We start from the raw sequence: 72089 nt of genomic DNA, 5'->3' as shown, positions 1-72089 counted from the left end.
CCATGTTGCTGTGGCTGTGTGGAGGTTGGCAGCTGTAGCTCCAATTAGACCCCTAGCCTGGGAACTTCCATATGCTACAGGTGTGACACTAAAAAGCAAAAAATAAATAAATAAATACATTTTTTTTAAAAAAACCAAGATGTTGATGTTTCCTTGTGGTGCCTCAGATTAAGGATGCATCATTGTCACTGCACCAACCCAGGCTGCTGCTGCGGCATGGGTTCAGTCCTGGGCCTGGAAACTTCCACATGCGGCAGCCACAGCAAAGAAAGAAAGAAGGAAGAAAGGAAGAAAGCAAGCAAGCCAAGTTCTTACTGTCCTCTACACTAATTTCAATCTTTGGTAAGGCAATCTGATAATACCTTTCAATCCTTCAATAAAAGTATCCCAAACACAAGGACTGTTAGCATAACTCAGCTTGATGCTCTCCTTTGCTCTTTTCAAATCCAGGAGAAAAAAGTACTTCTTTAGGAACTGACAAGCCAGAATTTCAGAAGAACTCTGTTGTAAAGTGTGGTCCACATGTTCACTTGCACTTTTGATCTCAGAATTCAATACACTCAATTCCAAACACAACGTTATCAATTCAGCCAGCTCCTTCTGAAGACCATCTGGTATAAGGCATGGAGAACATACTTGAAAAAGGTCATCAACCAAGGGCTCCCTCAGACTATTTGCAGATTCACATGCTGTTTGATCAACACTTTCTTCATGGCCTAAGGAGTCCCTTTTTTCTTCTTCATATTCTTCATCTAATATTCCCTTTTTTGACTCATCAAGCAACAGCATATCCTGGTTTGAGTTCACAGAGGAGTTGTCAGTATCGGAAACACCTGAAAAGTCCTTCATGGCAAATGTTTTTTCTAACTGTGAAAGCCACTCCTGTAAAACCATTCTCAGGGACTTTGGTTCAAACAAAACCAGTGGGTCCTGTAGCTTTGTCCTACACAAGAGAGACAAGAATGAAATTTACATATCATGTGTGGTTTTTTTTGCAAAAAAATTTTTTTGTCTTTTCAGGGTGGCATCCATGGCATATGGAGGTTCCCAGGCTAGGGGTCAAATCAGAGCTACAGCTGCTGGTCTACACCACAGCCACAGCAACGATGGATCTGAGTTGCATCTGTGACCTACACCACAGCTCACGGTAACACCGGATCTTTAACCCACTGAGCAAGGGCCAGAGATCTAACCCACACCTTCATGGTACTAGTCGGGTTCGTTACCACTGAGCCACGACGGGAACTCCCCTATTTTCAATTCTTTACCAAGCAAGACAACACAGAGAACATTAATTTTGTACTAATTCTCAAATTTCAATTCCAAATGAAACTACCTCTGCCCCATACTATCTCAGGACCACTTTTGGAAATCTCAAGTCATTCCCATTCACCGTAAAACTTTCTCATTCATAAATACTCACATTGCTTCTGCTGTTGCTATTTTGAGCTCTTGGAATTTGTCTTCCTCTGGAGGCTGACTGACTACTTCTTCTTTTCCCCTAGAAAATTGTGAAAAGAGTTAGAGGGGATTAGAGCTTCCTTAGGCCAATATCCCTAAGTGTCCACTAAATGGTAGGTATTGTACTTAATGTAGCATGAGGCAAACAGATGAATACAAAAAAAGGTTCATGACCTCAAGATAAATTCAAGTCAGAGTCAGAAAGAAAGGCAAGAAAACAATTGTAACATAAAAGGGAATAAAACAATGTTAACGAACAGCACAAGCACTGTGCTCTAAAGCACAGAACAAAGGAATAATGACTCTGACTAGGCAATCAAGAGAAGCTTTCCGGAGGAAGTGGATTTGCATTAGGAAAAATTGGGGTGGGAGGAAATACAGCAAGTGGGGAAAAGGAAAAGCATGAAGGAAAGTAGTGAGGTGTACACACCCAGTTCTCAGACAGGACTGGAATTTAGAGCACTTACAGGATGTGGTTGGAAATGAGGCGGGAAGGGTGGGTCAAGTCAGACTGAGGCTGCCTTAAATGCCACAGCACTATCAGTACTTCTCTCTCTCTCGCTCACATACTCTCTCTCTCTCTCTCTCACACACTCACACACACACACACACACACACACACACAGATTCACTAAGTTACTCAAAGGATAACACACTTTTCTTTCATCTGGCCCTGGGTGGGTCTATCTCAATGCTGGGTGAGTGCTGAGCTTGCTTGCCTCCAATGCCCAGATCCCCAGAACTATGAGAAAAGGCAGAGACCAGAGTGATAGCCTTCTCACTGTGCCAGACCAAGGGCTCTGCTATACAACTCCACTACATAAGGACTATGCCACCAGCATATCACAGGAAGGTACATGACGACATCAATGCTAACACTCTCATTTTACAGACCAGAGAGCATTAGTCACAAAGTCACATGCTAGTCAGAAGTAGATCCAGGAACAAGGCCTAGATCCATGGTCATCCTACTCTTACTCCCATACTCCTCTAACATCCCAAAAGTTTGAAGAGATCTGGAGGTGAGGGAGGTTGTTCAGAGGAAAGATGGAAGAGATGTAAATTAAAATTCTGTCTCCATAGACTTACTGTGAATTGATATAATTTTCCATCACTTACTTTGTGGTGTTTACAATTTTCATAAGCTACACAAATAATCTACAATGAACAGGGTCATATATGTGCCTTTTTCCAAAAGACATGTTTATGGCTCTCTTCAAATGACAGCTGACTCCTCTAGAATTCACACAAATCTCTATGCTTACTCAGTGACTTCCTCCTCTGGGCAAGTGACTGAACTCATGTCCTCTTCACATGACTGCTCATCACCCCTGGCTTCTGGTCTCACTTTCAGATCAGGACTTGTATGAAGGGTGCCAATCTTTTCAGTAGTTTTACGCACAAGCTAGAAACACTGGAAGTCAAATACCAACAAACAAATAAGAAAAAAAAAAAAACCTCATTACTGCCAAGAATGAAAATCTCAGTACCTAAGTTCTCTATATTCCTGTTAGTCCTGAAGGTAGCTTGGACTTACTAAAAATGAAAGACCCTATAGCAACTTCCTAATCAGGTACATATTTCACATCAGGCCTGTGTAAAATCTGTAATACAATGAGGATTCACTTCATTTACTAACCTACTTTAATCAGTCCTAAAGAAAAGGTCCTTAACTCCAGCTGAGCTTGCAATGTTCTGTCCACTTAGGCTAAGGAAGTCACATAATTACCTGCCCCACCCTAGCCAAAGAATTTCCTCAAGTTGTCACAATATAACCTTTTTCTTTTCTTTTTTTTTTTTTTTTGTCTTTTTTTGCCTTTTCTAGTGCGGCTCCCATGGCATATGGAGGGTCCCAGGCTAGGGGTCGAATCGGGCTGTAGCCACCAGCCTAAGCCAGAGCCATAGCAACTCAGGATCCAAGCCGCATCTGCAACCTACACCACAGCTCATAGCAACACTGGATCCTTAAACCACTGAGTGAGGCCAGGGATGGAACCCACAACCTCATGGTTCCTAGTTGGATTCGTTAGCCACTGCGCCACGACAGAAACTCCAATATAAACTTCTTAAAAAACAAATTTTATATCCAGAAAGACTCAAATTTAACAGTTAAATAGCTGCACAAAGTCTTCTCTTTCAAAGTCAAATGTCCATCCTGAGCCCATGGAAAAATCAATGGAAGGACTTCTGAAGAGTCTCCAATTCTCAGCCCAAATTGAGAAATGATTAAATAATGGCCGGTATGTGTTAACTGGTCTTATCAGAGATGAAGAAAAAACAGACTTTTAAACTTTTGCTTAGTCTGGGGGTGGGGAACACATTTTTAACAACTCAAATATTCATGTACTCAAACAAAGAGGAAAACTAAACTTCCCAAGATTGAAATAAGAAACAACAGCTTCATAACAAGCTCTATGAGGAATAATCTAGAGACTTTCTTTTTCCTCATTCAAAATAGCTTTCCATCCTCAGTGCAAAACCACCTAATATGACATCTGAGGTAAAATGAGAAATGGGATTAAATGACAGAACTAATTCGTTTACCTTTCCTTGACAGCCTGAAGAGACACAAGAGGAGATGGAGAACGAAATGATAATGGAATGCCGAAGGGGAGAAAAGTTTCATTCTTTTCTGTCTCAGACGTCACTGGACCATGAGAAACATTGTCTGATGAATGGAACAGGGAAGAGAAATAAAATCTCCTCACATGAAGAGTTTTTTAATCTTTAAAGAAATCCCGAAATGAATAAAGCAAAGGAAATGAAGCATTCAATACTAAAATCACAAGGGACCAAACCCAAATGAGTGGAGCACAGGCTTACAAGATGCATGGGATGGTCCACATTATAAAACACTGCGACAGGTACCTTCATTCCTCCTACTAACTCTGAATCCCCATAAGTCACAAAAGAAGTTTAGAGTCTCTATTACTCTCTTCTCAATAGTTCGGTCACAGGAATACTGAACATTGAAAAGTGACGGCGATGACACCCAAAACTGTAGTAATTTTTCACTCCTAACGGAAAATAATTTGGTTAGTCAGGATAAAATCGGCCCACTCTTTTGGTTAATGATTTCCCTTCTTAACCTTTCCAGCACTCTGATGCTTGATCAAAATTAGGTACTTTACCAATGTCAGCCTAAACATGGGGTGGGGGGAGACCCAACTAAACATAAGCCCATTCTTCCAGTGGTGAATAGATCAACAGGGCTGGATGGAAAGACTATCAACTTAGGAGAATGATTAACACCTGACAGAAAACTCCATGCATGAGATAATCTTAGCAAAAGGAAGTCACAGCAAATAACTGTTTCACATCCGCAACCAATGAAAGACACATTCATCACCTTCATTTGCATGTGAGCCGAAACACTGATCTGGTTGGTCCTCTTCTTGATGTGTGGTGAATTCTTTAAGTCTCTCATCTTCTGAGAGGTTTGGCTGTGAAGGGAACAGGAGTCTTCATCAGACTGACTGCCTCTTCTACTGCTAATGATACGATAAATACCAGAGTCCAAGATGCTGAAACTTTCCTAAAAAGAAAAAGAATTAAAACTCCAAGTAAAACTTTTGTAATACGGTATAGCTTTTTAAGGGAAAAGCCAACACGAACAGTAGTAAGTCAAAAACATAATTATGGCTTATTAAAACAAACTGGTGAGCAAAGACTAGGTGCCCGGCAGCTGGGTCCAGTCATATGTTCGTGGCTGGTCTCCATAAAGTCTGGCAGTGAGAATGGGGATTAAATGAGACAATCTTGAGTTGCACTGAGACAGAAGCTAGCATGATGCATCTAAACCACGTATTAGGAGCAACTTAAGTTGTGCTGGAGGCTTTGTGAGGTACATTTTTGAACAGAATATAATGCAGTTCTAAGACACACCTAAATGAAGGCTTCACAGGGCTGCCCAAAAGCTGAAAGAAAGGCCCTCTTGACATTCCCCAACTCCACCAATATACAACATGGAAAGGAAGCTAAGTTTTGGGATCTTAGAGGTAAGTGAGCACAACCTAATAAGAAAAAATCATACTGTAAAGTAAATCTCTTTTAAAAGTGAAAATACCTACATGTGATGAAATGGAGCTTCTTCTACTGCTACAAGCTGAATCCAAAGGTTCAAATTTTAAGATCAGATCTTCCAGTTGAGAAATCAGATCACCATAGGTTGCTGAGTCCAGCTGAGATTTCAAATGTTCCAGTTTATCTATAGTCAAACTTTTTCTTCCCTAATAAAAGGACAAGTAGAAACCCAATGGAAGAGCTTAACAAGGCTTAACAAGGAGTCCTCAGTGGTGCAGTAGGTTAAGGATCTTGTGTTGTCAATGCAGCATGTGGGGTGGCTCAGGTCACTGATATGGTGTGGGTTCGATTCCTGGCCCAGGAACTTCCACATGCACAGATACAGCCAAAAAAAAAAAAAAAAAGGTTTATTAACAAGCTAGTAAATGATGAGTTTCCACTGTGGGAGTGGTTTAAGGATCCGACTGCAGCAGCTCAGGTCACTGCCGAAGTGCAGGTTCAATCCCAGGCACAGCACAGTGGGTTAAGGATCCGGTGCTGATGCAGCTGCAGCCTAGATTCTATCCCTGGCTTAGGAACGTCCATATGCCATGGGTATAGCCAAAAAAAATAAGAATTTTCTTAGGAATTAAGAATTAAGAGTTACTGTACACAATAATTTCATTTAAATTTATTGAAATTCAAATACATTTGTACATAAATTTGAATTTTTTTTTTTAAATGCAAAGTACACCCTCTTCTCACCCTTATTCCCCACTTCAGATTTATCTGTCATGCTTTCTTTGGGGATTTATTGCTGCTTAATCTATAGGATAATAAAGACAAGCAATTCTGTAGCATAATCCTGCAAAGTAGAATGGTTTTAACAATCCAGATAAATTTGCAAGCTCTCTGACTCACCCTGCTGGCAATGATAGAATTTTGGAAAAGACAGCAAGTTCGAGCAGCCAGGTTCCACAGGCCTCTCCTCAGCAGGCGTTCCACACAGCGTTCCACAGATAATAGGGAAAGATGGGAAACCTTCCCGTTTAGGTGCAAACAGAACAGCTCATTCTTGCAGACAGCCACATCCTGAATATCTACAAAAACCACAGGGGTGAACATGCAGGATGGTAACCAAATACTCCTTTTCCATTTTTGCAACGGTTGATATTATTCTAATAAATTCATTTTTTACATAGGGTTCGGCTTGATTAAATTTTACCCCTGTTTTTTTTGTTTTGTTTTTGTTTTTGGTTTTTTTTGGTTCACCTGCAGCATGCAGAAGTCTCAGGCCAGGAATTGAATCCGTACCACAGCTGCAACCAGAGCCGTAGCAGTGACACCAGATCCTTAACCTGCTCAGCCTCCAGGGAATTCCTCACCTCTACTTTACACTTGCATTTCAATGAAGAAATCATATTTTAGACAGTATTCTAAAAAGATTAAGGATGAAAGATATCAGAGAAAGAAACACATCTCTCTGATCTAAAACCCTGTATTTAAAAATGCTAGTTTATGTGAAAAAAAATTGGGACTTTAAAAGAGGGCATTTTAGACTTCCCCTAAACCAGTGTTGTCTCTACAGTGGTTCTGGTTCGATTCCCAGCCTGGGAACTTCCATATGCTGCAGTGCAGCCACTAAATAAATAAGTAAATAAATAAATAAATAAAAGAGGGCACTTTACATTAGATGCCAATAGAGTAACATTTCTAAGAGTTATAATCTGATGTCAATGAATGGATTTCAAACACAGTATATAAACCAACAAACAGTTCGTGAAAAAAAATCTGTCTTGGCAGAACATCATGAAAAGACCTAAAAAACTACTTTTCATTAGGAAACTTAATTCTTTTTTTTTTGTCTTTTTGCTATTTCTTTGGGCCGCTCCCGCGGCATATGGAGGTTCCCAGGCTAGGGGTCGAATCGGAGCTGTAGCCACCGGCCTACACCACAGCTCACGGCAACGCCAGATCGTTAACCCACTGAGCAGGGGCAGGGACCGAACCCGCAACCTCACGGTTCCTAGTCGGATTCGTTAACCGCTGCGCCACGACGGGAACTCCAGGAAACAATTCTTAAGAAATCAGTGTTGATCAGATCAATAAGTAATGTTTCATTATCTTTTTAATGTATTTGCAAAGTAGAAAATATCTCAAAAGTCAAGATACACTGAGTATATATGAAAATGCTAGATTTATTTCCATGCTAAAAATGCTAGATTTGTTTCCTCCACTTCTGGTTTAAACTTGAAGAATACAAAGGTTGATTTTCTCTGTCTCAGCCATATACAGTGGCTACTGTTCCCACAAGGACTTTTCAACTCCAAATTATTAAGACATAAAACAGGAGTTAGAGCAAGACTTCTAACAGGGATTAAGTTTCAGGGTAAGTAGAAGGAAAAAATTAACCTATTCAATCCTTAGCAGTGATTGCTAATACTTAAGAATAAATGTAAATTATATTTAAAATAACTAAGTAGCTATACATAAATTCACAAATGTATACTTCGGAAGTACCTTATAATGGGATGCATCTATGTTGTTACTCCTTAAAAGAACTGTCACCAGTTCTATTTTCCACTTCTTACCTGCTAGAGAATCCTCTTATAATAATTACATCTTTCACAAGCATGAGATTTAAAATTACATAAGGAAGAAAAACATAATTACCTTTCACTTCACTCCAAAGAAGAACTTGAACATTCTGAGGAAGGAAAATATAAATTCCTCTCTCTGTCCAAGTCAGCACACAATGTTCACTGCAAGAGAAGTCAAGAGAATTCTAGTTTGCTCGGAATCATAAGTTTACAATTCTTAGAACTTCACATTAGCCCAAACTCAGCCTGTACAAAGAAAACACAGCGGTAATCCAGCTAACCAAGTCGTATCACTTCTTTCTATCTATAACTACAGCCCACTGAAGGATAGCATAATGTGACGCCAAAGTGGGAAAAATTCACAAAAAATCTTTTAAAAAAAGAAAAGGCTGGTATCTTACATGTGTTTGTTAAAGTAACTAAACTTCCCATATCTGATATGACAGGGCCCATTTAAAACAATGACCAAGCAAAACATTTTACCACCAGTCATTGATCTAATAAGCCCATTTTAGGGAGGGTTATTTTGAGGTCCTTAGTTGTATGTGGGCAATAAAAGGCTGAAAACTCCCAGTCAAGAATGGGAGTTTTAGTTTTTTAAAGGTAGTTTTAAAAATTACTTTTTTTTTAACAGTTTATTTTATTTTATTTTATTTTTTTTGTTTTTTTAGCTATTTCTTGGGCCGCTCCCACGGCATATGGAGGTTCCCAGGCTAGGGTTCAATCGGAGCTGTAGCCACTGGCCTACGCCAGAGTCACAGCAACGCGGGATCCGAGCTGCGTCTGCAACCTACACCACAGCTCACAGCAACGCCGATCATTAACCCACTAAGCAAGGGCAGGGACCAAACCCGCAACCCCGTGGTTCCTAGTTGGATTCGTTAACCACTGCGCCACGACGGGAACTCCAACTACCTATATTATCTAATCTTGTAGCAACTCTTTAATTTGGCCATTATTTGGGAAACTTCTTGTGCCTAGCACTGTACCCATGGTGAAGGAATTGACAATCTGGTGCTGGGATGGATATTCATAGCACAGTGAAACAGGGTAGTGAAGGAATGAACAAGATGTAACAATAGAGCAAGGGAATAAGCATCTAATCTAAGCCACTGGAGGAGTCAGTAAAGGCTTCAAAGTGGCATTAATTAGTGCTTAAGCTGAGGAGTAGGCAGAGCCAGATCAAGAAGGGCTTTGTTTGCTACGGCAGGAACTCTTTTATGGGGGCTTTAATTAGCTTACCTCAAAGGAATGACACTACCAGGAGAACCAAGCAGACTGGTCTTGCCATTAGAAAATGTCCTCAGAGTTACCATCGTGGCTCAGCAGAAATGAATCTAACTAGCATCCGCGAGGATGCAGGTTTGATCCCCGACCTCGCTCAGTGGGTTAGGATCCAATATTGCCATGAGCTGCGATGTAGGTCGCAGACACAGCTCAGATCCCATGTTGCCATGTCTGTGACAAAGGCCAGCAGCTGCTGCTCTGATTTGACCACTAGCCTGGGAACCTACATATGACACAGGTGCAGCCCTAAAAAGACAAAAAAAAAGGGGGGGAAATATCCTCTTGGGTAAGGGACTTCCCCACACCCACATATCACACCACAGTCAACAAATGTTTAAGTGTCTATGATGTGCCAGGTACTCTGCCAAACACGGAGACTAGCACAGCGAACAAAACAGACATGAAGCCCTCATGACCTTACTACCTAAGAGTAAGACAGGCATAAATACTGTTTGAATCTATGATTATAAACTGTGATAAGCACCAAAAAGAAAGAGTTTTTAATATGCTTTATCTAATTAGGGGCAAATAAATAGCTGTCTTTCTCCAGTAACTTTTAGGATGAATTATGTATTTATAAAAGTGTTACACTGTTTACAATTTACTTTTATACTATTTTGTTTTTGCTTTTAGCCACACCAATGGAATATGGAAGTTGGCACATGGAAGTTCCCAGGCTAAGAGTCGATTAGAGCTACAGCTGCCAGCCTACACCACAGCCACAGCAACTCAGAATCCAAGCTGCGTCTGTGACGGACACCCCAGCTCACGGCAACACCAAATGATTAACCCACTGAGTAGGCCAGGGATCGAACCTGCATCTTCATGGATACCAGTTGGATTTGTTACCGCTTTGCCATAACAGGAACTCCCCATTCTTTTTTTTTTTTTTTCAAAGAATCAAAGGGAGAAACTTACCTAAGATGCAAAAGTTTGGAGAAAGACAAAGACTGGGAGGATCCAAGTGTATGATCATACTGAGGTTCTGATCTAGGAAATAAACCAGCCCATTAATGATTTAATCACAATATAAAGGTATAATTTTCCCTCTATAGGAAAATTTCTGTCTCCTTAGTGCATTTGCCTTTATTCAATTTGCTTCAATCATAAGAAAGATAATTGATTAAAGACTTTCTGGTTTCCCTAAATCTTTTAATAAAAATTCTACTTCACTCTTAAAAGGCATAATGAGTTCTCTTGTGACACAGCAGGTTAAGGATCCAGCATTGTCACTGCAGCAACTTGGGTCACTGTTATGGATGGGTCCAGTGCCTGGGCCAGGAACTTCCACATGCCCTGGGCACAGCCAATTAATTAGTTAACTAGTTAATAATAAAAGGTATGATAAAATCTTTAACACATATAGATTATCAGTGATTTCAACCCAACCTTTCCATGTAAGTTCCTCAAACCCTCCCTACTGGCCACACAAATCATTACCTTTGAGTAATCACAGGGAGTGGTGGTGACGAGAGGAGTTTCTTAAACTGATGGGTACTTATAACTTCTCCATCAAAGTTTACTTCCCACATCCTGGAGCCAGGGCGAGCACAGTATATTAGGGGCTGCTGGCCTGCAGAACATCTTCCAGGGAAGAAACAAGCTCCATATTCTCCATCTCTTTCTTTGTTTCCAATTTTCCAAAATTTTTCTCTAATAACCCCCCAAAAGAAGAAAGAATGTTTACTCACCAAAAAAAAAAGTCAAAAACTATGACCCTACAAGTCGGCATGGCTATAGTAACCCCACCCACAAGGTCTTCTCTCTTTCGTATTAAAATATACTGGAAAGAACAACAGAATGGAAAGGTCAAAATAGGGTTCAGGCTCTCATGAGCATGAAGCAAACCACTTCACATTAGTACACAAGGGTATCATCCGCACAACGAGGGATCAGAATTAACATGAAGGCTCTTTTCAAAACTAAAAAATGAGCTGCCAAACCATTTCCTACATCCTTAAATCCTACTGACTTCTTTCCAAATCACCTTCTTCTTCAGCTACTCCATGGAGGCTATTAATCTCCTCCCCAGCCCTGTCTCCAGGCTACTCCTCTGCCACTAAAACCCAATAAACACCTCATTTCCTTCTGAAACTCTTTACCTTGGAATATTCTGTTCCCTTATGATGGCATGACTAGGTATATAAAAGAACTACAGGTATAAAACTGCCTGAGAACATGGAAGGGGAGAATGATGAGGTTGTCTCTTCCTAAATACTCCTTTTCATGACTTAACTCCATCATTCCTCTTCTAACAGACTTCCCTGACTCCTATAAGCTGAATAACATGCTTCCCATGATGTTTTCAAAGCATGTACCATATTATATATGGCAGCTGTGTCTACCTGAACAGGAGATTATGGCCTTCTTCACGACAAAGGCGATTTCTTATTCTTTAGTTGAATTCCCAGTACACAGCATAGCATCTGGCCCACAGACAGCATTCAGTATACTTAGTACTCCATATACTCAAACTCTTTTATTGAAAAAAGACCTGATACATTCTCCGGCATAAATTTACTATGTGACCTTAGATGTGAAATGCTTTTTTTTGGGGGGGGGGCAGTCTCAGCAGCATGTGGAAGTTCTCAGGCTAGGGATCAAACCTGTGCCACAGCAATAATCAGAGCCACAGCAATGAAAATGCTGAGTCCTTAACCTACTGAGCCACCAGGAAACTCCCAGATGTGAAGTGCTTTGAAATGCATACAGAGCAATACAAGAAGTTATGGTTTTACTATGTATGTTCCTTATTCAGGAAATAAAATACATTTCTTGCTTATTTTACATCCTCTGGTGCTTAACATAATGCTACCTATCCAAAGGAATGCAAAAAATATTTGCTGAGTAAGTAAATTTAACTCATTGTTATGTGTATGCTCATTAATCCTGCTTTCCATATTTTCAAATGACATGCGTCAGACAAAAAGGCTAACTATGCCATATACACTATCTTAGTTCATCCTTGAGACTACCTCTACAATCTGGACAGGGAAACTGACATTTGGCAAGGTTTTAAAAGTAACAGAACTACAACTTGAAACCATATCATCAGGCTTCATTATCCAAAGTTCTCTCTACTATAACATAATTCTTTGTTTCTATTGGTTCTATTCCCTCCTGGCAACCACCTTGTTCATTAACAATACTGACAGAAAGCAGCAGGAAAAACAAATTAGTATCTATCACTCGGTTAGTTATTAGGAGACTTGGGATTTTTTTTGCTATGCATATTTGGAAGGAAATATAGCTTGAAATGAAAAAAATTTTAAACATAAAGTTTTTAAACTTTGGTAATATCCATGTTCCCCAAAACAGAATTCTAGCTAACAGAAATTAGGCATTTCTAAAACACATTATTTTTGCAGTTGGTATAACCAACTCTAGCCACAACCTTGAAAAATGGGAATATAAATGATTAGCAGCTCTATTGCACAGGGGGGAAAAATAAACCTCCACTTATTTAGCTCTTTCTACCATTTCACTAAATTCTTGAAACAATCCCAGTAAGTGTTAATTCAGTTCAGTGTTCCGACCACTTCTCAGTTTAGTCACATTTCTGGGTTGGGCTCTTTGGTAAACTTGAAAACCTACAAATGAAGAATATTTAAGAATTCTGTGAAGCTAACAAATATTTTACCAAAATCTTAAGGGTGGATTTAAAGGCCAAAGGACCAATGTCAAAGGATGTACCAAATGTAACTGAGGTTAACAGGAAAGGCACAGAGACAGATGATTCTAGTGCCTCTTTCAGCTGCGTAATGTCAGACAAGCTCTACCACTCACTAGGCCTCGGCTTTTAGATCTGCAAAAATCAAAGAGTGACACTAGCTGATCTCCAGTTTTGTGAGTCTAACTTCATCACTGATCTATAGTCTGAAATAAGAACCAAGTATATCATACTTCCTACTAACTCCATGTAAACTGATCCTTTGTATATCAAAGCCTCGCCTCACTGCTGTACAGCTAGGTTCTCTGATACATGCCACTTGCCACCTGCTGTCATGGGCCTCCTTCCCATACACCTTTCTCATCCGAAGAAAATAAAAATAAACTGCAGCCTCTCCTCATCCTTCCCGCTAACATCCCTTCAAAACTTTGAAAATAAATAGTCTCCTGCTTTTCAGAATAGCATCTTCTAAGTGAGATACAAGATGCCCTGAAGAAACAAAAACTTTCCAATCCTGGATAGTTCTAAGGAAATCAATTTCCAAACCAAACCTTGATTTTCCACATGTACACTTTCTTTTTTTTTTTTTTTTGGTCTTTTTAGGGCTGCACCCGAGGCATATGGAGGTTCCCAGGCTAGGGGTCCAATCAGAGTTACAGCTGCTGGCCTACACAACAGCCACAGCAACACTGGATCCAGCCACGTCTGCGACCCACACCACAGCTCACGGCAACACCAGATCCTTAACCCGCCAAGTGAGGCCAGGGATTGAACTCTCGTCCTCATGGATGCCAGTGGGGTTCGCTAACCACTGAGCCATGAGGGGAACACATGTACACTTTCTTAAAATGATCTGAGAACCCACCCACTTAATTAGGGTGACATTTAAGGTTGTCACTCTTAGTGTGGTGCTAATCCACCAACTTCACCTCCTGCAACTTCCCTATTCAAGCCAAACTGGCACGTTTTAGAGTATGTCTAATTCTTCCTCAACTCTCCCCTAAGAAGCGGTTCTTTCTACTAGAATATCCTACCCCCTTTCACCTCTCCTCCTTCAAACTTCACCTATCAAATATTCTCATCAAAATTACTGAGGCTGGCTAGTATGTTCAAGGGGTTTATTATGTAATTCTCTCTTCTTTTACGTGTGCTTAAAATTCTCCATAATAATTTTTTTTACTTATTTTTTTGGTCTTTTTGGGGCCACACCTGAAGCTTATGGAAGGCTAAGGGTCAAATCAGAGCCACAGCTGCTGGCCTATACCACGGCCACAGCAACACCAGATGCAAACCACGTCTGTGACCTATACCACAGCTCACAGCAATGCCAGATCCTTAATCCACTGAGTAAGGCCAAGGATCGAACCCATGTCCTCACGGATACTAGTCAGGTTCATTACCCCTGAGCCTTGACAGGAACTCCACATAATTAAATTTTTAAAAGAGAGGATGAGCCCTGGGGAATATGGTAGCTGGCCAGGGCCAATGGAGGAAAAAGCAAACGGCCAGTGAGACTGGCCGAGGAACTCAAGCACAGTGATACAAAACATTTCAAGTCATTTCCTACTCTGTTCTGGCATTTCACAGCTACTTCCAATACACTCCTGTGCCATCCATTGGACCCTTGAGATTTCAGTAAAATATGTGTCAGCTTCACAAATTTCTTAAGTAGTCTTCATCCAGTTTTAGCCTCTAGTAAAATCCTATTAGTGCACAAATTCCAGTAACAGTAACAAACTAAATCAAGGAAGATTTCCTGAATCCCCATTATTAAAACAGGCCTTTGTTTTTGGCCTTTTCTCTTGGCACATAGACCAGGCTTCTAGGTAGAGTGAATTGAGGGTCTTAGACACCCACTGAACTGTGTCCATCTCCTCTCTACTCGCCAATGTCAGCTTGCACACAGCTGGCTCCTTATTAATATCTGTATAACTGAATTGAATGGCTTGGGCTGGATGTCTTCAAAGTCTCTTTTAGTTCTAAAATTCTGTATTTCCAATGATTCATCGTTGGTCAATTTACCTCTCAGTGTCACACAAGAAGGATCGGGTAAGTGAAGATATAAGTAGTCTTCCATCCAAATAATCTAACTGGACAACACAGGAGTCAACAGTTGTTATTGTCTGAACAGGAAACATCACAAAGGCAGCAGACGCCTAAAAGGGATGTGATAAGAAATAAAGTTTATCTTTACGTATATACATAATCTCCTTCTCTTTACCTTTTATATGAAAATAAATTAGCAAAATAAAATTTTTAAATAGGCCAACTTTAATTTGCCTGTTGGAATATCCAAGTTGCACTTAATTGAAAGTTGTGTGAAACAATCTGCTGTGTAACTGCAAAAGAGAATTCGTGAGGCTCTATTCTTAGAAGCTGGAATGAAAAAATGAAGCAAGTTTTAGAATACGTGAGAGAATTTTTCACCTATAGACATTACTTCTCCCTTAAAAAAAAAAAAAAAAAAAAGACAAATTAGGGAAATACTATGTGTAGAATTCCAACTAGAGTTTGGATCAAAAATACGTTAGGATTCAAGTTGCAACTTTGATGGATTATCATAAATATTTAATCAACACTTCAAAAATATTCTGCTGTCAAATTGACAGAACATTGTAAATCAACTATAATAGAAAAAATAAAAATCATAAAAAAAGAATATTCTGCTGTGTTAGTTAAAATAATTTAGCCACTGACAGATCTCTTCTCTTTTGTCAGGATCCTACATGGAAACAAGCCAGTGAGAGCCAAGTTCCCCACTTCTGATATAACAGCTTTAGAGGAAAGGGATGGTGAGAAGTGGGTCAGTTCTGCCGTATTGATCAACTGGAGCATTCTGTTAGGATAACCTGAGACATCTCTTCTTCTCCAACTGTGGCAGGAAGCCTGGGGACCCATACTACTGAGCACAACCCAAGAGGTGCCTTTAAGATTCCATTCACAACAAGTTACATCCATCCTGAGAGAAAATACATGTAGACTCATAAGTTTTTTCACATGGGAACTGGGAGAATAAGAACCTGGGCAACTGGGACCATTTCTATGTTCATCATTTTATTCACACAACCAGTAAGTGGGCATCTTTTCTTTCTTAACAGCCTAGCATTAAAGAACACTTTACTTAAGTGAGCCATGCAAGTCTATTATGGGGTGTTGCAGTAGTGCAACATGTAAATTATGAAAGTTAGCTCACAGAAGCCATTCCACAACAGTAATGAGTTAAACCAGGCTACCGCAAAGTATTACATGCAAACAAGTCTTTTGAAAATAGTCTGGCCTCCAGATCAATCCTCCAAGAAATACAATAGATCAAATTGTGTCCCTTGATTAAAATTTTGTAAGAAGACACTTTCTATCTCACCCACATACACAAAGAACTAGAATGGTTCTCACCTTTGCTTGTTTAGAAGTGTTGAGTTTGATGGCAGAAACTTTCCCCATGTGATCACCTACAAAAACTCTAAGAATAGCTGTATCCCAACAGAGAGCTGTAACTTTTCGGCCTTTGTGATCTGAAGACACATAAATTCGTTCTGGTTTCCCACGACGCTCTTGATTTAATTCCCAAACAACTACAAAACCTTGACTGCAAGAATTGAATCACAGAAGCAAATTTCTGGCAATGGTGAAAACAGTACAATTTAACTGCATCACAGTATCAATTATATTAAATATATAAGCAAATCCTTACTCTTCAGAAAAGAGGAACTAGAAAGTCAAAGTACTAATTTCCTTGCTTTAATCCATCAATCCACTATATTAAGAGAACTTAGATGTTCTAATTATTTGTTAGCTTTCTCTTTTAAGATCACCAAAATATTGTTGTCTTATATTAGCACTCTCTAAGAATCCTAGGGTGACTAACTGTCTGTCCTAGTTTGCTTGGGTCTAAGAGGTTTCCCAGGACATGGAACTTTCAGTGCTAAAATATAGTCAGGCAAACCAGGATGACTGGTCACCCTAACAATCTGCCAATTTAAAATGCATTTGGAAAAAATCAGAGAGGGTTTTTGTTGTTGTTGTTGCTGCTGTTGTTGCTTTTCAGGGCTGCACTTGCAGCGTATGGACATTCTCAGGGTAGGGGTTGAATCAGAGCTGCAGCTGCCAACCTGCACCACGGCCACAGCAATGCCAGATCCGAGCCATGTCTGCAACCTACACCACAGTTCACTGCAATACCAGATCCTTAACCGACTGAATGAGGCCAGGGATCGAAACCACATCCTCATGGATCCTCATCGGGTTCGTTAACTGCTGAGCCACAAAGGGAACTCCAAGATCAGAGAGTTTTAAAATAGTTTCTTACCTGGTAGCTACAGCAACATAATCATCATCATGCAAACAACAGGCAACCTGAGAAATTGCACCTTCCTAGAGCACAAAAGGGAAAGTATTAGGCAGCTCCTCAAAAATGGGTAATTTTTTACTTCTCAAGGTTTACATTCTTCTTTTATCCCAAATGATTATTTACAATGTAGAAATTCACATTTATGAAAGATACTCCAGATGGTATATGACAGGGCTACCCTTACTCCTACCTTGTGTGAAAGAAAAAGCCTGTGCTTCCAGCCTTCTTTTTGAATGAGATTGAGTCCTCCTCCTGAACTGCCCAAAGCCAACCATTTTCGAGACACAGCTATGCTCGTGCACTAAAAACACGGAAACAGACAAGTGTGAGACTGTCACAGTCACTTAACCACATAAACTATCTGCTGGAAATAAATACTGTGGATCTGTGTCTGGCTTTTCCCCTTACCCCACCTACTGTTCAGTTAGCCATCACATAATCACATTCGTGCTCTTATTCTAGAATAGGGAAAGATACAGAAGGAAGAATTGGTTTTAAATTTTTTAAATGACTCTCAAAATGGGTGAACAGACTCAACTGTATAAAATGAGTAATTTTCCCTTGGTGAAAGCCAGTTACTAGTCCATTCATCCTTTGTGTAATTTGGCTAGAGCATTTCAATGCTAACCACAATGATGAAGACCAAGTAAGTCTCCAGGGAATAAAGCAAGCACTTTAATCATCTGCGCACGTAAGTCATTTCTAGTCTGTATAATCAGCAGGAAACACCCACAGCTTTGAGAGAAAGTGAGACTGCAGAGGACACAGATGCAGGTCCCTGTACTATTATGTCTCCCCACACCTTCCACCTGCTGATTCTTTTCCTTGCCCACCAGAGAAAGCAGGGGCCATGCTGTGCCCAATACCCAAAGCAAAAATTACTGGCTGGCAAACAAAGAGACATTACCAATCCTCCTCCATCCACCCTGTTGTTTTCCATCACAGAGGCTTGGAGAACCTAATTTTTACTTAGCCAGTTCCTTTTGCAGCTAGGGGGAGCTCTCCAACTCAAATTCAGCTATTAAGACAGCCCTACTGGGGCTTCCTCAAAAACTTTATCCTCTTGGAAAAAATGGCAGAATCTGAAGAAAAGAAGGCCTTTGTCCTTGGCCCCCTCTTTCTTGCTTGAGATGCTAAGAGGGACATCAAGACTGAAGGCAGGACACTTATCTTGCAACTGCAACTAACAGTTAATATAAGATGATGGCAGAATGGGAAAGATGGAGCCTGGGTCCTCAGGGATATCACTGGCCATTACACCAAATCCAGAAAACAGTAACTTCAACAAGGTTATAAACACCTTTACTGTTTAAGACATGGTTGAGAAGGTTTTCTGTAACTTGCAGCTAAAAAAGTATCTGATGTCAAACGTCATAATTGTTGCTCATATTATTTTGCCTACTACTGCCTATTCTCCCTCTGCTCAGAGGCTAGAAAGGTGCTTTGAGATGGGAGCAAAAGCATTAGAATGAAATTATTTCGGAATTGGTTATGAGACTATTCTTTACATGTCATTCCTGAGTTTACCAAACGAACTCAGGGTTAAAAGGAAACACCTATTTCTTCTGACAGAGCTAATTTTTTAAAGCTAATTTTTAGGTCTGTTCCCTAAAGCAGAGGATAAAACTCCTTGTTTTAGAATGAACTTAGCATAACTACTGGTTCATTTTGCTCAAAATGCAATGGGGTGTACTCATTTATATTATTTTATTTTCAATCAAATACATTATTTTCTGAGGGAAGACAGCAAGATTAGAGAGGAAAAAATTTAGCAATAATATCCTGGTTTCCAAGGATAGAAAGAAGAATTCAAATGATTGCTTAAAGGACTTTCTGTTGTGGTGCAGTGGAAACAAATCCAACTAAGACCATGAAGTTGTGGGTTCAATCCCTGGCCTTGCTCAGTGGGTTAAGGATCCGGCATTGCCGTCAGCTGTGGTATAGGTCACAGATGCAGCTCGGATCTGGCGTTTCTGTGGCTGTGGTATAGGCAGGCAGCTATAGCTCCAATTAGACCCTAGCCTGGGAACAGACAAAAGACAAAAAAAAAAAAAAAGAAAGAAAAAAAAAAAAACAAATGATTGCTTAAAAAATAAATCAGGAGACGTTCCCGACGTGGCTCAGTGGTAACGAACTCAACTAGTATCCCTGAGGCTTCGGGTTTGATCCCTGGCATGGTTCAGTGGGTTAAGTATCCAGTGTTGCTATGAGCTGCAGTGTAGGTCACAGACATGGCTCGGATCCTGCATTGCTATGGCCGTGGTAAAGGCCAGCATCTAGCTCAATTCGACCCCTAGCTTGGGAACTGCTATATACCATGGGTGCAGCCCTAAAAAGACAATAAATAAATAATTCAAGAAAGAGATACAAGGAGTTCCCACTGTGGTTTAGTGGGCTAAGGACCCAATGTTGTCTCTGTGAGGATGTGGGTCTGACCCCGGGCCTCACGCAGTGGGTTAAGGATCTGGCATTGTCCCAGCTGTGGTGTAGGTGGTGGATGTGGCTCAGATCCCATGTTGCCATGGCTGTGGTGTAGGCCTCAGCTGCAGCTCTGATTGAACCCCTTGCCTGGGAACTTCCATATTCCACAGGTATGGCCACAATAAAAAGACTACAAACAGACTAGTTTTATGTGAGGTATTACTAGCACAGGTAAGAACACTCAAAATTCCATAAAACATAAAGAACAAGGGGGACTTGTAACAGAGAGCACACCAAAGTATGAATATGAAAATAAAATTGATATCAGGATAAGAAAATCACCTTTAGGCGAGCGGAATCCAGCCTCAGGGCTGAAAGTAATGGATCCAGAGACTCAAATTCTGCAAGAACATGGCTGTAGGATCCGGTATCACTGGCACGAAAGTCATTTATCCAGAAAGATGAAACTATGTTGAGTGACAGGCACAGGATTCCTGAATAAAACCTGCAAAAATATAATTTAGGAAGCTCACCACTCACTTAGCAAGCATTAAATGAACATGTGGAGAAAACAAAGAAACATGAGAAGGGAACAAGGGTCCTCGCTCTCCAGGTGCTGAGCGTCTTGGTGGAAAGAAAACACGCATAGGTGACATTATATGTGACCATCAGCTTGTACGCATCAGTCCCTGACTCCCAGAGAATAAAACTGATTCCCAAGGCCCTCCACAACCCTCCCCCACTCTATTTATCTAACAGTATGAATAGAGAGAATGGACACTGCAGGATATAAGAGGAAAATGTGTTTGGGCCCCTCTGCAGTAAAATAGCAACCCCAGCGACATTTCTTTGAGCCGTAAATCTTCTGACTTTAAGTCTCTCATTAAATTCAATGGTCATCAGCTCACAGTTTAACAGTGTTTAATAGGAAAGAGCCTCTGGATCTCCTTCTCCAGCCTGTGAGTGAGAAGTCAGGTGCAGGGAATTAGTGCACAAAGAGGCCTAACAGCTTCAATGAGAGACCTGAGGAGTTCTGGTTGTGGCTCAACAGTGACAAATCCAACTAGTATCTAAGAGGATGTGGGTTTGATCCCTGGCATGGTTCAGTGGGTTAAGGATCCGGTGTTGCCTTGAGCTGTGGTGTAGGTCGCAGACGTGGCTCAAATCCTGAGTTGCTGTAGGCTGGCAGCTACAGCTCCAATTTGACTCATAGCCTGGGAACTTCCATATGCTGCGAGTGCAGCCCTAAAAAGCTTTTTTTTAAAAAAAAAAAAAAAAAGAGAGAGAGATCTGATAGGAAAGAATAGGAATAATACATGGTAGCAAATACCAATAGCGACTTTGTAAACACAAGAGTACAACTCTCAAGTGTACTTTTTTTTTTTTTTTTTTTGGTCAAATGATACCAGTTCTCAGAAAAAAGAAGTAGCATTGAAGAAAATTCTACTCATTAATTTTAACGTTTCCTGAATCCTTTCTTACCTACCAAATTGAGAATAAAAAGAAAATACTACAGAAAAACTCAGAAACAATTGTTTATACTCGTTTTTAACAATTTATACCTTGTTTTTAACTTTTCTCAGAAACATATGTATTCACTCACTCATTTATTCAACAAATATGTACTTAGCACCAACTAGTCCCAAGTATTATTCTAGGTCACAGAGATAGAACAGAGGACAAAAAGTCCTAACGTTCATGGAGCACACCTTCAAGGGGCAAAATACATACAAGCTTACAATATTTTGTATTACCCACAGATAATACAGTCTCATTTTCTGCTAGTAACGCTGTTTGTTTTTGTTTTGTTTTGTTTTGGTAATACTGTTCTTAAAATAGCTTAAGCTCTGCAAGGATCTGAAAAAAAAAAAAAAAACTTCAGTAAAAAAAAAAAAAAAAACTTCAGTATTTTACTAAGTACTGTGAATGGGGAAAAATCAGGATCGCTAAAACAAACAGCATTGCTCACCATCCAGTCTTACAAGGGTTACGGTTAAGTCGTAACTCACTGTAGCTGCTGACCCACAGAGCCCTTTAAGAGGAAGTGAAGGGGTTTGCTTGTGGTACAGCAGGTTAAGGATCATTGTCACTGCAGCAGCGTGGGTTGCTGCTGTGGCACGGTTTGATCCCTAGCCCAGGGAATTCCACATGCCATGGCTGCAGCCATTAAAAAAGGGGGAAATTAAGGAGTTCCCGTCATGGCTCAGTGGTTAACAATCTGACTAGGAACCATGAGGTTGCGGGTTCGATCCCTGGCCTTACTCAGTGGGTTAAGATTCGGCGTTACCGTGAGCTGTGGTGTAGGTTGCGGACGTGGCTCGGATCCCAAGTTGCTGGGGCTCTGGCGTAGGCCAGTGGCTACAGCTCCGATTCGACCCCTAGCCTGGGAACCTCCATATGCCGTGGGAGCGGCCCAAGAAATGGCAAAAAAAAAAAAAAAAAAAAAAAAGACAAAAAAAGGAGGCGGGGATTAAGACCACAGCACTAGGTACTCTGCTTTGGACAAGGAGACCCCTGAGATAGTTAGATGTATGTCTCAGGAAGAATTTCTTTCTTTTTCAGCTGCACCCACAACATATGGAAGTTCCTGGGCCAGGGATCAAATGTGAACCACAGCTGTGAACTACACCACAGCTGCAGCAATGCCAGATCCTTAACCCACTGCATCAGGTCAGGGATGGAACCAGCACTGTCACAGAGACAAGCGGGATCATTCACCCATTACACCACAGTGGGAACTCCTCAGGAGGAATTTTAATCACCCCAGATTCTTTTACCTTCCTATACATAGAAAGGCACTAAAACCATTAACTTGCAATATCATAACTTGTTTGTGATTAGCACTAATCTTTTATCAAGATGTAGGTGTGCCTACACTTATTTCCTAGCCAAAACTCATATATAAAGGGGCTTCTCCCCTACCTCTTCAAAGCAGTTTCTTTACAGCTAACTGATTTGGTTGTCTCTAGGCTACAGGCCTCAACAAGACCCTAAATAAAACTTAAAATTCACAACTTCTTATCTTGTGTGTCTTTCTCTAAGTCAACAATTTCGAGTAAAATATGAGGCACAGTGATATGAACAAGACAAAATAATTCCAGAAATGAGTACCCACTGTGGCACAACGGGACCAGCAGCAACTCTGGAGTGCTGGGATGCAGCTTCAATTTCCAGCCGGCACAATGGGTAAAGGATCTGATCCCTGGCTAGGGAACTCCAGATACCTCCAGACAGCCAAAAAAGAAAATAATAATAATTTCAGAAATCAGTCACTTTATAATCAACTAAGGAGAAAAAGAAACATCTCTCTCCTCTCTCTCTCTCTCACACACACCTAAGAGAAACATAAGCAAAGTTCTATATTGGAACTTAAAGGGCAGAGGGATCACTGAGTTAAAAGGAACCACAGAAAACTTCCAAAGGAAAGTAGCACTGGAGCTGAGTGATCTTTCATCAAAAGAAAAAGGGAAAGGGTAGTGGGTAGGGAAGCAATAAACAAAGATATAGAGAATACATTTGAAGTACATAAGTTTAGTCTTTGATTGAAGCACAGGATACAAGCAATGGAACAATGAAAGATAAAAGCTCGAACAGTAATTCAGGTCCAAGTTACAAGTACTATGAATCTCAAACCAAGAAACCTGAACAAATATTAACTTGATAGGCAAGAGAAAGGCATTGAAGGATTCAATATTGGTTGATCACGTAATTTCTGTGAAGTGCTGTGGGGAGACACTAGAAAACAAAGATTTGAGGAAAGGGGTGGGTTATGAGGAATTAAAGAAAAGGCCTTTCTGCTACTTAAGAAATGTAGTGGAGGAGAAAATCTTTCTTGACCTTGTGAGCAGGGGAGACAAACAGATTTGTAGGTAGAAACTAAAGGAAAAGTCTTTAGAATAAAAAGGACTGAAGATACAAGAAAAAGAGGATAAAAATCACCATGCAAGATCCTAAAGAAGATAGAAAGGAATGACATCAAAACCACAGAGGCTATCTCTTCCACCTGTGATCTTAGAACAAACTCTAGATAGACAGGCCATTTGGCCTTGATCTCAGTGAAGAGAGAGTGCCCTGGAAATTATGACCTATGTTAACAGGGTAAACAAATCCAGCAAGTTTCTATTTTTCTGAAAAAGACCTAATGGAGATGAGAATGAAAAAAAGAACAAGATAAACAGTGTCAGTTCTCAAGAGAAAACACTGTGTGGTAGTATAAGCCATCTCCAAATTTATACTTCTCTTTGTCCTTATTCTCTCTGAAACAACTTCTTTCCCTCCAGATCTACTTATCTGAAATATGCCCAGCCTTTCAGGCCAAGTATAAATCCCACTTACAGAGTCCTCAAGATAGAAGGCTCATAGGAATTCAATGGGCATACCCACGTAATTCAGACGGTAGTTTTGCCCTGGATCCCTAAACATTTTCAGCAAAGAGAAAAGATGTTCTCCCACTCATGAAGCTGCCCATTCCATTCCTCCAGAGTTTTCACTGCTATAAGGTCCTTTTTTCACTACTGGGCTGAAACCTGATGACTTGGAGACTCCTATAGTTTAACACCCCTTCAGCATTTGAAGTGTTGTGAAGTCTTTTGAAATTTTAATATCCCCAGTTCTTCAGTCATTCCTGCCAAGACAATTTCCAAATTCCTCTCTGTTCTGACTAGTCTTTTACACAGGTGTTTCTGTTTGCCTGAAAAATGTGAAGTATAGAACTAAACATAAAAATCTTTGGAACTCCTATTGTGGCTCATCCGTTTAAGAGCTCAAAATAGTGTCCATGAGGATGTGGGTTAAGGATCTGGTGAGGTCGCAAGCTGAAGCACAGGTCACCAATGCGGTTTGGATCTGGAAATGCTGTGGCATGGACTGAGAGCTGCGAGTCTGATTCGATCAGAGGAACTTCCATATACCTCAGGTCTGGCCATAAAGATTTTTAAAAAAAAAACCAATAAAACAACAACAACAAAAACTCTTTAAGTAGTTGGATCCACAAGAATGGAATAGAAAGTTCCTTGATTTGGACAGTAAGTTTCCATATTATATACGAAAATAGTAACAGATGTTATTAAAATAGCCATGTCACACTTTTGATTGAACAGAGCAAACTGTTAACTAAAACCCAAAGAAATTTTCACATAAAAAGAATATAATCTTCCTAGCCAGTAGCTAGATACAGTAGAATGGAGTTCAAATAGAAAGCTGCTATTAACCAAATGTCAAGTGATATAAAAAGTGCCTAGAAATGTTAAAACTCTGTTCAAATAAGAAGAGCAGAATGTGGATCATTGTTAAAGTTGGGTTAGGTGTACATGAGGGTTCATTATATTATCCTGTCTACTTTTGTCTATGTTTGAAATTTTCCTGAACACGATTTTTTTTGAAGTATGTACTGAACAACAAAAACCTCTGCACAGGGAGTTCCCGTCGTGGCGCAGTGGTTAACGAATCTGACTAGGAACCATGAGGTTGCGGGTTCGGTCCCTGCCCTTGCTCAGTGGGTTAACGATCCAGCGTTGCCAGTGAGCTGTGGTGTAGATTGCAGACGCAGCCCTGATCCCGCGTTGCTGGGCTCTGGCATAGGCCAGTGGCTACAGATCCAATTCAACCCCTAGCCTGGGAACTCCATATGCCGCAGGAGCGGCCCAAAGAAATAGCAAAAAGACAAAAAAAAACAAAAACAAAAAAAACCTCTGCACAAATGTTTCATTGTATAAACTTTCTGTGCATCCATGGTTTAATATATGCTGTTTCTTGAACCTTCCTTCATCTAACAAAACCGTATCTTCCTGCGAAACTCGGTTTAACTATTTCTTCTGTTAAGACTGTCACACTCTAGAGTAGCAAAAAAATTAAGAAATTTGAAGGCGGACACAAATGCTTACCAAAGTCAAGTAAAAGACTTTCTGAAGGGTTGGCTTGCCCAAGATTACAGAACTCATATAAGTAGAATTATGACTAAAATCCATTAATTCTGAGTCCAAGTCTAATTACCTTTCCATTTCTCCGCATTGCCTGATGTAACATAGAACAGAGGATCAAGGCCTTTCTCATCGCCTTAGTATTCATTCATTTTAAAAGACCAGTGTTTGCGAACACCCGATGCAAATCACAGCGTTCTCTTTTCCCCACTAGGTGCGTGGAAGGAAGAGTAGGGAAAAGGAAGGAAGCAAAAACAAAAGATAATGCGGAGGGGAAGTAAGAGATTCCCCCACTTCCATAATGAGCTCTTTCTACCCAAGTAATAAACAACTCTCCACCTCAGACCAGGAAATGGCGACTCACTCATTCATGCATTGAACATGTCTTGTACACACCACTGGAAACAGTGCAAGTGGAACTCCTAACTTCTCAACAGCAATAATTCTAATACTTTGTTCAGATCTCTTGAAAGGAGCCTCGGTAATCAAATTTTCAAAGCCAGGATTACAGACCAGTAGCCTGTAGGTCTCAGCTCCGCTACACCATCTCCAAGACAGCAGCCCCCAATTTCCAGTGGATCACACCTTCTCTCCCCGCTAGGCGCTTACAACACTCACCGCGCACTCAGAGCCACACCTGAGCTTCACTATCCTCTCCCGCTCCTCCCCTCCCTGGCCTACGTCATCCCGGAGCGCCGGGAATCCTGGGACCATGCTATTAACGGTACTTCCTTGTCACGTGACAAGTTACGCCCCGCTTGCGCGGGGTCCCTCCCCCTCAAGGCCGCGGCCGCAATTACGCGCTCTGCGGCCTGCAGTGAGGTGGTTCTTGCTGGCCGAAGATGCAGCGCCGACTGAGACCAGAGGAGCTCTAGGCCAGAGGGGTGAGCCAGCCAGGATCCCAGGACCCTTCGCTGCTTAAAGCCAGCGAGAGGAAATGAAACGGGCGGGCACCGGCGGGGGAGGGAGGGAACTGGCGCAAGGTATCATGGCGGCCGCGTTTGGGGGGTCACGTGGCCCGCCGGCCCGCCTTTGTACTTCCGGTCACGTGCCCTCAGAGTTCTCGCAGCCAGCGATGGAGGCGAGACCCCCCAGTAACAGAGGCGGTGGCGACGGCGGCGGCTACTGGGTTTCAACCTCTTCCCGGCAGTGTCTGTAAGAAGCGCAGCGGAACACGACCCGACCCAGTCCAGTAGCTTACTCTCTGCCCAGGGCCGCAGCTCCCACCTGGTAAGTTTAGACCGAAGAATGGGGGTGGGTGGGTGGTTGAGGAGCTGACAGGCCTGGGGGCCGCGGGACGGTTGGGAATCTGCCCCTTTTACCTGTGTACCTCCGCCGTCGCCGCAACTTCCAAGCCCATGGTTTCAGTAGCCGTATATTATTCTGAAGCAGGGAAGAGGCGACCCTTAATCTGCTTGTCTGTAGGAAGCCTACTTCTCCGAGAAGAGGGACACGAAGATTTAACGCAAAGCCGGGATCAGACTTGGCTCATGCGAATGAAGGAAGAGAGAGAGTGGAAGCCTCTCTCTGAGGAGCCATTCCCGTTAGAAAATGTGTTGTTGAGTCTTTCGGTTTCTGTAAGGGAGAAGCTTTTAATAGAGTGTTTGCACACCTGTCAGTCTTGCCATTCTTAAACCGTTAACAGGTGTACTAGTCCACTCCCCACAAACACCAAGTTTTGGCTTATGTTCAGTTTGGTCATCTTTAAGATAGACCACCAACTCGTGGAAAAATATGCTTATTTTACAATTTCCCCAGTGTTCTCAGAGGCAAAATCGGCTAAGGAAGTGTATTCGGTTGACTCTCAAACGTCCATTTTAGGGTCTGTAAAATGAAGGGCGGAGTGAGAGAGATAGAAACTTAACCTTTTGCCCACTAGAAGACCCAAGTTTGAAAACGTACAGAAACCAAGTGCTTTCAAGTATACCTTGCAGTAAGTATTCACTCCATGAAGGATTGGAACAATTTCTTTACGTTGATTCTTACCAGAAACCCCAGTATGGAAAGCAGCATACCCCACTCAGCCTCCCCTCGTGGAACAAACACAGTTTGAAAGCCACAGAACTAGGCTTTAATCACTAAGCCAAAGTTGCCAACCCTAAGGTGGATTTTTAAAAGTCAAAACTAGGATAAATGAAAAGGGAAGGGCATAGCAGAGGTGAAGGTAACCTCTAGTATCCGGGTAATGGCTTACAAAAGGACTAGGCTCTGGAAAGAACTTTGTACCTGGTGTAGCAGACTTAAATCTCTCCTTTGGAAAGGAGGGAGAGATGATTTGGAGCCATTAAACCTGTTCTGCTACTCTTAGCCAACATTAGCAGGGCAGCAGATTGATAGGTTTGAGTCTCCCCTAGATGATATTAAACACATATGGTAGTGCTAATGTTAAAAAAAAAAAATCCATGCAAATACAGAGAGAGCTCTTTAAAAATACTAGGAAGCTTGGTGCAAAGAGAGAAATCAGTTAAAAATAATGAATCCAGCAATCAGCTCCAGTTCAGTTGTGACTGCATTCCCTGCATGTACTGCCCTCGAGGCTTATGTCTTCTCCCTCCTAGTCTATCTTTACACCTTTTGGCCCCGTTTTTATGTGCTGCAGATTTTTTCCCTTAACTGTCAGAACATTGAGCTTTCCTAGCGTTTTTGATGACTCTTTCCACTTCATGGACAGTGCTGCTAGAGGTGTCTTTGTCCCTTCCTCTCGTTCCTGCCTTCAGTGTGGCGGTGTCAGCATCCATTTAATAATTCCTCCTCTCTCCACTTTGATTACCAGCTGATTGCTTCTCTCTCAGTTTGGTATTGTACTCTTGTCAGCATGCTGTACTTATTGAATATGAGCATACACTTCCCTTCACGTTGCATCTGTGTCGCATTTTTCCCATTGCCTCTCCCTGCACTGCTGTAAAATGAAAAAGTGCTTGGTCTTGAAATTGCTACCTCAGTTATTTCCTTGAATATCTTCCTCGTGTATGTAACTATCCTTAAAACAGTACATTTTGGTCACTCTTTACATACTTCCAACGTCTTGTTCCCTGTAGTGCTGAATTGTTAAAATTTTTTAGGATTGTTTGATGGCAAGCAGCATTCCAAATCTCCATTTTGTATGCTGGCAGACACAGAAGCCACTCTCTGTCTAACAATAATCCTCCTTTTAGAGTGTGATAAGGAGTTTATCGTTCACTTGTTGCCTTTTTTTTCCCCCCTGCCCCATTTATCTCTGCACATAGAAAGGAGGGTGTAAGTAATGGAAATGTAGAGATACAGAATGGTGGAAATGGAAATTTAAAGATTTCTGATTTCTTTCTCAATTTTTTCCTCTCTGTTTACTGATAAGCCAGTTTTGGGAATCTGTGAGGAATGGTATCTGATCTGTGAGTAGAGAGCACTATAGTGCTTCCTGGAGTTTAGCTGAAGACGGTGTACAACAGTTTCTTGTGTCTTAGCAAGATTAAGATTGTTCTTTTAATGACAGAGATTTTTAAATGGATGTCATGGTATTTCTTGAATTCTTATGGGCTAAAATATGCTGCTGGGTGCTGTATTGCAGTGAATACAACACATGAAGCCTCTGCTCTTCTTCCTGAAGCTTATAGTTTTGAGGGGGAGACAGACTTAAATAGAATTACTTTAAAAATTAATTACCATATCCAGGGGTGGGGGGATGCACTGGGATTGTGGGATGGAAATCCTATGAAATTGGATTGTGATGGTCATTGTACAACTGTAAATGTAATAAATTCACTGAGTAATAAAAAAATTAATTACCACAGTGATAAGTGCTGTAAAGAGAAGAATGGAAGCAGACCTGTACTAGTAACTTCGAAGCTTAAAGTAGACTGAAAAAATGAGTAAAAGCCAGTTGATTGGAAGGGAGGAGAATTTGCAAGGAGTCAGAGCAAGGCATATACATTTAGCTTTGGGCAAGTAAATATTTAACTGAGAATGAATTAATGCCTTTACTGGAGGATCTTGCTATTTAAAGAGTCTTGCAGCAGATTATTTCATAAAGTAAATAATCTTTTAAGTAAAGCTAGATCTTCAAGCCACTTTGTTTAAATGCAACTGCACCAATATTTTTTATAAACAAAACATTTTGTGGCTTCTACAGAGTTCAACTAGAAAGAAGTTTTTGCCATCTAAGGAGCCACCATGAAGAAAAATCTAGAAATCATGGGAGCCAATGTAGGATAGCCCCACTGGTTCTATTAAATTTCCTAAAGCTGTTACTTGTATAATTACGGAGGTGCTACAGATAACCGGTGAAATTTGCCAAGCAAGTTAGCTGTGAGACAATTGACAAGTTATTCCTAGAATTCAAAACTTCTCTGATTTATTTTTAAAGCTCCTCTTAAGGGGATTTTAATATGAGTGGTTTTACATTTTTAGAAAATGTTTTTCCCATTTGCTTTAAAGTAGCCAACTCTCATAGTTCTAATTTATTCTTCACTTAACAGTTTCTCTTTCTTCATTCATCTTTCTTCCTTACCTTCCCAGCTCAGAAATGTTTTCCTCCTCTTTCCAAAACAAACACCTGTTTGTGCCTATAAGCCCAATTAGTTGGGAACTTGCTCTGTTAGCTGTCTTTGCTCACTGCTTTGTCTCCATATGTGACATACTGAAAATTATCCTGCAATTATCTGTTTATCCCCCTCCACTCACTCTTCTCTCAAATTTTAATTCATGTTTCCTAAAATACGGTTTGTATGTTATGCAGTTTAATTTCCATTGTATAGACAAGTTTTTAAAAATTAATGGTTATGTACTTACTATAATGAATATTTAAAAATTAATATTGGAGTTCCCATTGTGGCTCAATGGGTTAGGAACCCGACTAGTATTCGTGAAGATGTGGGTTTGATCCCTGGCCTCACTCGGCTTAAGGATCCGGTGTTGCGGTGGACCATGGTGTAGATTGAAGATGTAGCTTGGGTCCCACGCCCTGGCTGTGGCACAGGCCTAACTCAACTCCTAGCCTGGGAATTTCCGTGTGTCGCTGGTGCGGCCCTAAAGAACAAAAAATTTGAAGTATTTAATGGTTCCATAGATTAAATTTTTTATAAATTAAAACCTTAGTACTAAATTAAAAAATACACATATTACAGAAATTTAAAATAAATCATTCTTTAAATTCTTACTCATACTAACACTTTCCTTTTTTTTTTTTTTTTTTTTTTTTTTTTGTCTTTTCGCCATTTCTTGGGCCGCTCCCACGGCATATGGAGCTTCCCAGGCTAGGGGTTGGATCAGAGCTGTAGCCACCAGCCTACGCCAGAGCCACAGCAACGCGGGATCCGAGCCGAGCCTGCAACCTATACCACAGCTCACGGCAATATTGGATCCTTAACCCACTGAGTAAGGCCTGGGATCAAACCCACAACCTCATGGTTCCTAGTCAGATTCGTTAACCATGAGCCACGACGGTAACTCCCCACTTTCCCATTTTTATAAACACGATTTGAAAGAGAGTAAACTCTTGGAAAATGTTTTTAATAACTACTTTTCTTATTGCAAAATACATGTTTATTGCAGATAGTCCAGAAAAAGAATATTCAAATCAACTGTAGTCCTATCACCATAGGTAACCACTATTAAATTGGGTATATGTCTCTGTTGTCATGTATATTTGTAAAATAGCATAAAGGAACTCCAGGGTCAGACTGACCCAGATTCAAACCAGTTCTACTTCTTGATACTTTGGGAAAGCATCTTGATAACTCAGACCCAGATTCCTTTATCTGCAAAATGAAAATGAGGCTAATAATAGAACCTACTTCAGGAATGTTAACTGGGACTGAATGAGATAATGCTTGTAAAGAACTTAGCCCAAAGCTTGGCACGTATTACAAGCATTCAGTAAATTTTGGATAGGTTTTGTTTTTTGTTTTTTTTTTCAATTTAAGAAAATGGAATCAGACTACATGCTTTTTTGCTTGCTTTGATCACGTAACAGTATATCTTTTTATGTCATTAAATAGTCTTTTAAAACAGTGGTTTTCAGAAGTTCCCATTGTGGCTCAGTGGGTTAAGAACCCAGTATGGTGTCCCTGAGGATGCATGTTCAATCCCTGGCCTCTCTCACTGGGTTAAGGATCTGGTGTTGCTGCAAGCTGCGAGTGTGGCTCAGATCTGGCATCGCTGAGGCTGGCAGCTGCAGCTTCCATTGGATCACTGGCCTAGGAAATTCCATATGCCACAGGTGCATACGGAAAAACAAAAAAACCAGTGGTTTTCAGACTTTTTAGGCGGCAGTAATCCTCTAATCAAAATCTTGGGAGGAAGAGCAAGTAAATCAGTTAAAAGATGGTATTATATATTAAGATTTTGAGCCTTTGTCATATACGATATATGACTATCAATACTATGGAGATTGTAAAATAACGTGGGAAAATGTTTTCAATGGCAAGTGAAAAATAAGATATATACAGCTTGGTTGTACTTCATGATTACATTTGTAAGGTGGGTACAGATAAAATAAGCACAATTTAAAATTAAGAAAGTTGATGTTAAATGGTTGTGGAATTATGGATCTTCTGGGTTTCTTTTTTTATTGAACTTTCTAAGCTCTGCCCCAACATTTATAAATGCCCACACAATATAGACTCTCTCTTCCTGCATGACTCAACAGCACCTCACATTCATCATATTCAGAACTGAATTCCTTGTATTTGCTGTCAAATCTTTTTCTTTCTTACTGTTTCTGTAACATCACTGTACTCATGTCAGTAAGACTTTGAAGTGGGGTGTGAGCAAGCAGCTATGACATCTCCTTCAGCACTTAACAAATGTCTATTCATCCTGCTTCCTCAGTACTCTTCCTTGTCCCTTGCTTTGCATTCTCACTGCCACCAGCCTGCTTCACACCCTTCCTGGTCCCTTTCTTCAGTCTCTGTCATATTGCTGCAGATTAGTTTCTTACAATACAAATCACTCCCCGGTTCAAAAGTCTTTATAAGTCTTCTCTTGTCTACCATGGAAGGATATTCCCCACTATCTACCTCCGTCTTAACCATCATGCAACTTCATATCCCACTAATCCCCATCATGAACTTTGTGTTACATCTAGAGCAGACAACTACCTTTTCAATCGTCTTGAGCCTTTGCCCCAAGCCATTCCCTTTGCCTTAATGCCTATTTCCTTTTCTTTATCAAAACCTTCATTCCATATCTAGTTCATAAATTATGGGAAAAAAAGAATAAGCTACTGATAAATGCAGTAATATAATGAATTTCAAAAAATATGTTGAACAAAAAGCCGGAGACAGAAGAATACATACTGCATGATTCCATGTATATGTATATGGAATCCTAGAACAGGCAGAAACTAATCCTTGGTGATAAAAATCAGAAAACAGGTGCTGGAGGGCAAGAGGAAGAGGATTGACTAGAAAGGGACATGAGTTCCTGTCATGCCTCAGCAGTTAACAAACCCAATAGTATCCATGAGGATGTGGGTTCAATCCCTGACCTCCCTGGCCTTGCTCTGTAGGTTAAGGATCTGGTGTTGCTGTGGCTGTAGTGTAGGCCGGCAACTGTAGCTCTGATTCGACCCCTAGCCTGGGAACCTCCATGTGCAGGGGTTGTGCTCCTAAAAAGAAAGGGACATGAGAGAATTTAGAGGGGTGATGGAAATGTTCTGTCTTATTTTGGGGTGGTGGTACATGGGTGTATGCGGTTGTCAAAATGGATCAAACAGAACGTCTGAGACACCTGTGTGTTGTTGGTTTGTTAATTATAACTGCACTTTTAAAAATTCCTCTAAAGTATATCTGACAAACCTTTGTCAAAGCCTTTCATGTGAAGAGATTATTGCCCCTAATTCAGAACAATTTTTTGTCACCTTTTTGGGACTTAGCACGTTCTAATTTGTATATACACACATCTTGCTCTCTAGACTGGAAGCTTTCTGAAGTGCGAATCACTGCTAGCACACATTTGTTTTCGAATAAACACTGGACTCCTTGGCTCGGTACAGAATTATTGAATAAATGTGTTCACACTGATCCATTTCCTGTCCATTCTTGAGATGGAGTAGCTTGTAAGGAAACTTACAAAAGGGAAGATCTGGCTACTTGAAATTCAAGTAATCAACTCTAGGGAAATTAAAAATTTGGAGTTCCCATTGTGGTTCAGTGATAATTAACCCAGCTAGTATCCATGAGGATGTGGGTTTGATCTCTGGCCCCATTCAGTGAGTTAAGGATCTGGATCCCGATGTGGCTTGGATCTGGCAAGGCTCTATCTCCAGTTCGACCCCAACTGGGAACTTCCATATGCCACATGTACAGTGCTTAAAAAAAGTTTTTTTTGGTTTTGTTTTGTTTTGGGTTTTGGTTTTGCTTTTTAGGGCCTCACCCGCAGCATATGGAAGTTCCCAGGCTAGGGGTCTAATCGGAGCTATAGCTGCCAGCCTATACCACATCCACAGCAACACTAGATCTGAACCACATCTGCAACCTACAACATAGCTCAGGGAATGCTGGATCCTTAACCCATTGAGTGGGGCCAGGGATCTAATCTGCATCCTCATGGAGACTAGTCTGATTTGTTAATCACTGAGCCGCAATAGGAATGCCCCACCTTTTTTTTTTTTTTTAACTTGTACTTTTGATTTCTAAATCACTGCCTCAGTGAGTAAGAAATACTACAACAGTGGAGTTCCCGTCATGGCGCAATGGTTAATGAATCCGACTGGAACCATGAGGTGGCGGGTTCAATCCCTGCCCTTGCTCAGTGGGTTAAAGATCCGGCGATGCCATGAGCTGTGGTGTAGGTCCCAGACGCAGCTCGGACCCTGCGTTGCTGTGGCTCTGGTGGAGGCCGGTGGCTACAGCTCCAATTGGACCTAGCCTGGGAACCTCCATATGCCGCAGGAGCGGCTCAAGAAAAGGCAAAAAGACAAAAAAAAAAAAAAAAAAAAAAAAGAGAAAAAGAAAAAAGAAATACTACAACATGAGTTCCTACTGTGGCACACTGGGTTAAAGGATCAGGTGTTACCGAAGCTGCAGCTCAGGTATAATCTGCCTCAGGAACTTCCATGTGGCACAGGTGCAGCCATAAAAAGGAGGAGTATTACAGTAAGCTTCACTTTTTTGGTCATATTTAATTCTTAGGTCACCTATAACTTCTCTGAAATTATATTTCATACCTAAAGAAAATATTTTTAAATTACATTTTATTGCCAGGCTTTTTTTTTTTTTTTTTTTTTTTTCCCAGGCATGTAGAAGTTCCTGGGCCAGGGATCAAACCCAAGGCACAGCTGAGGCCTGTGCTGCAGCTATGTCAGACCCTTAACCCACTGCACCATAAGAGAACTTCCTTCCTTAAATTATATTTTAAATCATTCCTTTGGGAATGAAAACTCAAGTTATAACTTTATCAGAAATGGGAGATGTATGGCATCTGTGCTATCACTTCCCCCCGTCAGCCCAATGCCAACTTTATCAATCATGGCATCTTTCCTTTTGAGCCTGGACAGTCTCCAGGTCCGTTTCAGCCTCATATTCCAGATAGCCACACACAAAACTCTAGGACTTGGATTGGGCAGTAAGATTCCCAGGATTGGGGAGAAGTTGAGGAGAGCTCCAGGCTGTTTCCTAGGTAAAAAATTAGCCATATACAACTGAATCTTCAGCCAACATATGGAGAAACATTTGATTGTTAAAAGATGAGGGACATAGTATCTGAAGTGTTAAGCCTTAAATTCTTTCAATTTTATTTTTAAGTATACAGGAGGAAACTTAGATCAGGTTTCATCTCTGGAGTGTTTTAGGAAGGTCACATAAACCTTGTCACCCTTAGTTTTTGCAGTTAAAAGAAATTTGAACTAATATCAAAGGAATTCTCTGGTGATCCAGTGGTTAGGACTCTGCACTTTCACTGCTGCATCCCAGGCTCATTCCCTCTGGAAACGGAATGAGGATTCGGCTACTGCACGCCATGGCCTCTGTGTGTGTGTGTGTGTGTGTAGCGAGAGAGAAAGCTGTGTGATTCTGAAGTTCTATGATTCTAAATATCAAAGACCACATATTTATGGTCAAATGATACATGTAAGATTTAAGAATATAACTGGGGAAAATGAATTGAATATACTCTGATTAGCATATTTGGAAAGGGCTTGAAAATTGCCAAATGTTATAAACTGTGTTACATAAATTCACACCTGTGGTATGAGCAAAGTGAAATTTTAAAGGAATAATGCCATACAGCTATATCTTCAACTTTGAATGAGGGGAAGACTTTTTACTCCTCATTACTCACTTTAGATTTGGAAGGGACTCTAGATGTCAACAAATCCTAATTGAGATATGAAATCTTTTTGTCTTTTTTAGCGTCTTCTAGCCATCATGGCAACTTCATCTGAAGAAGTTTTGCTGATTGTAAAGAAGGTGCGACAAAAGAAGCAAGATGGAGCTCTATACCTCATGGCAGAAAGAATTGCTTGGGCACCTGAAGGCAAAGATAGATTTACCATCAGCCATATGTATGCGGACATTAAATGTAAGTCAGCTATACTAAGGTCTTGTAAGATCTTTGTGGGTTTTTTATTAGAATATCCAAAAAAATCAACTGTATAGAAATAATTACAAAGTGGGATCACTAAGTATATTATTCTATATCCTGCCTTTTTTGCACTAATAAAGCATATATGCTTTACATGTGTAAATCTCCTTCATGTAAAGATCTCCATGCAGACTTTGTTTTGAGAGTTGTATATGGTCCACTGAATGGATGCACAATCATGTATTTAACCAGTCCTCTGTGAAAGACATTGAGGAAGTTTCCAGAATTTTGTTACTGAAAACAAAGTTACAATATAAATCTATGCACTAATATCTTTGTGAAGTTGTTTATGTGGGCTGTATCCCTACAGTGAACTTACACTGGTTCAAACGATTGGTGCATTTAAAATCTTTTTTTTTTTTTTTGTCTTTTCTGGGGCCACTCCCATGGCATATGGATGTTCCCAGGCTAGGGGTCGAATTGGAGCTGTTGCTGCCGACCTACACCAGAGCCACAGCAATGTGGGATCCGAGCTGCACCTGCGACCTACACCACAGCTCACGGCAATACCGGATCCTTAACCCACTTGAGCAAGGCCAGGGATCAGACCCACAGCCTCATGGTTCCTAGTCAGATTTGTTAACCACTGCACCACGACGGGAACTCCCCCATGCATTTAAAATCTTGATAGGAGTTCCTGTCGTGGCTCAGTGGTTAACGAATTCGACTAGGAACCATGAGGTTGTGGGTTCGATCCCTGACCTTGCTCAGTGGGTTAAGGATCCCGAGTTGCTGTGGCTCTGGTGTAGGCCGGCAGCTACGGCTCCAATTAGACCCCTAGCCTGGGAACCTCCATATGCCGCAGAAGTGGCCCCAGAAAAGGCAAAAAGACAAAAATTTTTTAAAAATTAAAAAATAGATAAAAATAAAAAAAATAAAATCTTGATAGATGATGCCAGATTGCCCTTAATTAAATTGTATCATTTAAGTAAATTGTCTAATCTTTGGTTATGTGGCCATCAAATATTAAGATTCAATTTTATAAGAAATGTAGATGAGAGAAATACAGAGCATAATGTTTTTATTATCCTTTATGATTTTTAAGTATAAAGGCTAGAAATCAAACCCCTTCTTTTTTTAATTTTATTTTTATTAGAGTATAGTTGATTTACAGTGTTGTGTCAATTTCTGCTGTTCAGCATAGTGACCAAGTCACATAAGTATATATACATTTCTTTCTTTTTTTTTTCTTTTTTTTTCTTTTCTTTTCTTTTTTTTTTTTTGCCTTTTCTAGGGCTGCACTCACAGCATATGGAGGTTCCCAGGCTAGGGGTCTAATTGGAGCTGTAGCTGCCGGCATTCACCACAGCCACAGCAGTGTCAGATCCGAGCTACCTCTGCAACCTACACCACAGCTCATGGCAACACCGGATCCTTAACCCACTGAGCGAGGCCAGGAATTAAACCCACAACCTCATGGTTCCTAGTTGGATTCATTAACCACAGAGCCACAACAGGAACTCCTATATATACATTTACTTTTTCATACTGTCTTCCAGCATATTCTGCCCCAAGAGATTGGATATAGTTCCCTGTGCTGTACAGTAGGATCTCATTGCTTATTGATTCTAAATGTAATAGTTTGCATTTACCAACCCCAAATTCCTCATCCATTCCACTTCCTCCCCCTTCCCATTTGGCAGCCACAAGTCTGTTCTCCATGTCTGTGGGTCTGTTTCTGTTTTGTAAATAGACTCATTTGTGCCATATTTTAGATTCTACATATGAGTGATATCATATAAAACCTCTTCTCTTTTCAGATTTGCAAGATTAACTCTGAATTTATTACCCAAAGGGTATAGTATCTTTTGGTTCAATAATATTTAGGTGTAAAGGCACCAAGTGAATCCTGAGATTTAGAATCTTTGCTTTCTAAAAGAGATTTCTGAGATTTCTGCATTTTACCTCAGCAAAAGATCTTGAATAGGAGAGACCCCAGGGAAGTCTGGGCAACAAAGCTCTTGGCAAATGGTGGTGGGGTTTTTTGGTTTGTTTTGTTTTGTTTTGCCACACTCATGGCATATGGCAGCTCTAGGACCAGGGATCAAATTTGAGCTGCAGTTGCGACCTGTACCACAGCTGGGGCAGTCCCAGATCCGTAACCTACTGTGCCACATCAGGAGCTCCAAATTATGGTAACTGACCATTAATACAGATTCATTTATTTTCTTGGATGTGATTCTTTTCCTAGCTAAAATCCTATATGGGTTTCAAGGAACATGACACCTCAAAAAATAGACAACTCTCAACTTGCAAGTGGTCAGTGTACAAATGTCCTTTGTGAACAGTTGCCCTAAGGACTTACCTCTACTTTACTGCTGGAAATGACCAAGATCCTCAGCTTTCTCCACTGAAATAACTTAGAATCTTAATTTTCAAAAGGAAATACTGTTTAAAATGCATTGTAATTCAGTACTTCCTAGCTATCTCGTCTTTTGTCGACTCTCTTAGTGATACCACTTCCTTTTTTAAACTTTGTTTCTGTGGCAAAGTGCCTCACCATATTTCTAATAATAGTCTTACAAACTAACATTTGTACTACAATAGACTCAAAACTAGGAACTATCTGTATTAGCATTTCTCTTAAACAGGAAGCTAGTCCTATGGCTTTGAAAAACTGTGGTACCCACAGGATACAATAAAGAATGTGCTTGTCTCCTATATCTCAAGAGCTCTTCCCAGTTATTGGGGACGAGAGCATATCCCCAAGTCTAGATCTGCACCACATCAGTTTTCATTTTAAATTGAATATTTTAAAAGAATACTCTATTTCTGGAGAAAAAGCCATTGAATGTTATCAATAATAAGTTACTAAAGTGAAAATTAGCAATTAGGTTAGGTAGTTAAAAAACCTCAGGAGTTCCTTGGTGATTCAGTGAATTGAAGATCCAGCATTGTGAGTTCCCATTGTGGCTCAGTGGGGTAAGGATCCGATGTTGCTGCAAACTGTGGCGAAGGTCACAGATGTAACTTGGATCTGATGTTGTCATGGCTGTGGCATAGGCCCCAGCTGCAGCTACTTTTCGACCCCTGGTCAGGGAACTTTCATATGCCACAAGTGCGGCCATAAAAAAGGAAAACAGATCCAGCATTGTCATTGCTATGGCTCAGGTTTGATCCCTGTCCTGGAATCTTCCACATGCCTCAGACTGGGGGTGGGGTAGGGGGACTTCAAAAGTAGGCCTCTCAGAGGCAAGAGTTAAGATAGGGCAAGAATAAAGCAATGACTGAGAAAAGACACCTAGAAAGGAGTGATAGTTTTGGAGGAATGGAATAATGGAACAGACTGGATGACAATGTAAATTGCTTCATATTGCTGTTTTTGGCAGTAAGGTATTTCATCTAAACTGTTGGTTTGGAAGCAGCTTCTTCATTGAAAAAGTTTCTGTTTATTTAAATATGTAAGTAGGTTGGTTGAAACAGAGAGCTCTAGGTATTCTGTTCATGCCACCATGAGTCACCCATTTCATGAGACAAAGCCTCTCAATCAATTTCCCTTATGAGGAAGACAAGCCATAAAACCCACTTTTTAAGAATACGAGTTGTCCATTATGTAGGTATATTTAGATGTTTGCAGCCCCAACTTACAAAGATCTTTACAGTTATAGAAAAATTTAAAGAATGGTACAGTGTATACCTATATAACTCATCTAAATATTATTATCTTGCCATACTTGCTTTATATGTGTGTGTACATTTACATCACACCAAGAAAATTTTAATATCCAGACCATTGTTGCATTTGTAAATTTTTTTTTTAATCAACATCCAATCTAGGTTCATGTATGTAGTTGTAGTTTCTTTAGTCTTGTCTTTGAGTATAGGCTTATAAAATATCCCATATTCTGATTATGTCTGATTGTCTCCTCCAGGTTTTGTTTAATTTGTTCCTGTATACTTATATTTATAGTCAACTAAAAGTCAGGTCTGCAGATTTATTAAATGCTCGAGTTAAAATATTTTTAGCAAGAACAACATAGGTGGTGGTGCTTACTTCTTATTCTGTCACCTCAGAGTGCCCATAGAATCAGGTTTTTCCACTTTAATGAGGTTGAGTTTGATCACTTGATTAAAGTACTAACACCTGATCTCTCAAAACGTAGGATTACCTATTTTCCTTTGCAGTTAGTAAATAAGCCATGGGCTGTGTTTTGGAGTTTTTGAATCATTACAAATAATTTTTCTTAATGATAATGTCAGTTGGGAGCAGCCGTTCAGGGTGGTTCAGGACTCTTGAGTTGGCTGTTTAGAGAGCTTTAAAGAAGTCTGCCCCAGGAGTTCCCGTCATGGTGCAGCGGAAACAAATCTGACTGGGAACCATGAAGTTGCGGGTTCAACCCCTGGCCTCAATCAGTGGGTTAAGGACCCGGCGTTGCCCTGAGCTGTGGTGTAGGTCGCAGACGTGGCTCAGATCTTGTGTTGCTGCGGCTCTGGTGCAGGCGGGCAACCGTAGCTCTGATTGGACCCCTAGCCTGGGAACCTCCATATGCCATGGGTGTGGCCCTGAAATGACGAAAAAGACCAAAAAAAGAAAAAGAAAAAAAAATCTGCCCCAGTTGAAAGAAAACAAAAGCCCTTTAGTATCTAGAGAAGAAGTAGTGGGTGAGACATGCCACACAAAAAGGGTACTGAAGAAGGAAGCAGAGTGTTAGCAGTAAATTTGTTGAACCATGCTCTGGTTATATGGGATTATTTGAGAAGAGTGCATTTCTGCAACAGCATTAAGATTGGAATAGGGCAGCCAAAGCCCAAAGGAATCCTGAGTCTTCCTTGGGAAAAGAAGTAACCCACTGTATGGCTGTTTCCACAGTGAGTGTCCTCATCTAATTAGCCTCATGCTTCTTTTTAGGCCAGAAAATCAGTCCAGAAGGAAAAGCCAAAATTCAGCTTCAGCTGGTCCTGCATGCAGGGGACACAACTAACTTCCATTTTTCCAATGAAAGCACAGCAGTGAAAGAGCGAGATGCAGTGAAAGACCTTCTTCAGCAGTTGCTGCCGAAATTCAAGAGGAAAGCAAATAAAGAACTAGAAGAGAAAAACAGGTGAAAGAGGAAAAGAACAGCCTTTTAAAGAGACACTGGGTTCTCTCTAGTCAATAGTTTATTTCTTACCCCTTGTGCTTTTTTTTCAATCACTCAATTTTATTACATTTATAGTGGTACAACGATCATCATCACCCAGTTTATAGCATTTCCATCCCAAACCCCAGTGCATCCCCCACCCCCCTTCACCCCTTGCGCTTTCATAGTGTAGTATAGGAAATATGGGCTTTGGAATCTTTACCTCTGTGGTTGGTTCTTAACTTCAGCATCTTTCTGGCTTTGGCTTTGGGTGGATGAGATGTGTAAACTCAGAAGTTTATCACAAGCCAAGTGTTTGATTAGGAACAGAACTGAGATTTCGCAGATGTTAAGGTCCCTAATCTCCTTAATTTCTGTCAGTTCTCTGTTACAGAGAAGATACTAAACCATTAGAAGTGTATTTGTGAGTAACCTGAGAAAAAAATCATACTGTAAAAAAGTTGGGAAAGCACATAAAATATAGAATTTCTGATAAGATGAATTTTATTTCTGTGTTTATGGCTCCCAGGTGCTTATCACTGTGAAAAACTAGTTGCTAGAAAATCTCAAGCATACCTCTTATCCATTCACCTTTTTTGTGAAAGAATACAGTACAAATTAAGTAACCCTTGTGTCACTGGGATATAGGGATGCATAAGAGCAAATTCATGCCCTCAAAGAGTTTAGCCTTTGTTTCTTCAGTCTGATCACCATTTATCTGCACTTACATTTGTCCTCTAAAAATGGTTTTTTGCTTTTAATTACTAACAGATGAACTAATTGACCTGCCACCCAGTCCTCACAGAGTGAAAGTTGGATATTTCGTGTTGCTAAAGACTTTTTTCAATGTTACTTAAATAGTATTTTATTCTAAAAGTTCAATGTATTCAATATATTCTATCACCAGAATGCTGCAAGAAGATCCTGTTTTGTTTCAGCTTTATAAAGACCTTGTTGTGAGTCAAGTGATCAGTGCTGAGGAATTCTGGGCCAATCGTTTAAATGTGAATGCAACAGAGAGTTCTTCTACATCTAATCATAAGCAGGATGTTGGCATTTCTGCAGCATTTCTGGTATGTGACCCTTCCAGATTTCAAAAGAGAAAAAAAAAAAAAACAAAAATCCTTAGTATATATGTTAATGACACCATTTCTTTTATGAAATTTAGCATTTCCTTAAGGCAAATTAATGGATACTTCAGTATCCATGGTATTCTTAATCTTCTGTATTTTATTTTATTTTATTTTATTTTTTGGTCTTTTTAAGGCCGCAACCAAAGCATATGAAAGTTCCCAGGTTAGGGGTCAAATCAGAGCTACAGCTGCCAGCCTATGCCTCAGCCACAGCAACACAGGATCCGAGCTGCCTCTTCGACCTACACCACAGCTCACAGCAATGCCAGATCCTTAACCTGCTGAGGGAGGCTAGGAATGTGAACCCAAAACCTCATGGTTACTAGTCAGATTCATTTCCGCTGCACCACAACAGGAACTCCCATGGTATTCTAAAATATTTTTTTTAATACATACAATAAGAGTTTGCTTGTGGTGCAGTGGGTTAAGTATCTGCCTTTTTCATTGCAGCGGCTCCTGTTGTTGCTGTAGCACAGGTTCGATCCCTGGCCAGGGAACTTCCACATACCAGTTATGTTTTCTTATTTGAACTTTACCCTAGCATGCTGGAAATCAAATGGACTTTTGAAAGAGAATCTTTTAGCAATTTGGCTAATGCTTTTTTCCTCAAATACTTTTAAATTTAGAGCTTTCTGATGTCTTTTTTAATTATTGCAGTATTTTACTTATGATACAAAGTTGGATGTATAATGACTATCATATTATAAAAAAGTAAGATTTGTAAAATGTATCTTAAGAGGGTAATTGAAATACCTTATGTGCGGAATTAGAAGGTGAGATTCAGCCTGTACTCTGGTAAAACCAAAGCAATTTATTTACCAAAAATGTGAATATTAGTTATATGTTTGGCATCTTTCTGGATGCTTAGCAGTGAATTGAATTAATAAGGTCTTCCTTAAATCAGTCAGATAACATTTAACTATTTAGTAACCAATGTTTATAGTGGTTTTGGTAACTGTAAGTTTTATGTTAAAACTCCACTAGAGAAGTTCGTGTTGTGGCACGGTAAAAGCAAATCCAACTAGTATCCATAAGGATGCAGGTTCAATTCCTGGCCTTCTCAGTGGGTCGGGAATCTGGGATTTCTGTGAGCTGTGGTGTAGGTCACAGACATGGCTCAGATCCAACGTGGCTTGCAGCTGTGGCGTAGCCAGTTGCTGTGGTTCCAGTTTGACCCCTAGCCTGGGAATTTCCATGTGTTGCAGGTACGGCCTAAAAAGAAAAAAAAAAAAAAAACTGCACTAGATACTAACTGCTTTTGGCTACACTTAAATGTGCCTCTTTGACCATGTTGGATTTGTTGTTGTTGTTGTTGTTGCTATTTCTTGGGCTGCTGTAGCCACCGGCCTATGCCAGAGCCACAGCAACGCGGGATCCGAGCCGCGTCTGCAACCTACACCACAGCTCACGGCATTGCCGGATTGTTGACCCACTGAGCAAGGCCAGGGATCAAACCCACAACCTCATGGTTCCTAGTCAGATTTGTTAACCACTGCGCCACAACAGGAACTCCCATGTTGGATTTTTAAAAAGCAAATTTTACAGGTCACTAAAATTACATGAAACCAGATTAGGCTTCTGTTACCCCTGTCTTTGTAACAAAAGTAAAGATGAGGGACTTATCTCTGTCTCTCTGTTTCATTCAGAAAGTCTGTTTTTCCAACTTTGTGGAGTATTGGGAGGTGTCCATTGGGTGTTTGGACATCTTCTCCCAGTAGTCTAACAAATACAGATATTTATATGTGTGGTCTTTATTTTAGGCTGATGTCCGGCCCCAAACAGATGGATGTAATGGTCTGAGGTACAATTTAACATCTGATATCATTGAGTCCATATTTAGGACCTATCCAGCAGGTAAGGAGAATCATTTCTTCCAGATGGTCAAAATATTTGTTTGGATGAATTCAATTATGTATCAATGAAAAGCAAACATGGAGTTTGCTTGTGGCTTAGCACTTAAGGATCTGTGGCTGTGGTCACTGCTATGGTGCAGGTTTGATCCCTGGCCTGGGAACTTCTTCATGCCATGGGCAAGCCAAAAAAAAAACAAAACAAAAAAAATTTTATCTTTACTTCTGATCAAGAGCAATAAAATATGTAAAGGACTTTATCCAGTGCCTGACATATGGTAGATGTTAAGAACTTAGCATATAATGTGCCATCATCAACCCATTGGTATGATGACTTTCCCATTCTTTCCATCAGTAATTCTTAAACTTTATTTACCCTTTAACATACCTGAGTAAGATGACATGCTCCTTGGAGTTCCCGCTGTGGCACAGTAGCACAGTGTAGCACCTCTGGCCCAGTGTAGTGGGTTAAAGGATACATCTCAGATTCAGTCCCTGGCCCAGGAACTTCCATATACTGTGGATGTAGCTATTAAAAAAAAAAAAAAAAAATGACGTGCTCCAGAGGCAGCAATATATGAGTCTCTATAGCACTAATTCAGGTCATCCTTCATGCTACTCCAGAATGACCTTTCTAAACCACAAATCATCCTGAAAGTACATATGTCTCGATCTCAGCTCTAGTGATTTTTGATGTGCAGCCAAGATTTGAAAGCCACTGCTTCAGTCTTCTGACTAAAGAAAGTTTTGAAACCATGCACTGTTCTCTGTTCCTACTTCCTTACTTTTGCCCTTTAATCCTTGGAAAATCTCTCTTTCCCTCAGGGCTCAGCTCAAGCATCATTTCTTTGCCAGTTCTGTAAAATTCCGAGTTACTTAGGCAAATATAAGCCCCCTCCCCTGTCTTTCCATAAGGCTTGTGTCTTATCACATTACAATTAATTATTTTTTATCTTTCTGATAGTATCATAGTTATATAGTGTTTACTATGTGCCAGATACCATTCGAAGGCCATATATAAACTCATTTATTCATCATAAGTAGTACCTGTGAATTAGGTATTGTCATTATCCCCATATTACAGATGAGGATACCAAGACAAAGATTTTAAATAGTTGGTCCAACACCACACAGATAGTAAGTGGCAGACCTAGAATTTTAAACTCAGGCTTTCTGACTTAAGAGACCTTAACCTCCTAACCTCTTTGTTTATTGGACAGTGTAAGCTTCTGGGCTGCTGCACTGCTAGTCCAGTGGATCATGGGGATCTTTATTTCCCTAGCATCTAACATGGTGCGTTGATTGAAGGTGTACATGTAGAAGTTCTTATCATGGCTCATCAGTAACGAACCTGACTGGTATCCATGAGGATGTGGGTTCAATCCCTGGCCTCACTCAGCAGGTTAAGGATCTGGTATTGCTGTGAGCTGTGGTATAGGTTAAAGACACAGCTTGGATCCTGTGGCTGTGGCTGGCAGCTGCAGCTCCAATTTGACCCCAGCCTAGGAACTTCCATATACCTATACCACAGGTGTAGCCCTAAAAAGATCAAAAAAAAAAAAAAAAAAGTGTATATGTATAAATGATCAAGCAAATGCGGGTCCCACTCTAAGAATCTTGGTGTTTGCACTGAAACTCTGAAACTTGTTAATTTTCTTGGTTCAAAACAAGGTTTCAGGAGTTCCTGTCCTGGCGCAGTGGTTAACGAAGCTGACTAGGAACCATGAGGTTGCGGGTTCAGTCCCTGCCCTTGCTCAGTGGGTTAACGATCTGGCGTTGCCGTGAGCTGTGGTGTAGGTTGCAGACGCGGCTCGGATCCCGCGTTGCTGTGGCTCTGCGTAGGCAGGGTACAGCTCCGACAGTAGCTGGAACCCATATGCGGGAGTGGCCAAGAAATAGCAACAACAACAACAACAACAAAAAGACAAAAAAAAAAAAATAAGGTTTCATTTGGAATTTAAGATTCATAAAAATGGTGTCTCACCTAATCTTGTTATGTTTTGTATTTATTATTATTATTTGTGAAGTTGAATAGTTAATCTAGTTTTGCTGTTAGTCTGTATTTAAACTAATTTGAGAGATTTTAAGAATTGAAAATTCAATGTGTAACTATTATGTGTTTTTTCCACAGTGAAAATGAAATATGCAGAAAATGTTCCCCACAACATGACAGAGAAGGAATTCTGGACGCGTTTTTTTCAGTCCCATTATTTTCATAGGGACCGGCTGAATACAGGATCAAAGGACCTCTTTGCAGAATGTGCCAAAATAGATGAAAAAGGTAACCCTTTATCCCTGACACAACCTAGCATTTAATTTGTCGTTCTCATTACTAGTGTTAATAGTAAATTTTTTTTATTTCTGAGAAAGTTAAGGCTTTTTATTTCCTTGATTTTCTAGGGTTAAAAACAATGGTTTCTTTAGGCGTGAAAAACCCACTTCTTGATTTGACAGCTTTGGAAGATAAACCATTAGATGAGGTAAGTAGCAGTGAAAGGATTTATGAGAGAAAACAGTCTTTTTCTAGTATTTAATGTTTGTATAGTTTTAAAATTACCTTAGGAGTTCCCATTGTGGCTCAGCGGATTAAGAACCTGATTAGTATCCATGAGGATATGGGTTTAATCCCTGGCATCCCTCAGTGGGTTAAGGATCTGGCATTGCTGTGGCTGTGGCATTGGCTAGCGACTGTGGCTCCAGTTTGACCCCTAGCCTGGGAACTTCCATATGCTTTGGGTGCAGCCCTAAATTGGAAAAAAAAATAATAAAATAAAATTGCTGTAAGTGTAGATGCTTGTGAGAAAGTAAAACAAACAAAATACTGTTATTTGGCGTGGTTTATCAGAAGTGCTTTTCAGTAGCATTGTTATTGAAATTTCTTTGGAGAACTGGAGTTCCTGTCGTGGCACAGCGGAAACGAATCCGACTAGGAACCATGAGGTATCGGGTCCCTGGCCTTGCTCAGTGGGTCAAGGATCCAGCATTGCCGTGAGCTGCAGTGTAGGTCACAGACAAGGGTTGGATCCTGCATTACTGTGGCTGTGGTGTAGGCTGCAGCTCCCATTCAGCCCCCTAGCCTAGGAACCTCCATATGCTGCAAGTTCAGCCCTAAAAAGCAAAAAAAAAAAAAAAAAAAAAAAATTCTTTGGAGAACTGAAATTCCTGTATGAGTTGGTAAAACATTTTTTAAAATAATTTTCTAGCTCCCCTATCAGCAGTTGTCTAGATATTAATGAAGGTTTAACATGTTGATGTTTTATGCTGTACCTAACATTACTCTAGATAAATGTATAGTAGACAAGGAAAAGATAATGTTGATTGCCCACTTTTTGCCAGATCTCAGCACAGTCATCACCCTTATCCCACAGTAGCCCTAATATACTTCACCAGCTAGACTGTCAGGTATAAGCTATCTACCTCAGCATCCTGATAGCAAACTTAAAAATTGATCTGATCACAGAGAAATAAGTGATCCCTTCTGATCAAGGCTAATTCTATCCCTGCCTTTATTCTTCTAGGCTAGCAAGGAAACTGCCTTCCTCAGTTGTTCTCTTGACATTCTTGCATTTTAATTTTCTTGCAGCCCTTAGGCTCCTTTTCTGCTGGCCATATACATGTGCTCATACCTTGCTTTCTGGTTTTTTTTTTTTCCCCTTTTTTCCTTTTAATTGTAGTGTATGTATGCACCAGATGAGAAAAACAATGTTAAAATTTTGTCCTATAGTCTAAGTAACTAAACTAATGGAAAATAATGTTTAATGCCCAAGTGAATTGTTTCCCTGATGAAATTCAAGGCTTTTTTCGATAATCCTTAGCCCTCGATGAATCTCAACACATTACAAACATCACTCTCTTTAATCACTGTGAGGAAACGAAGCTTAAAGATACAGCTTAATATGATGGAGGGGAAAATTTAGGGGTTTTAATTTTTTTCTTGTTTGTGTGGGGTTTTTTGGCAGCATCTGCAGCGTGTGGAAATTCCTGGGGCAGGGATCAAACCCACGCTGCAGTTGCAACCTGCACCTCAGCTGCCACAACACTGGATTCTTAACCCACTACCCCCACACCAGAAGTTCCTGTTTCTTTGGTTGGTTGGCTTAGTTTTGGGTTTTTTGAGGTGTTTTCATTTTTGGCTGCCCCACAGTACGAAGTTCCCAGGCCAGGGATGAGATCTGAGCACAGCTGTGGCAACATCAGATCCTTAACACACTGTGCTGGGCCAGGGATTGAACCTGAGTCCAGCACTCCCAAGACACTCCATATCCTGTTAACACCACATTGGGAACTCTGGGTGGGTTTTTTTGTTTTGGTTTTAGGAGGTTTTTTGGGGGGGGGGGGGGGTTCTTCCGTTTCTTAATATATTATCAATATCAATGCAAGCTAAATAAACCAGACAAATGTTAAATACATAAACTTTAAAACCAAACTACCTGGCTTAAACTGTAGTTCTTTAACATTTTTAAGCTCAGTTTTCTTGTAAAATGAGGTTAATAGTTCTGATCTTAGAGAGGAGGTAAAAAAATTGGGGAGTTGTTTAAGAATACAAACGCATAACTAGTAGATAAATAACTTCTGGAATTCTAATGCACAGCATGGTCAGCAGTACCATATTATAAAATCTCAAAGTTACTAAGAGATTAGATCTTAATTGTTCCGGGGGGGGGATGATAATTGTGTATCTGTAAGTAATTGGCTGTTAGCTATAGTGGTAATCATGTTGCAGCCTCATAGCAACCCATTGTACACTTTATACAGTGTTTGTTACATGTCAGTTATATCTCAACTTTAAAATGAAAATAAATAAGTGCTGCAAGAGTTAAAAAAGACCGATATATAGTAAATGTTGCTATTTACATTTTTAATACTTGTGTAGTATTCCATTGTGTGGATGTATAAAAATTTATATAACCAGTCCTTTTAATAAGAATGTTAGGGAGTTCCCGTCGTGGCGCAGTGGTTAACGAATCTGACTAGGAACCATGAGGTTGCGGGTTCGATCCCTGCCCTTGCTCAGTGGGTTAATGATCTGGCGTTGCCGTGAGCTGTGGTGTAGGTCGCAGACGCAGCTCGGATCCCGAGTTGCTATGGCTCTGGCGTAGGCTGGCAGCTACAGTTCCAATTAGACCCCTAGCCTGGGAACCTCCCATATGCCACGGGAGTGGCCCAAGAAATGGCAAAAAAGACAAAAAAAAAAAAAAAGAATGTTAGTTGATTTTGTCCTTTGTTGCCTCTTCCACTATCATCCTCTAGTTGTTATAACTATCCCAGGATGTGGGCTTAGGCCTCCTTGTAAATATATTCTTTCCATTCTGTAAATACTAATTGTGTGATGATGACTCCCATTTGGTCCTGGTCTGTCTAACCCCAGAACTCCAAAATCATATATCCAACTCCCTACTTTATATCTTCACTTAAGTAGTACATGGACACCCCTCAACATAACATACCTAAATGGAACTTTTAATTCCCGTCCTCAAAGACCTGTTCTTCCTGGGTTGTCCCTATGTCAGTTAAAGAAAAAAAAAAAAAATGCCATGGAGTCAGTTGCTCAAAACCTAGGAGTCTCCTTGATTTCTCCCCTTTCTTTACCTCCACCATTCATTTCATCAGCAACAAGTGCTCTGTAGTATATCTCTGGTCTGTCTACATCTCTACATTCGTGTACACTTAACACCCTCTTGTTTTTAGGCTACCACCATCTTTGGTTTAGTTGCTTGCATTAACCTTCTAATCTTATTTCACTTATTTCCTATAGTTTATTTTTCCCTGGCATTAAGAGTTATAAATCAAATTATATCATAATGCCTCCCATGTAAAACAAAACTCTTTGGTGGCATTTTGTTGAACTTAGACTAAAACTCCTTAGAATATAACTCCTGTCATCCATGCTCCCCCCCCCCTTTTTTTTTTTTTGCTTTTGCTTCTTGGGCCACACCCGCAGTATATGGATGTTCCCAGACTAGGGGGTCAAATTGGAACTATGGCAACGAAGGATCCAAGCCTCATCTTCGACCTACACCACAGTTCATGGCAACGCCAGGTCCTTAACCCGCTGAGCAAGGCTGGGGATCAAACCTGCACATCCTCATGGGTACTAGTTGGATTCATTTCCATTGCACCACAATGGGAATTCCATTGTCATGCTTTTCTTGATTTGGTCTCTGCCTACTTCTCAGTTGGGGGCTATTCCATTCAATTCATGCTTCTGGCTAACTAGTTTCTCCCCATTTTTTTAGACATCTGTTCTAATGTCACTTCTTCGGAAAGACCTTTCCTAATCTCCCTATCTAAAGTATCTCCTCCCATTCCATTTGCTACCCTATGTCTTTATTTTCTCCATTTCTTCTCTTTATTTTCTTCATGGCACCTGTCACTTTCAAAAGTGATCTTAGGAAGTTCCCTTGTGGTGCAGTGAGTTAAAGATCCAATGTTGCCAGTCCCTGCTGCAATGCAGGTTCAGTCCCTGGCCTGGAAACTTCCATATGCCACGGTGTGGCCCAAAAACAAAAGTATCTTATTTTTACCTTGTTTGACTTGTCAGTTGTCAGTCACCTCTCAGTAGACCATAAATTCCATAGGTGGATTGTTCTTATTTACTGGCCTGTCCCCGTCATATGGCATGTATTTGTCACTCAGTAATTATTTGATAAATGAATGAATGGCATATGAGTCTTTCTCTGATCTTTCTTTTACCTCTTTAACCTTATTATTTTGCCTCTTTAACCTCACCATTCCACAGCCCACCCTCATTCCAGGTATACTGAACTACATAAACCCGTGACACAATGTATTACTTCTATACCTTTGTTTAAGCATTCTCTTCCTGAAATGTCTCCATGTCTGCCATGCAAGCATCTGTTCACCTTATGGTGTTCCATGAAGCTGTTTTGAACCTTCTCCCCACCAGTGGGATTGACCATTGTCTCTCGTAGCACTTAGAAGTTTTAACTATATGTATTGGCTTATAGCCCAGCATCTCACTGACTAGTATTTTGGCTACTTTGGCACAGAGGCGCTTTCTATCTACAGGGCCTAACACATGGCATACACTCAATACATGTTTCAAAATACTATCTCAATTAATTCTCCAATATCCTTTTTTTAGAGCTTGGAAAAGTTGCCTGACTTGCCTAGACTAATATTAGAAAAGTGGTAAAGCTTCAGTTTGGATCTTTACCTGACTCCTACATCCATGCTTTTTTCCACTATATTCCTTCATTTAATATTCTGCTAATAACTAGATCCAGAGTTGCTCTTGAGGGAAAAAAAATGCAGCGCTTACAGTTAGTGATTTCTTTTGTATGTGTGTGTGTGTGTGTACAATGTCATTTATTTTTAAGTGTTTACCTGTAAATATTTGGTAATATTTTGTAATATTTAATAAAGTCCTGTCATCTAGAACATTTAAAAAAATTTTAACCTACTAAATTGTTTCTCACAGGGCTATGGCATTTCCTCTGTGCCATCTACCTCTAATTCTAAATCCATAAGGGAAAATAGCAATGCTGCGATCATCAAGAGATTTAACCATCACAGTGCCATGGTCCTGGCAGCAGGTCTCAGGAAACAGTTAAGTATACATGCAAAGGTGCAGTATCTGGCTTCCCATGATCACCAAATGGAGTTTGTTGTTGTTCTGCCTGTGGTTTTTAACATTAATTTTTTTTCCTTTGTTTTCAGAGAAGCACAAAATGAACACAATGGTGAGCCCAGCAGCATTGATGGAAATTCTGGAGATGTAGACTGCTTTCAGCCAGCAGTCAAAAGGGTATGGGTAAAAAGCCTGAAACATTTGTGGCACAGATTCCTCCAGATACCTTATATAACCTTATGTTGATCCTTGATCAGTTCAGATGACTCTGTTCTTCTGACCAGAAGCATTTGGCTTTAATTATAGAATATTTATTTATTTATTTATTGCTTTTTTAGGGCCACACTCGCAACATGTGGAGGTTCCCAGGTTAGGAGTCGAATCGGAGCTATAGCCGCTGGCCTACGCCACAGTCAAAGCAGTGTGTGGTCTGAGCCTTGCCTGTGACCTACACCACAGCTCACGGCAATGCCGGATCCTTGACCCACTGAGCGAGGCCAGAGATGGAACCTGCATCCTCGTGGATCCTAGTCAGATTTGTTTCTGCTGAGCCACAACAGGAATTCCTGTAGAATATTTTAAAGGGTACTTCCTCGGTTTTGACTTGCCAGCCTACTTTCCATGGGTTCAGGTGTATTAACTGTTTTTACTGTTTTGGTTTTTTTTTCCTTCACACACAGACATACACACATATTGACATATATTTTATTTAATGGGAAAGAGTATTCAACAAAGGCAGTATGACCGAAGGAAAGAACTGAAGGTTTGTGTGATCTTAAAAGATAAGATTTGGCCATTATGTAAACATAGCATTTCAGAACTGGAAGCATCTTTCATTAAATACTGAAGAAATCACTTTGGGTTGTGGGGGAGTATGAATAGTTACCTACGTGTGTATTTCTTCTCTCCCTGCAACTTTGCCAAGCTTCTCAATCCCTCAGTTTTTTTAAGTTCCTCTCTCTCTAATTGTAAATAAATAAATAAATTATGGTAACGCTTTCTTAGAGGGCAGTCAGACAATATATTAAAATTTTAAAGATTTATGCCCTTAATTCCACTTCTGGACAGTATTTCACTTTGGACATACTTTTGTCTTTTTTTTTTTTTTTTTTTTTTTTTTGTCTTTTTAGGGCCGTGTCTGCAGTATATGGAAGTTCCCAGGGTAGGGGTCGAATCACAGCTGCAGCTGCTGTCCTACACCACAACCACAGCAAATTGGGCTCCGAGTCACATCTGTGACCCACACCACAGCTCACGGCAACGCTGGATCCTTAACCCACTGAGTGAGACCAGGGCTCAAACCCACATCCTCATGAATCCTAGTCAGGTTCCTCACCACTGAGCCAGGACCAGAACTCCTGACAAAGATTTAGATATAAACACTCATTACAGTATTATAATTAAGAAAATAACAGGCATCCTAATATCACTGGTACATCCATACAGTGGAGATTGATGCATGCAGCAGTTAATGACCTTAAAAGAATTAATATGTTAAAAAGTTCACATGTAACCATAACAGTAGTTCAATTCATTAAAACTAAATCAAGAAACCATTTTTGAGTTGCGTGACATACCATATTAGGTCGTGGGAAACAAAAATGAATAAGACTTATTCTTGTCCTCAAAGAATTTAGTGTTCTATAGGTAAGAGCAAACCAAAAGAATAATTACAAAACCAAATTTAAAGTGTAGTAATAGTGTGATTTACAATAGAAACCAATGAGTAAGTTAGTTCACAGAACAGATTGTATGGTACAATTAAGTTTATGAACTTTAAAAAGGTGTGATGACGGGTTCCCTGGTGGGCTAGTAGTTAGGACTTATTTTTTCAACTGCTGCTTCCCGGGTTCAATGTCTGGTCTGGGAACTAAGATCTCACATCAAGCTGCTACTCACCACAGCCCCCCAAAAAAGGCAATGTGGGTGAGTCTTTATGTGTTTCTGTCACTTAACATGTTTCTGTAGGGATATACACCTTTAAAATTCTCAAAGCTAGTAAGATATTTCTTTTCTGAACTAAGAAAATTGCCACTAGGTTAGAGGTGCTGGGAAGTGATGCTTCTCTTTACAATAGCATTGGGTACCCTTGATTCTTGGTAGTGGAAAAGTTGTCAGAAATTATTGTGTAAATTTTTACAATATTCAGAAATAAACTGAATCCGAATATTCTTTCAAGTCAATGGTTGTCCGCTGTGTGTTCTACAAGGGTTTTTATAGAATGAGAGCTCCAGAAGTAATATAGAATTCTTATATTCATGGAGCTTTCAGTTAAATATGAAAGCCAGGTTACATAACTAGGCCTTAGCAGAGGTTTAGTTTTGGATTTATATGAGACACTGGATAGAGACATGACTTAGGTAAGGCAATAACAGGGGTAGAAAGGAGTTTGACATGTGGAGAAGGTAATGAAGACATCATTGTGCTTTGAAGTTGGCTGAAAGGTGTAGAGCTGAGAAAGTAGTAAAAGCTTAGGCTGAGTCTAGGTGAGGTGGGACTAATTGATGTATTACTCTCAATATCGTGCTGAGGTCAGATTTGTTCCTATACTACAAGGGGAGTAATCAGACTCTAAAAGTGAGGGGGAGTTCCCGTCGTGGCACAGTGGTTAACGAATCCAACTAAACCATGAGGTTGCGGGTTCGGTCCCTGCCCTTGCTCAGTGGGTTAACGATCCAGCGTTGCAGTGAGCTGTGGTGTAGGTTACAGACGCGGCTCGGATCCCGAGTTGCCGTGGCTCTGGCGTGGGCCAGTGGCTACAGCTCCGATTCGACCCCTAGCCTGGGAACCTCCATATGCCGTGGGAGCGGCCCAAAGAAATAGCAAAAAGACAAAAAATAAATAAATAAATAAATAATTAATTAAATGAGGGTAATTTAAAATATTAAGTTTTCAAATTCATATTCTTTAGATACATTTAATATCCTAAACATTTTGATCCTAGTTTTGGAAGCTACCAGTGAGAGCTGACTAGATGAATTGTAAAATTGTTTTCACAAATGTTTGTGTGATTGTCTTTGTGTCGTTTAATGTGTTTTTATTATAGGGCTGTAGAAATATAGCAGTTTGTTACTAATTCCAGAAAAAACAGATTAGTAAAACCCAAAGTAAAGAATCCAGAAGTAAATCCAAATACATACGTGATAAACATAGTACTTCAAGAATCAGTAAGAAACAACACTATTCTACAAATGGTGTTAGGGGGACTATTAATAATTTAGTATTTTAAAAAACTCAGATTTGCTTCCTTACTTCAAAATAAATTCTAAGTGAATCAAAGATTTAAGCACAAATTAATCCACAGAAAATACGCATAAAGGGCATATTTAAAAACTGAAAAACACCAAATGGGAATAAAAGTATTTGCAACACATGTAATTAATGTTTTACCTAAGGGTGAAATAGTAAAATCACATTTTCATTTGCCAGATTTTCAAATATTAATGGTTCAGTCATGCTTAGTATGATCATAGTGTAGGAAGACAGGTGGTCTGTGGAAGGTCTTGGTGAGAAAATGGGTTCAGCCGTTTTTAGAGGAGACGTATCTCAGAAGTAAGGCTCATGGTGGGAAGACTTCATATTTTACCCTCGTACAGTTTTATGTTTTCAGTCATTGTACTTTACAATAAAAAGTGCTGTGTTAATTATAGGCGAAGTTACAGGAGTCTATTGAATACGAAGACTTGGGGAAAAATAATTCCATAAAAACAATTGCACTAAACCTCAAGAAGTCAGATAGGTAAGTTTGGTGAATATTAAATTAACTTGAAGCCAAATGATTTTATATCACAAGTCATTGCAGAAAATATTCTTCAAGTTTAGCGATTAAGATTTGATCAATTTGGGAGTTCCCGTCGTGGCGCAGTGGTTAACAAATCTGACTAGGAACCATGAGGTTGTGAGTTCGGTCCCTGCCCTCGCTCAGTGGGTTAACGATCCGGCGTTGCCGTGAGCTGTGGTGTAGGTTGCAGACACGGCTCGGATCCCGTGTTGCTGTGGCTCTGGTGTAGGCTGGTGGCTACAGCTCTGATTGGACCCCTAACCTGGGAATCTCCATATGCCCAAGAAATAGCAAAAAGACAAAAAAAAGACAAAAAGATCAATTTGTACCATAAAATACAATATCTTATTTCCTTAAAAATTTACTTTGCATATCTCAGGAAAAGATCCTAAATGATTAAAATCAAGAAAATAAATTTTGGCTATCTGTGCTGTTTACTTCTTACTGCCCTTATAGGAATTAAATTATTTTATTAAACTCTAACTCTTTACTTTGGGTATAATGTCGTATTGAGACCTCTAAGATATTTGAAAGACAAATGTTGAACACCTTTATTCTATATGATTGGTAATTTCTTTTTTGCTAACCTTCAGGTATTATCATGGTCCAACTCCAATCCAGTCGCTACAGTATGCAACAAGTCAGGATATTATTAATTCTTTTCAAAGTATTAGACAAGAAATGGAAGCATATACACCCAGATTAACTCAGGTAAGTGACTTATACTCTTCGAAAACCAGAATTCCCATACTTATCAGCTTAGGGGCATATTCAGATTGAACCATAAAACTAATATTTTAATTGAGTTTAAAGTCATATTTCTGCTTAATAAATCAAAAAGTGAATAGATGGGAGTTCTCGTTGTGGCGCAGTGGTTAACGAATCTGACTAGGAACCATGAGGTTGCAGGTTCGATCCCTGACCTTGCTCAATGGGTTAACGATCCAGCTTTGCCATGAGCTGTGGTGTAGGTTGCAGACCTGGCTTGGATCCCGAGTTGCTGTGGCTCTGGCATAGGCCGGTGGCTACAGCTCCAATTAGACCCCTAGCCTGGGAACCTCCATTTGCTGAGGTAGTGGCCCTAAAAAAGGGGAAAAGACAAAAAAAAAAGTGAAGAGAGAGGAGAGGTATTTGGTATATTTAAGAAGCATCTGAAGGTGATAATGAAAAAGAAGGTGAGTTTTGTGATTGCTGATTTTTTTCTTCCTTACACTAGTTTTATTAGAAAAATTTTCCAGAGGAGTTCCTCTGGTGGCTCAGCCGTAACAAACCTGACTATTCATGAGGACTCAGGTTCAGTCTGTGGCCTCACTCAGTGGTTTAAGGACCCAGCATTGCCATGAGCTGTGGTATAGGGCAAAGACGCAGCTCGGATCTGGTATTGCTGTGACTGTGGTGTAGGCCAGCAGCTGCAGTTTCAATTAGACTCCTAGCTTTGGAACCTCCATATGCCACAGGTGTGACCCTAAAAAGACAAGAAAGAGAGAAGGAGAGAAAGATCTCCCAAATTTCCATAAAATTTCTGTTCATCACTCTAGATAGTCTTTACTCTTCCCTGCCTTTATTCATACTTGAGTTGATCAGCAAGTTCTGTCAGTTGAGTATTTCCTGATTCGATTACCTTGATTTAGGCAAACCTGGCCAGTTTTCTACACTGCCCCCCCTCTTTGATTCCACAGTAATTGTCTGAATGCCTTTGACATACCATCCTCTTTAAAATCTGGCCCTAACCCTACATCTCCAGTCCTTGCTCCAGCTATGTCTCCTCCATTCCCCTTCCCCCATAACCAAGAGTCTTGTACTCCAGCCAGCACACTGTAAATTATTATCTACATGCTTCCTGTACATTTGCTCATACTTTCTCTCTTAGAATGCCTTTAGCCTATTTTTATCTCCAGGGAACTAATGATAATTATTCAAGACAGCTCAGATTCCATTGCCTCTGTAAAGCAATCCTCAGCATGCCCAGTAATGAGGTTTTTTTTCCCCCTTTTCTCTGTTTTCATAAGCACTGAGATGCTGAAGTCATATCTATATTGTCGTGTTTACTACATATTGGGACTTGTTTTTTAACTTCTTATTTTGAAGAAATCTGGGATTTACAGAAAGTTGCAAAAAAAAAGTTTTCTGGCCCATTTTGAGTGTAGATACCTTTACCCCTAAATATTTCAGCCCATGTTTCCTAAAACAAGACATTCTCATAAAATAACAGTACAATTGTAGAAACTGTAAGTTAACATTGATAAAGTGTTATTATTTAACCTATAGGTCTTGGAGTTCCCGTCGTGGCGCAGTGGTTAACGAATCTGACTAGGTTACAGGTTCGATCCCTGGCCTTGCTCTGTGCGTTAAGGATCTGGTGTTGCCGTGAGCTGTGGTGTAGGTTGCAGACTCAGGGTCAGATCCCGTGTTGCTATGGCTCTGGTGTAGGCTGGTGGCTACAGCTCCGATTAGACCCCTAGCCTGGAAACCCCATATGCCACGGGAGTGGCCCTAGAAAAGGTAAAAAGACAATAAATAAATAAATAAATAAATAGCCTATAGGTCTTAACAAAAATTTCACCAATTTTACTAATGTCCTCATAGCAAAAGAAAACTTTTTTTCTTGTTTCAGCATCCAAATTAGGTTCATGAATTGCATGCATTTCTCGTGTCTCTTTAGTCTCCTTTAAAATGGAATAGTTGAGTTCCGTCGTGGCGCAGTGGTTAACGATCCGACTAGGACATGAGGTGGGGTTCGGTCCTGCCTTGCTCAGTGGGTAACGATCCGGGTTGCGTGAGCTGTGGGTAGGTCGCAGACGCGGCTCGGATCCCGCGTTGCTGTGGCTCTGGCGTAGGCTGGTGGCTACAGCTCCGATTCAGCCTAGCTGGAACTCATATGCCGGGAGCGGCCCAAAAATAGCAACAACAGCAACAACAAAACAACAGACAAAAAAAAAAAAAAAAAAAAAAAAATGGAATAGTTTTTTAATCTTAGTGTTTTATGACTTTAATGTTTAAAGGGTAAAGGCCAATTTTTGTAGAATGCCCCCAGTTTTCCTTTTCTCTAATACTTCTTCATGATTGGATTTCATGTTATGCATTTTTAACAAGAATACCATCCGACAGATGTCTCAGTGATGTGTCATCCTTCATGCATCATATCAGGAAACACATAATTATTTCCCCTAACTTGCAATAAACTTTGATACCTTGGTTAAGGCACTATCTACCTTGGTTTCTCCACCAAAAAGTTAACAGGTTTTCCCTTTGTCATTAATAAATATCTTGTGAGGAGATGCTATGTAAATATTGTTTACCCTCAAACTTTTACCCACTAGTATTTTAGAATCTATTGCTGATTCTTGCTGAAAATCATTATTACCATGGCGGTGATTAAACGGATAATTTTCTAGTTCTGTCATCCAATTAGTTGACCTACTACTAAAGGAAAGACCTTCACTTCCTATCCTCTGTATTTTTTTATTTATATCAGCATGGATTCTTATATGGTTCTGTGGGTTATAAATTGTTGCTACAATTTTTTTCTTTTTTTAAACTAAGGTATAACTTGCATATAGTAAAATTTACCTTTTTCAGTCTATGCTGCAAGTTGCATATACAGTTGTGTAGTCACCAACACAAGATGAAAAAGTCATCCCCAAAAATGTGCTCTTATGCCTTTGTGGTCAGACCCTTTCTATTCCCTTTACACTGAGTCCTTTTTCTTTCTGACAGTAGTTTTTGAGCTCCTCTCTACTTTATGGCACAATGAGATAGATGTTCCATATCCATCTTACCCTTTCCCTGCCAAGCCACAGAATCTTCCTTTAAGTGCTGAGTAGATTTAGAAACCAAGATCTGAGTGCAAGATGCACTCATTGCTTGGGATGTCATTTGCTGCTGGTCTTCTTGTCCTTTCAGGAGACAGGGCAGGAAATATATGTTGTACATATGTATGTACACATAACAAATTTGGGGTTATTTGACTACATCTTCTCTTCTAGACTGTAATTGTCCAACATCCGGCCCTTGGAGCAAAGTAGGTCTACCTGACTTTCAAGCTGTGCTTATTCTTAAATAATTAGATTCCTGTCCACACCCCCAAAAAGTGATTTAATTGTCTGAGACACATGCAGAGATTACCTGCTCTCAGGTATGTATACATGAGTGTAGCCAGTGGCTAGTTGATAAGCTCAGGAGTCACTGAAACTTGTGGTTACAATGTACTGTGACATTTTTTCTTCTTTTTTTTTTTTTTTTTTTTTTTTTTTTGCTTTTTAGGGCCTTGCTTGTGGCATATGGAAGTTCCCAGGCTAGTGGTCAAATCAGGGCTACAGCTGCCAGCCACAGCCACAGCAACGTGGGATCCAAGGCACATCTGTGACCTACACCGCAGCTCACGGCAACACCAGATCCTTTAACCCACTGAGCAAGGCCAGGGATCGAACCAGCATCCTCATGGATACTAGTCGGATTCATTTCTCCTGTACCACAATGGAAACTTCCTAACATTTCTGACAGAAGGAAATAGGAATAAAGTGAACTTTCATTATCCCTCCACTCATGGTTGGCATGTAGTGTACTCTTACACCAATTAAATTTGTTTTCATCCAGCCCACATACACATGGATTTCTGCTTATTAAAAACTCCCTTGAAAACCCTTAGACAGACTAACCCTGCACTTGAGCTGTTCAGCAGATGATATGTTTCCCTCTATAGACAGTGCCCGGTACTGGTTAGGCAGTCATTGAAGAAATAATTCAATTATGTTCCTAAATGTTGATACCGATAACATTGGGGAGTGTGTTTTGTATTTTTCCCCTTTATTTTATTTTTTAAAGAGAATTTAGATATAAGTTTATATACATTTTAGTAATGGTTGTATTTATTCATCTTTTTATGTTTATTGTTTTGCTTTTTAGGGCCATACCCAAGGCATATGGAGGTTCCCAGGGTAGGGGTCGAATGAGAGCTACAGCTGCCAGCCTATGCCACAGCCATAGCAACAAGGGATCTGAGCTGTGTCTGCGACCTACCACACAGCTCACGGCAACATCAGATCCTTAACCCACTGAGCAAGGCCAGGGATCAAACCTGTATCCTCATGGATCCTAGTCGGGTTCATTAATCACTGAGCCACTCAAAGGAATCCTGGTTTTTTTCCCCTTTTAGCTAGGTATATTTACTTCCTTGAAAAATGACAAATAATATGTTTCTGCTCTGCAGGGTTTTCTTATTTGAGGATACATGTTAACATTTATTTTATTGACCTGGTTTTCCGTAAACTCAGTTTCACCTTGAGTGCTAAGAGTTCATAAATTAGTACTTAAAAGTGGGCTTGACTAAGAGAAAGACAAATATTTTATGACGTCAGTTATGTGGGATCTAAAAGATAGTACAGATGAACTTGCTTATAAAACAGAAACAGATTCTTAGACATAGAAAACAAACTTAACGGTTACCAAAGGGGATGGCAGCGTTGGATAAATACAGAGCATGGGATCAACAGATGCATACTACCGGTAGACCAACAACAAGGATTTACTATATAGCCCAGGGAACCATATTCAGTGTCTTGTAATAAACTATATTGGAAAAGAATCAGGGGAAAAAAGATACATATGTATGTTTAACTGAATTACTTTGCTGTGTGCCTGAAATTAACACAATTTTGTAAATCACCTATAAGGGCAGGAGCAGGCCCTAACTAGACAAAAGCATGTGTATTTTGAGATACCTGGTACGTAGACTTGCCTGATATTCCCGTAAGATTGTTCAGTATTCTGTTTTTACACATACTGTGTTTTTAGCCTCATGGGAAGTAGTTTACATCTCATTACTATAAAATTATGTGTTTATGCAGGAATAAATATTTATTGGGCATTTTGCTATAGAACTGAAATGGTAAGAGAAAGATGCCCCCCCCCCCCCGAAAAAAAAGAAAACCACTTTTTGTGTTAATTTCTTTCAGGTTCTCTCAAGTAGCGCTGCCAGTAGTACCATCACAGCACTGTCACCTGGAGGAGCACTTATGCAGGGGGGGACACAGCAAGCCATAAACCGTATGTACTGGACCTCCTGCTGCTGTCCCTTTACTTAAATGAGCTCTAAAGAGCTAGTTGAGAAGAGTGCTAAAATTTTGTTGGTTTTTCTTTGAAACATTTCTGGGATTTTCTGTTTTACGCATCCAGATTCTGAAGCATTTACGTTTCAGAATAGTTTTAATTACAGATAGCTGGGAGTTCTCATCGTGGTGCACTGGAAACGAATCCTACTAGGAACCATGAGGTTGTGGGTTCGATCCTTGGCTTCACTCAGTGGGTTAAGGATCTAGCGTTGCCATGAGCTGTGGTGTAGGCTGGCAGCTGCAGCTCCGATTAGACCCCTAGCCTGGGAAACTCCACATGCCGAGGGTGCGGCCCTCAAAAGACTAAAGAGAAAAAAATAGTAATAAATAAAATTTAAAAAATATACTGTAAACAGCTCATATTTCTGTGTCATACTAAAAGGTTTTTTTTCCTCCCACACCTGTTGAAATAAAGCAAAACCTAAGAACTCCTCCAAAACCCCAAGAGAATTTAAATTCTATGATCTGTCAACCACAAAATCAGCAACTTATCTCAGAAGAGCACCTCCTGGTTTGGCATTGACAAAGAGCACACATTCATGTTTATTCTCTGAATAGTCATTCTTTGAGAGACTATACAAATGGGAAAATAGCTTTTACCCCATGGACTTTTTTTTTCCCAGAGATGGTGCCGAATGATATTCAGTCCGAATTGAAACACCTGTATGTGGCTGTTGGAGAGCTTCTCCGGCACTTCTGGTCCTGCTTTCCTGTTAATACGCCATTCCTAGAAGAAAAGGTCAGAACCAGTTCCAGACACAGCCAGCTATTGTGGTACTGTGATTTAGTGAGGTGTTATTTTGAAATTGGAAGATTGTGTTGAATGTTTACCATGTGCCAAAAACTTTCTGCTTACATTGTTTCATTTAAGCTTCACACATCCTGATGGAATGAGTATTGGTGCCCATTTTTGTAAATTAAGGCACTTGAGATCCAGACAAGAACCATTATAACCATACATCTTAAAACTTTTATCTACTTCTGGTTAGATACAAGCCACTGAGAGTGAAGAACAGAGACCCAAACAAGTCACATCACTGAAATTATTTATTTGGTACATTTTTAGGGTAATGAAATTCAAAGATTTACAACAAATGTAGCACTAGCTATTTAACACTAAAATCCTTTTAACCAATTAAAGAACAGTTGACAAGTAGAAAAATGTTTTCGGTGTTAATAGTAGTAGCTTTTTAGCATTATTTACAATAGCCAAGACATGGAAGCAACCTAAATGTCCATGGACAGATGAATGGATAAATAAAATTTGTATATACACAATGGAATACGGCTTGGCCATAAAAAAAATAATAATGCCGGAGTTCCCGTTGTGGCGCAGTGGTTAACGAATCTGACTAGGAACCATGAGGTTGCGGGTTCGGTCCCTGCCCTTGCTCAGTGGGTTAAGGATCCGGTGTTGCCGTGAGCTGTGGTGTAGGTTGCAGATGCGGCTTAGATCCAGAGTTGCTGTGGCTGTGGCGTAGGCCGGTGGCTACAGCTCCGATTCGACCCCTAGCCTGGGAACCTCCATATGCCGCGGAAGCGGCCCAAAGAAATAGCAAAAAGACAAAAAAAAAAATAATAATAATAATAATAATGCCACTTGCAGCAACATGGATGGACCTAGAGATTATCATACTAAGTGAAGTAAGTCAGAAAGAAAAAGACAAATATCATGTGATATCACTTATCTGTGGAATCCAGAATATGGCAAAAATGAACTTAATTACAAAACAGAAACAGACTCACAGAGAACACACTTACGGTTACCAAAGGGGAAGGGATATGGAGGGATAAATTAGGAGTTTGGGATAAGCATATACAAACTACTATGTATAAAATATATAAATAGCAAGATCCTACTATTCAATATCCTGTGATAAACCATAATGGAAAAGAATAGGTAAAAGAATACATACATAGGAGCTCCGGTTGTGGCTCAGCAGTTAACCAGTCTGACTAGTATCCATGAGGATGCGGGTTTGATCCCTGGCCTCACTCAGTGGATAAGGATCCACCGTTACCTTGAGCTGTGTGTGGTGCAGGTCGCAGACTTAGCTTGGATCCTAAGTGGCTGTGGCTGTGGCCCCTAGCTGTAGCTCTGATATGACCTCTAGCCTGGGAACCTCCATATGCCTCAGGTACAGCCCCAAAAAGACCAAAAAAAAAAAAAAAAAAAAAGAATAGATATATTTGAGTCATTTTGCTGTATACCAGAAACTAACACAACACTGTAAATCAACTATACTTTAAGAAATGTAATAGCTTGTATATAGATTGCTCTTGTAAACATTCTTTAAGAGAAAGAAAAATACCCCATTAAAAATAATAAGCTAAATATTTTTTAACAAGCAACACTCTAAAGAATGCAAGTAGCCCAATAAACCTAAAGAAATTTTCATACTAGTATTCAAATAAATTATCTTTAAAGCTACAGTGAAGGAACATTTTTCATCTACAATTTGCAAAAGAATAGAAAAACTTAAAATGATCATTGTTGGCCAGGTTGCTAAGAAAAGAGTCCTTTCCTCCGCTACAGGTACTGCATTTTTTAAAAATTCTTTGATGCAGAAATTCAACATTTAGAAATTTAACATAAAGAAATAAATAAGAATGAATGTGTGTAAATATCTAGCCATGGAGATATTTCTCTACCACTGTCTATGTAGAAATGGTCTGAATATCTACCAGAAGGGGATTGGTTAAAGAAGCAGTGTCAGTATGCTCAGACATTGAAATACTATACTTCTATTTTAAATGATAACTTAGAGACTTACTATTTAGAGATGTTCACATTAAACCAAGTGGATTTGTTTTTTGGTTTTGGGGGGTTTTTTTGTATTTTTAGGGCCGCACCTGCAGCATATAGAAGTTTCCAGGCTAGGGGGTCACATCGGAGCTACAGCTGCTGGCCTACACCATAGCCACAGCAACGTGGGATCTGAGCCGAGTCTTGGACCTGTACCACAGCTTGCAGCAACACTGGATCTTTAACCCACTGAGTGAGACCAGGGATCGAACCTGCGTCCTCATGGATACTAGTCAGATTCGTTTCCACTGAACCACGGTGGGATCATCTCAAGTGGAATTTTAAAACAGTAAATAATATACATTTTCTACATTTACATTTGTATACATGTGTGAAAAATATCAGGAAGGATGAGTTATGAATCAAAAAAATTAAATATATTAGAAATTGCTTCTGTGCCTGGTGGAGCCAATCTTTAAAAAAAAAAGAACTAACCTTATGTGTGTTTTTCTCTTAGCTTCCCTGTAGGTTCTTTGAGAGTTCTCTGTAATTCATTATTCCTCTCATCTTTTTTAGGTAGTGAAAATGAAAAGTAATTTGGAACGATTCCAAGTTACAAAGCTCTGCCCATTCCAAGAAAAAATCCGGAGACAGTATTTAAGCACAAATGTAAGGCAACAATCTAATTCTAGCTTGATTTTTTTTTTGTATGTATTAAAATATTGAAATTGACTTTGTTTTCTTATAATAATTGAGAGTATATATTGTTTTTTCTGTTGCTGAGAGTACTGATTTTTAGTTTTGGCCATGCCCTCAGCATGCAAAAGTTTCCAGGCCAGGGATCAAACCCACACCACAGCAGTGACAGTGCCAAACCCCCAATTCTCTGAGCTACCAGAAAACTCCAAGGGAGTACTGTTTCTGGTTGGGCTATTTTGTTGTTTTTGTTTTCTTTTTTGGCCACCCCATGACATATGGAGTTCCTAGGCCCAAAGATCAGATCTGAGCTACAGTTTCGACTTAAGCAGCAGCTGTGGCAACACCAGATCCTTACTGTGCTGGACTGAGGATCAAACCGGCATCCTGATACTGCAGAGACACTGCCAATCCCAATGTGTTGCAGCAGGTACTCCAGGGAGTACTGTTTTAATTGTAAAATGTGTCATACATTCTGAGGTGTATAAAATATGTCATGTTTTTTTAAATAAGTATCTGTGTACCTACCAATCATGGTAAGAAATGGAATATTACCAGTACTTAGAGGTGTTCCCTGAGTGCCCCTGTTCCTAACCTCCTTCACATTCTCCCGAGGCTGAGACTAACCAGACACATGTAATAATCATCTCTATGCTTTTCTTTCTTTTTTTAAAACTGTCTTAGGGCCGCATCTGCGGCATATGGAGATTCCTAGGTTAGCGATCGAATTGGAACTGCAGCTGCCAGCCACAACTACAGCCATGGCAACTTGAGATCTGAGCTGCGTCTGTGACCTACACCACAGTTCATGGTAACACCAGATCCTTAACCACTGAGCGAGTCCAGGGATCAAACCCAAGTCTTCATGGATACTAGTTGGGTTCATTTCCACTGAGCCACAATGGGAACTCCTCCATGCTTTTCTTTATAGCTTTACAGCCTACATGTATGTTCCTAAAAATAATTGTTTGGGGAGTTTCCACTGTGGCACGATGAGATTGGTGGCATCTTAGGAATGCTGGGACACAGGATTCAGTCTCCGGCCCAGCATGGTGGGTTAAGGATCTGGTGTTGCACAGCTGCAGCCTAGGTCGCAGTTGCAGCTCAGATCCGATCCCTGGCCCAGGAACTCCATATGCCACAGGGCAGCCAAAAAAAGGGAAAATAAAATAGATAAAAATATTTATTTTGAAAATGTGAGTAGCAAGTACAAATCTAGAAATGCAAAGAAAGGCAGAATTTACAAAAATTCATGAATTTATTTATGAAAGTAAACTAACAGTTCCTGGGTTATGTCCTGCCTTCAGCTTGCCTGGTTGTTAACAGCAGGGCAGGACAGTGGGCAAGGTAGCAAGTGAGAAATGTCACCTTGTGCCCACGGTTTTTAGCATTGTTTTTAAATGCTAGGCTTGAACAGTGACACAGGATTGTGTGTATATAATGCAAGTCTTCTTAGTGATGACTTGGGGGGAAAAAGTATATCCAAACTTAGAGTTCAATATTACAACAATTAGGATAATCAAAACAGGGAATTTTACATTGAAAGCTGAAAAAACTTTCATCAGTATTATTTTTAGTAAATTTTTATTCCCTAAATGTTCTAAGTGGTTTTTCTCAAAATATTACAATATTATAGTCAGAAAAGAAGCTTGAGTGTCTTCCCACAGCACTTGAATGACAGGTTTCAGCTTGTGCCTTCTCGGTTGATTTTAACTGTCTAGAGCAAGTGGTAAAAAGGATTCTGAGGTCATATACAAAATTACAGGATAATACGGTGTTCATCCCTTCTGTGTGGTACTGTGGAACCACTGCTACTTAGCAAGCAGAATAAGTGATTTTTATACAGTTTCCAGACAGAACCTGCCCCCTCTCCCCCCAGACACAAACACACACACAGAATGATAACAGATATGGTAAATACAGGGTTGTTTTATTTTGCTTTTGAACTCTGACTCTTAAGTTACTGGCATTCTAAAAGAACTTAGGACTTCTGGTCTCTGTCCCCATGGTGCCAGAATTGACTTCACCCGTCTTCCAGCCATGTAAATTACACTGTCCACTTCCAAGGAGAAATAATCCAGAGACATTCTACCTCAGGAATCTTTATCAGTTTAGATCACTGTGGTCCTTCTGAGAGAAAAATTATCAAATGAGAATATATAGTCCTGATCTAAGGTGTGACAGTGCTTATGTGAAGCTTTGAAATCATTTGGATTCTTCCATAAGCTACTGAGTTATATTGAAATCCTGAAATGTTAGAGCTGAAAAAGACCCTGGAGAACACAGAAAGCTGCTTCAGAAGATAGACTGGGCAGCAGAATTAAGTGCAGGAGCTTTTCAAAATTGGCAGATTCCTGAATCTCATCCCAGACCTGCCATCTTAGAATTTTCAGGGGAGTAAGACATTTTTCAAATTTTTTCTAAGATAATGTTGATGCCACCCTCTTGACCTTAGTTAAGAAACTAATGTTTAAATCTAGAAATCACCAGTTTAGTTCACCTCTCTCATTTGACAGAAGAAACTGAGATCTGGGACACAGGCTTTCATGTCATCCTATGACTGGGTAATGACAGGGCAGACATACAACCCAGGCACAGCAAGTAAATTTTCAGATTCTATTGTACCCGCCCCCCACAATCTCTCTTACCTTTGTACAAAATGTGTATATAGCACCTTCACAGAGGGCTTGAAATTGCTTTTTTAAGGAAATAAAAAAGAGCTTGGAAACTACACTCTATAAAAGTATATATTAGATCTGGATCAGAAGCATTAACTTCCCCAACCTTTACCCTGTTGTTGCTTAAGTGTCTTGCTGTGTTTTTCAGTTGGTAAGTCATATAGAAGAGATGCTCCAGACAGCCTACAACAAGCTCCATACATGGCAGTCACGGCGTCTAATGAAGAAAACGTGAAGTGTCTATGGCTCTCACAGGTTTTGTGAGATTGAGTGAACTGTGACCTACAATGACTCTGGAAGCCTGGCCTGACAGACCATGCAGGTGATCACACAGAAGTGACAAGAAACATCTGCACGATGCCGACCCTCAGAGCTGATGCTATTGTACTTGCACATTGAGAACTGAAAGGAAGGAATTGTGATTAAACTAAAAGCTGGAGAGGTAAATTAAGGCAGAACCAAAATGAGCTAAGTTGCATATATATATACATATATATATATATATATATTTTAAAAAAGACACTGTTTACTGCAGTTACTCAGGAACTGCTTTTGATTCACATTAAGCTGCTTTCAGAAATTAAAAAAAGAAAACAACACTTTTTAAAAGGGTGCATTGATAAAATCTGAGGTTTTTGATTTTGGTTTTTGGCTTTGTTTTGTTTTGTTTTGTTTTCTGTGTAAATTTTTTTTCCTAAGTTTATGGCACAGGGTACACCTTAAGTATTTCTCCATCTTCCACTTGGATCCTCAAGTTTTGCTGAATTCTAGTTGTACCTTATATCAGCACGTTAAAGACAGTACTTTAAAGTAAAGCAGAGGGAGACTGTTGCTCAACCATCAGGAAACAGTTGTAGTCAGAAGACATCATTGGTCCTGTGTTTCCTACGGAAATAAGAAACAATAAATATTGCACTGAATGTTTGTGGTTTGGAGTCCCTACATGATAAAGGGGCAATATATTTGCAGCAAATTGTGTGAGGTTTTAATGCAGAATTTTGTCAGAAGACAATGGCGCTGCATGTTTTTCTTTGAGTGCAAATGTACATTGCTAAGATTTTTTTTAAGATGGCATGTGCTTTGAAATGAGGAAATTGCATTTTTAAGAGTTTAAAAATCTTATGAGTGAGAAATACAAGAAATCTTACTTATTTTCACCTCTTTAGGAAAAAATAAAAGATGTTTCTCATACCTCCTTTTTTCCAGTATCTGTTACTGTCCTTGGCAAATCGATAATCATTGCATAGTGACGGAAAAGCCAAAATGCAAAGGGGAAAAAAAAGTTATGTTCTTATTTCTGAAATCCGTGCCATATTTTGTTTCTAATAGGATCAGCTCACTGTTTAAGACTTTAGATGTATTAAAAATTACAGAAAAAGTAAAATTTTTTATAGATACTCCTTTAACTGTAACATATTTTGTGATTGTCCTTGTGTGTAGTGCTTACTTGGGTGGGCTGCTTGAAGGCTATTCATTTTTTAAAGCTATTAGACTAGCTGATTATCTTTTATAAAATGGCTACAGCAGGTCAAAAACCTGTTCAGACCTTGAACCAGTAAAAGTAAAGAGGCAACATCGTTCTTCTGCTTTAGTCCTCCCATTTCTCCTTTAGATCAGTATAGTAATGATATATTACACTTCACAGTTTTACAAAGTGCTTTTCAAATATATCATTGCCCCAACTACTCTCTAAGTAGTATCAATGGAGCAGATAGGAAAATGTTTGAAACAGAAGAGTATGTCTGTTGGGAAGGCAGACATAAATAAAATGCTCTGTTGAGTGCTTGTTTAAAGATTAAGTGGTCAATGTCATGGAACCTCAAGGAAGAAACTCTTGGACGAATGGGGTAGGCTTCACTTTAAAGAGGTCTCAGGAGTTCCTGTCGTGGCGCAGTGGTTAACGAATCCGACTAGGAACCATGAGGTGCGGGTTCGATCCCTGCCTTGCTCAGTGGGTTAACGATCCGGCGTTGTCCTGAGCTGTGGTGTAGGTTGCAGACACGGCTCGGATCCCGCGTTGCTGTGGCTCTGGCATAGGCCGGTGGCTACAGCTCCGATTCGACCCCTAGCCTGGGAACCTCCATATGCCAAGGGCACGGCCCAAGAAATAGCAAAAAAAATAGAAAATAAAAAATAAAGAGGTCTCAGCTAGCCGCAAATGTTGATAGGAAAGGGTATGAGGAGGATAAGAAGGCTCTGAAAGACCACAGTGTGTTGTGGGGGACAGTGTTTGTTGGATTGAAGGATTGGAAGTAACAAGAGGCTGAGAAAATAAATCCGTTTCAGTTCAGGTTGTGAATGGCTTTATTTTCCAAGGTAAGAAATTCAGACCTTATCCATGGAGGATCGTGTAGAAATTTTAATCAAATAAGTTGTTTCTGTGAGGTTGGTTGTTTGGTTTGGTTTGTTAGGTAAGAAGTCCAGTGGTTATGGCGTTCCCATTGTGGCTCAGCAGGTTACAAACCCATCTGGTGTCCATGAGGATGTGGGTTCAATCCCTGGCCTCGCTCAGTGGGTTAAGGATCCGGCATTGCCATAAGCTGGGGTGTAGATCACAGATGACACTCGGATCCTGAGTTGCTGTGGCTGTGGCGTACCCCTAGCAGGGGAAATTCCATAGGCCGCAGGTGTAGCCCTAAAGAAGCAAAAAATTTTTTAAAAGTCTAGTGGTTACAGATGCCAAAGCTAGAACGGAAACTAGGTCCAAATTAAAGTGGAAATTTGGTAAATAGAAAGGAGGGGACTGAATTTAAGACTTTTGTAAGGTATTTGAGTCTCATTGGGAATGAAGGACTTACGGGAGGTTTCACCAGAGATAGCTATCAATTTCAAGTCTAGCTTGCATTTGAAATATTTGATCCTTGGAGTCCTTTCAAAATGACCTTTGGCAGCTTATGGCCCCACCTTCCCATTGTGGAAAATGATAGCTGCTGGTGATTGAGAGCTGGGATAAACTAGCATGATGCCAAACACCTTTCAATATGTTTTTTTGTTGTTATGGGAAGGGAGTTTCTGGTCTTTTTTTTTTTTTTTTTTTTTTTTAAGTGCCATACCTGCAGCATGTGGAAGTACCCAGGCTAGGGGTTGAATCAGAGCTGTAGCTGCCAGCGTACACCACAGCCACACCAAATCCAAACCAAGTCTGCAAGCTCACATCAACACAGGATCTTTAATCCACTGAGCAAGGCCAGGGATCAAACCAGCGTCTTCATGGATACTAGTTGGATTCGTTACCACTGAGCTATAACGGGAATTCTCAAAATGGTTTTTGACATTAAGTAATTTACCCTAGTAAGTGATAGTTTACCCTCACCTGCTAAGCTTCTGCAGTCACTTAGATCAGATGCTTATGAAGTTGGAAGCTTTTATTCCCCAGCCCAGGCTGCTGTTGGCATTTTTCCTTTGACTGCCCTGTCAGTCATTCTTACCTTCTATTCTGTGCTGCTTTTATGTCAGATCACATTATGGCATTAATCTGCTTAATGGGTCCTCCTAGCCTAAAGGGCTACAAAATATAATAGTTTATTAAAAGCATGTCCTGCCTTAAGGAGAGTAAGATTCTCCTAGAAAAACAAAGTCCAGTACTCTGGACTTATACTGCAGAAGCAGGGGGATACCTTGTGATACCTGCTTTGCCTAAACATCTCTACTGAGAAAGGTAACATGCTTATGCAAGCTGAGGGTTTAAATCCAGAAAGTGATTTCTTATTGGTGCATATATCATCTGAAGCCATCAGTGGCCCTGAGATGGAAAGCTGCCTGTTTTAAACTTAGATTTGCTGTTTCCAGTGTCAGGACTTGCATGAGATTCCTCGTGCATTACCTTTGCCCTTTCCCAGTTTAGCTTCTTCAAGACTCAGCTGTTCTCCCAGTTCTTAAGGCCAGGGGAGTCTTAGTTATTTTCAGCTCTTAAATTGTCCAGAGCTCTGGAGCATTGCCTAGAACCTGATTAGGGAATGATCAACCTTAGTTTGTAATCTGTATCCTCGATTGGGTGTGTATTAATGTCACAGAAAATACTTTGGGATTCAAATTTTAGAAGCACAGAACCCTGTTTTCATAGTCTTTCAGAGAATCCCAAATATTTATGACGCAAGGAATTGTGCCTGTTGAGGTGGAGCCAGAGATCCAGTTCTTCCCACTTTCCCAAATAACACAGCATGAAAAACCAATATCC

General features: G+C 40.1%; 2 protein-coding genes across 2 annotated transcripts in view; one reads left to right on the top strand and one right to left on the bottom strand.

Moving 5' to 3' along the window:
* Positions 1 to 20259, bottom strand: part of HPS5 (HPS5, biogenesis of lysosomal organelles complex 2 subunit 2) — a 32063-nt gene extending 11804 nt beyond the window's left edge. The window contains 18 exon segments of the mRNA NM_001098603.2: positions 363 to 943; positions 1424 to 1501; positions 2727 to 2863; positions 2866 to 2875; positions 4006 to 4129; positions 4811 to 4898; positions 4901 to 4996; positions 5532 to 5690; positions 6385 to 6563; positions 8137 to 8225; positions 10269 to 10340; positions 10791 to 11003; positions 15043 to 15176; positions 16414 to 16606; positions 17327 to 17391; positions 17559 to 17669; positions 20132 to 20212; positions 20215 to 20259. Of these exon segments, the coding sequence (NP_001092073.1) occupies positions 363 to 943; positions 1424 to 1501; positions 2727 to 2863; positions 2866 to 2875; positions 4006 to 4129; positions 4811 to 4898; positions 4901 to 4996; positions 5532 to 5690; positions 6385 to 6563; positions 8137 to 8225; positions 10269 to 10340; positions 10791 to 11003; positions 15043 to 15176; positions 16414 to 16606; positions 17327 to 17391; positions 17559 to 17669; positions 20132 to 20212; positions 20215 to 20238 (2434 nt within the window). The 5' untranslated portion in view covers positions 20239 to 20259.
* Positions 26453 to 69324, top strand: GTF2H1 (general transcription factor IIH subunit 1). The gene is made up of 15 exons (XM_013994506.2): positions 26453 to 26937; positions 36036 to 36204; positions 41117 to 41309; positions 42235 to 42400; positions 44221 to 44314; positions 46442 to 46591; positions 46711 to 46790; positions 51752 to 51879; positions 51991 to 52078; positions 55552 to 55640; positions 56276 to 56393; positions 61637 to 61727; positions 62416 to 62531; positions 65115 to 65207; positions 68061 to 69324. The coding sequence occupies exons 2-15, from the start codon at positions 36051 to 36053 to the stop codon at positions 68145 to 68147; spliced, it is 1647 nt and encodes a 548-aa protein (XP_013849960.2). The 5' UTR covers positions 26453 to 26937; positions 36036 to 36050; the 3' UTR covers positions 68148 to 69324.

The sequence above is a fragment of the Sus scrofa genome, chromosome 2, assembly GCF_000003025.6.
Source record: "Sus scrofa isolate TJ Tabasco breed Duroc chromosome 2, Sscrofa11.1, whole genome shotgun sequence".
NCBI classification, from domain to species: Eukaryota; Metazoa; Chordata; class Mammalia; order Artiodactyla; family Suidae; genus Sus; species Sus scrofa.
The sequence above is the reverse complement of the archived record's forward strand: the minus strand, read 5'-3'. Positions and strand labels throughout refer to the sequence as shown.

Excerpts from the sequence above, each read along its gene's own strand:
- GTF2H1 (XM_013994506.2), top strand. The coding sequence starts at position 36,051 with ATGGCAACTTCATCTGAAGAAGTTTTGCTGATTGTAAAGAAGGTGCGA. Across the intron at positions 42,401-44,220 it reads GCATTTCTGCAGCATTTCTG|GCTGATGTCCGGCCCCAAAC; the intron begins GTATGTGACCCT and ends TCTTTATTTTAG. Across the intron at positions 55,641-56,275 it reads AACCTCAAGAAGTCAGATAG|GTATTATCATGGTCCAACTC; the intron begins GTAAGTTTGGTG and ends GCTAACCTTCAG.